The sequence below is a fragment of the Rhyacophila brunnea genome, unplaced genomic scaffold, assembly GCF_057557595.1.
Source record: "Rhyacophila brunnea isolate RB1 unplaced genomic scaffold, BYU_Rbru_1.0 scaffold_19, whole genome shotgun sequence".
Taxonomy (NCBI): domain Eukaryota; kingdom Metazoa; phylum Arthropoda; class Insecta; order Trichoptera; family Rhyacophilidae; genus Rhyacophila; species Rhyacophila brunnea.
This window is the reverse complement of record NW_028232848.1, coordinates 10,522,824-10,594,912: the sequence shown is the minus strand read 5'-3', so window position 1 is coordinate 10,594,912 and position 72,089 is coordinate 10,522,824. Positions and strand designations below refer to the sequence as shown.

Here is a 72,089-nt window from a genome sequence, read left to right as displayed (position 1 = left end):
AAAGCAGGGATCGGCAACGCGGCGCCCTCGGAGAATATTTGATGCGCCCTCAAGATACCATCAAATTATAATACTGTCACTCCACTAACAAGTTGAATATCTTCATACTGTGCTACGACATATTCTTGGGAGTCTTTGTTTCCTAACATGAAATATTTAAAATCAAAATATCGGTGAAGACTCACAGACCCTCACTTGGACAATTATTGCTTAAGGGCAGGTAATTCTAATTATGTACCTGACTAATAAGTTAGCTAAAGATTTGCAGTCCAAGTGTCGCATTGAATTTTTTTGCATAATTATGATGTATTCGTATATAAATATATGTATGTACATTTAAATATAGCACCAGGGAACTCAGAAATAATGGGAACTGAAATACACAATGGGTAAGGCGATAGCAGGTAACCGACTCGAGTAAGGAAGAATCCGGGTTAAACTTACACTCGTGTCTAGAATACGTTTTACGTCAAATACTGAAAACTGCTCTCGGTTTATGTATTTACGCTCATTTAATATTGGTGTATTACACACACTATTGCACGTGCATAATGCGTGCTTCATTTTCGTAGGACACTCACACATTCAAAAGCCTGCTTCACCATGCGACGAATTGAATATAACCTATTGGTATTCTATTTATTATCTGTCCTGTGTATAGCACCCATTTTAAAATACTTATTAACAATTTAAATTTATAATAATGTTGAATCTTGGTTTATTGTTTAACTTTTTTAGTACATGGTATTTTTTATTTTAGAGCTTGAAATTTTAGTTAATTTCTTGTGATTGCTGTTGATTTATGTCGATATGTATGTATCTTCTCTTAAATAAATATGAATTGACCGATTAACATGGTGTTTAATTTACAGAACTCCATATTATTAATAATGCACATTTCTGTGTTTTTCGGGGTTATATCAAGATTTTCTATTGGGATTTTTAACAGTTATCAGCCTTAAAGAAAAGTATATAGGTATATACATATATGTATATATTATGCGCCCCTGGCTTTGTTCAAAATTTGTATTTCGCCCTTCGTGGCAACAAGGTTGCCGACCCGACCCTTTTACACTGTAAAGTATAAGCATAAACTACTGACTGAGCAGAAAAAGAAATGTTATCTCAAATAAAGAATCTAAATGACAAAGTCAGGGATTAATTAATATAATAAATGATATCAAAAATATAGTTAATGAAAGGCTTAGAAACAAGGTACCTAGTAAGAAATCAGAAAGTTGAAAATCACTATGCAAGGAGAAATGTTATTCTTATTGAATCGATAAGTACAGTTTCTCAGAATAATTTTTACTTGGTGGTAGGTAATTCATGATAATTTAGTGAGTCACAACATATACAAATTGTTTTACAACATGTGTTGGCCCTTGTGGTTCAGTGCGTAAGGCACTGGGGTCTCATTCAGGCGCTCCGGATTTGACCCACGATGAGGTCATAATATATTTATGTAGTTTTCTCAAAGCCTACGATCTTTAAATTTATATTACTACACTATTGCCACTGGGCGTCATGGCCTGTTGTAGAGTTTAAAAAAGAAGATTAAAGTTCACTACATGAGCGAAATGCATTTCCTAAAACAATAATTTTTAAATGTGGTGAATGTGAAGTGATTTTTTTGTGACTCATTTTATTTAAAGGTTAAATCAAGATTTAGTATTACAATGATATGATATTATTACAATATCATAATATGTACTGTTATAAAATGGAATTCTACCAAATAAATAATAAAATATGGACTCTAATTTACTGGATGCCCCATTCATCCATGTATATCTGGACCTCAGCTCATTTTACCCGGAAAATATATATAGCCTGAGGTGCATGGAATGTCGAATTATGTTAAATCGAAATATAAACAAATTAACATGCTTAGATCGAACGTTGCATTTGAAGTAAGAATTCTTGCCATTTTATAAATTTCGATTTCTTGATAATTATAAAAATTTATATTAATTTATTATAAGACAATGGTAAAAAGTATGCAAAAGGCACAATATAGATTGAATGATAATAGTCAATATAAACATTAAGTAACACAGTGGTTACTTTATCAGAGATGTAATTGTAAACATGAATGATGATAAAATATACCTACAGTGCCATGGGTATATTTTTTTATTGATATGACAAGAAATTGGTATAAGTATCATAATCTTTCAAAATTTGATGGTGTCTGTTTACAAGAATAATAATATATGTCAGATGAAGATGTCAGCAACGTTGTTTATAATATAATAAGACGTAGTTAGTACACTCTCAGTAATCCGCCGCTCGATTATCCGACAACTACTATAATCCGCCGTTATTTTTACTAGTTGAAAGCACAGAATCAAGCTCTATAATTCGCAGGTATTTGATTGTCAAATTCAGTAGTCCGCCGCGTACAAGTATACAACGCAGATGAGACGAGTTTATTTTGAAAATATCCCCTTCGTGAAACATACGTTCATCGTGAATAAAGTAATGTACTAGGGAGGAAAACGCCCAAGGACCGCATCACAATTATGCCGTGCTCTAATGCAACCGGGACACACAAAATGAAGCTTTTGGTCATAGGGAAAACCAGGAATCCTAAGCCATTCAAGAATATCTGCCTCACTGAACAACTGGTTGTGTCACGTGATTTAATGTTTAATATTTAGTTAATGAACTTAGTTTATAAATATGTATGATTTAGTAAATACTTGATTTTGATTATAAATAAAACCTTAATTTGCTAATACACATTTCTCAAATAAAACTATTTTTACGAAATACCTGTTTTAATTTTTATCATATCTTGTATGTATGCACTATAATCTGCCGCTTTCACTAATTGGACACTTGTCTGGTTTTTGGGATGGCGGATTACTGAGAGAGTACTGTATTATATTACTTTATTTCTTACTTTGAAAAATCGGTGAAATATATTTGTACGGATGTGCTGATGGCGCTCATCCGGATCATTCTGCACCAGCTCGCATGGGAACCCGTTCACCAGGTCACCTGCTGCACCAGCTCCACAATAATTATATACCTACAAATTGAATACATATTTTTACAGGGTCCACGGTGAGTAATGGGAGAGCGTCTATCACTAATGCCCCAACTGCACTATTCCGAATTGCTAAAATTACGAAAAAATATGACTGCCTGTCACCTAATTATATTGTCTGTGCCCTGCCTGGGTTTCGAGACATTTGAACCCGTGGGACCGTCTGCTTTGAAGACGATGGCTGAGATTGGTCGTCGCTTCCCTGATAAAACAGATGAGTGCCGTACAACCGAGTACCTGAGACAACGAATAAGCATAGAAATCCAAAGAGAGTTAGGTATCCAGGGGACTGAAGACGGTATATACCTGGGGAAATCTACTATATCCATAGTTTTATATAATTTATATTTGTATGTAATTTATTATTTCAATGTAATATAAAATGTAATTGTTTGTTTACAATAATAAAATCAATTTCATCGATTTAAAATTTTAATAAAATTTGTTAAGTTTTCCAAAATTCTAGTTAATACTAGTCTAAAACCAAGATAAATATTATGTGTGTGAACAACTTATCAGTAAACATCTGTCCTAACACAAATGTACGTACACAGTGCACTGTTTTGAAACTCCACACCTATAAACATTGCTATCAAGTAGTTTTAACAGTTTATCTTGTACAAATGTGTGCGATTAAAGGTTTGAACACATTATTATCACGTCACATGCTGTCACAGTGACGAATTTAGTCTATGGTTTTGTCATTCTGCAGAATATTTTGAATGATCACTATCTCTATAAATTCAATTATGGAAAGTGCCAACTTTAATTTATTAGTATTTTGAATTATTAATTTTGACAGTTTCTATGTGTGCGTACGTTAAAATTACTTAACACAGTGCTTACGGGCCCTTTTAATTAATTTTGTAATTAACGTGTTAATTTGCATTTGAAAAGTAATTGGCAAAAACACAATTTTGTGCGGGCCCGTAAGCATTGGGTTAATACTTTGCAATATTGCATTCATAGATAATATTTTGAACAGACCCCCCCAGCAGACCATAGGTAATAGACGTAAACACCAGAAAAAACAATTAAAAACAAAGTGCACACGTTTTGACATGAGTTGAAAATGTGTAGGCATGTAGAAAATAATAAAAAACGTTCATTGAATCATGCGGTTGGCGATATAGCGCGATACGCGTGAGGTGATCTCATTATTTTTCTGGCCATTTCGGCAGATTTTGCCAACTGACAATGTTCGTTTAAAGGTCTAAAATGTGCTACGGGACGGGAGCATCAGTCTGATAACATTTTAAATACCAACAAAAACGAGTTACACATTTTTTTCCTGTAGCGGCAGCTTACTGTTAAAGCACGGAACGTGATAATAATGTATTCGAACCACACATCACTACTTCCAATGAAATACTAAATTAAAATTACCCCAAACATGGTCAAAGTTACTTATTTGTAAGTATTTTTGTACATGTTTTTATACAACATTATTTTGTTCACCCACAGATGTATCTTGGTCTGGACTAGGCATCCGCATGCAAGCTGTTTAGTGTTTATGTTATACTAATGCATGGATAAATTGCATACCTCTAGCGATGTCTGATCTGATGAAAATGCTATAAAATGTTTTCCATCGGGGCTGAATTTCCGCAAAAAACAAGGCGGTTTTTCCACATTGACCACTGTGAAATTCGGGAAGATGTTTTGATAGAATTCTCGGGCAACATGGAAGTGAGAACCGGGTTTTTTGGCACCGAAAGTCTCCCGGTTGAATAACCTAATAACGATATTTTGGGGCTTAATTTTTCTAGGGGTTATCTTTTCACTGCAAATAAAATCGTCTTTGGGGTCTGCCTCGTCATTTGCGTTTTCATCTTCATAAAGACTTACGTTAGTTGTATTGAAAACATTCATTATAACAACCAATATATTAATAACAACTCGGCACCTACTATATTATTGAAACGTCACACTGACAGTTCGGTTGCCATAAAAAGATGTTGCCATACTAAAATAATATATTTTCGTATGCAGAAAACCAAAGTGAAACGAGTACCTACTAATGGTGAAAATACACTCAATGGCGAGGGCACATATAATAATATGGCGAAAACCCCGTTTCTTATGTTGGGGTCCTGTGTCACAGAGTGTATATACGATGTCATAGACTGTCATATATATGTCAAACGATCTGACAGCCTTCAATGTCATAGTTTTTCGGCTAAGGTCCTCCTCCGACGGCGCAACTGAAATCTGACAGAACTGGTTGGTAATGGAACTCATAAACTGGCCAATGCAGGGCTCGAAATGGACCGGAGCGCTGTTCCGGTTCGTGGAATCTGTAAAGTTATCGCTCCGTCTCGTGGTTAAAATATTTTGACCGTCTGAGCTAGATATGCCATATAACAAAAAATCTAGCACACTTATGTTTATAAAATACCCATAAAATTTGATAACCATGTTAACATCCTCAGAAAATTTTCGAGCGCTCCGGTTCGTAAACTTTTCCATTTCGAGTGCTGACTTGAAATAATAATCACATTACCTCAAATTGGACCATCAGCTGTTTCGTACAAAAACTGACAGCACGCACGCTTGACATCATCTTGACCATAGACTAAATCTTGACAGAGTAGAAACAGGTAGGTACACGGTAATAATAAAATTGTTATATAAATAGTAATAAAATGGATAAAATTGATAAAAGAGTCTATGGAGACATTTTTAAGTCGGTAGATACCTACCTACGTTATGTTCGAATTAAAAAAAATCTTTTATTTTGTTATTTGACAATAAATTTCTACAGCTCTGCAAAGCATGTTATATTATGTGATGGATGTTGACAATAATAAAACTGCATGTTAAATCAATCTTTTTTTATTTTATTTCTGAAATTATACATAAATACAATCATATACGTACCTATTATAATTCTCTTATTAATTAATTATGGTAGGTTGCATCCGTGCGTTTCAAGTTTCGCAATCCATCATCAATCCATTCACGCACCCAAACTCGTCTGCTTCTAATTTGTTTTTATTTTCTCCCAACGATAAATACGCTACCATTGCCGCTGCAGCAACTCCATTCGCCGGTATTATATTCATATTATAATACGATGTGGACAAGAACAAAATACCTAGTTGATATAGATTTAAAATCTTACTAGGTATGCTTCAAATACACTCTATGACGATTGGTCATACAGGGCTCGAAATAGACCGGAACGCACCGGAGCGCCGTTCCTGTTCGTGAAATCGGTAAAATTATCGCTCCGTCTCGTGAAATAAATAATTTGACCGTCTGAGCTGGATAGGCCATATAATAGAAAATCTAACACTTATTTTTATGAAAAAAAACACATGAACTTTGATAACTTTACTATGTAAAAATCTTCAGAAAACTATTGAGCGCTCCGATTCGTAAATTTTTCCATTTCGAGCGCTGCGGTCATATATATGTCGAAAAACCCGTTTCTTATGTTGGCGTCCTGTCGTCGCTATAGGATTTGTTTCCCGAATATCCATTTTTGTCGAAATCGACATTTTAATGCATTACAATTTCTTTTATCGAACTCTACCGAAATCATTTATAAAAACAATATATTTTTATCTAGGAACAGAGATATTTTTTGAAAAACCCGAATACGCCATGTTAAGTTGCAATTACTCCGTGTTGTTCTCCCGAATGTCCAACTATTCGTACCTGAATATCCAAGTTAATTTCGGTCGAAATAAATCTCGGCTGAGTTTTTATTTCCCGAATATGACTTTTAGCCAATCAAACCGCGCTGACGCCGTGCATCTCGCTCCCACATTCACGCTGTCCAGCTCTAAAACAATCACGCCCACTTTCATATTTTTCGGCCGTCCGGAGGGCTCTTTCAAATTTCGTCTTATTGATATTGTTTTTAAAGTTACTATTGTTTTAATAGTGAATTCATCAAATTTGAAGAGATCATTTATAGCTGATACATCACCAGTTCGCCCTGAACTTATAGTAAAGTTTTGGAAGTGAGTATTTTAACCTAAATAACTGCATTTTGTTTTGATAAATGACACAAAATCCCAACGGTTATATGAATTCTACAGTATGACCCGGCAACTACTATGACGTAAAAAATAATTATTATTTCAAATTATTATTAATCAAACATTGTTTGTCTTTATTTTACTTTTAATCTAGGCATTTCTATGAAAATAAAGGCGATGCTATTATTTATTTTTGAATGCGCTGATAGTTAATTTAATTTAATATGTATGTTACTATTTATTTGGTGAATATTATATACTTAGGATATTGGTACCTACCTAATATTAGCAGCCAATGGTAATTAATTTATAGATGCTATTATTTTGTGTTGTCATTCCAATAGTAAATATATAATATTTATTTGGTGGTTTGTAATAAGTTTAATTGTTAATTATAGAAATATATAGATATAATAATATACAATACATAGATTTTTTTTTTTTGGAAAAAGTATTAATATAAAATTGTTAGCAAGTACGAGTAAGTACCATCATAAAATATTGGAGAAATTCGTGACGTCGGTTAGTAATTGAAGTAGTAGATACCTACTTTTATTTAATAAACAAAAACCGATCGCCGATAGTCGCTTGATTTTGAAGAATACTGATGAGCAGGTATTAAAAGGCCAATAGTTCAAGTTTGTCGTTATAAGTATGTCACCTCGTAGCATAGTGGATAATTCGTGGACTGGGTCGTAAACCCAGGAGATGCAGGACGATTCCTGCCGGGTGTCTTACTTTTTCAAAAAGATTTTTTCTATTGGTTATAATATATTTTCTCAGAAGTGATTTTCAAAATTATGTATGTTCAATAATTAGAGTGGTACATTCTTAAATCTTGTGAATTATTCGTTGAATAAAAAAAAAGATTATTAAAAACTATTTTATTACTTATTACGAAAAAAACCGAAAAAAGCGAATGCCGCATGTTATTATTACCTACGAACTTGGGTTATTACGATCATTAGATATTTAAATAGTAAAAGTAATCATTTACAATTATCGTGTAAATAAATATAACATTTGAGGTGCGTACTTTTTGACCACTCAGTAATCCGTGGGCCGTGCAGCAACACAACACGGTCTTAAGTCCCTAACGTCCATGTTTTGTCCCGAATATCCATTATTCTGAGAGAGCGCTAAAAATTTCCCGAATATCCACAACGAGTACTTGTAAATAAAACGCATTTTCTGTGCATTTACTGATGTATACCAGTATATTATTCTTGGAATCTATTCTTAGATAATGTTGCAATCATACAGTGTAAAAATAATGATTGATACATCTACTGATATTTCAATATACGACAATGAAATTTGTTTTTCGTCTCCTGAAAAATTGACATTTGGTCTATTCGGGAAACAAATCCTATAGCGACGCTGTGTCACAGGGTGTCACAGAGTGTAAATACGATGTCATAGCTGTCATAAAATATGTATGTATAATACGTCGGAAGGCATAGAATTGATCATAGACACTAAATCGCTCAGCATATTATGTGCCCGATCGTCATATAGTGTATTTGAACCTGTACCTAGCAAGCCAAAAATGATGTATTTTCATTTTCATTTGACGTTTACGAGGACGCGTAGACTAGGTATACTTTTTGAAGACGTACCAACCATAAACGGAATGACAAAGATATGATCATAGACACTAAAACGCTCTTGTCACATATGTGCCCAATCGTCATAATAATATAGTCTATTTGAACCTTAAAGTCTATCAAATGTCATATTGGTAGTACAGACCTACAAACTTATCTGGAGAATGGCCCAAAATGGAACTACGAACTACTAGGACGCCATATTGACAAACGTCATTCAAATGTTTGCCAGTTACGAGTCGTGATTGGGTAGTTTTCGACAGTGGCTCCCCTATCTCATTCTCCAGATAAAGCCGCGTTGACACGGTCCAAGTACAATCTAAGTACACTTGGACCGAGTGCCATCCAAGTAGACATATTCATACTAATTATTCCTATCCAAGCTACTTGGACCGCGTCCTACTCATCCAAGTTAACTTGGTAGGAATAAATAGGTAGTATGAAGCTGTCACTTGGATGGCAGTCGTCCAAGTGTACCCACTTGGATCCGTACTTGGACCGTGTCAACGCGGCTTAAGTTTGTAGGTCTGTATTTATCAGTGGCAAATATGTGACAAATAGATTTTACGGCATCGTGTGTAAACACATTGGCTAATACGGGAGTCATAGATTCTATGTCCACGCCTCTGTCATAGATTTTTTTTTCATATATTTACTTATGTGTAAACGGAATAGCATAGATATGATCATAGACACTAAAACGCGTAGCATAATATATAATATGTGCAAGTTCGTCATTGTGTTTATTAGTACCTTAAGCCATATTGGTTTTAATTATTTCTCAAATTAAAAAAAATATTGTTTGTTTAAAAGAACTGCTAGATTATAATTTTGAAACGTTGAAGTAGGTACCTAGGTATATTGTTTAATAAAATAAACTTTTGTCAAATCAGTTAAGTTAATCAGTTAAGGAAATATTAATTGGATTATAAATTTAAATTTCACTTTATGCTAATTCTTCTTCGATGGCACTACAGCTCAAGTCGAGCCCTGGCCTCCTCCACCGCCGTCCTCCTGCCGGAACGGTCCTCCGCACGTCTTTTCAGTTCCTGATTTTTAGCAGCTGGTTGGCATCTTTTGTAATGTTGAAACGCCAAAATATGTCTACAGACACACCTTTCTTACTTTATTATGAAACTATAAAAAGAACGGTCAAAAATGGAACTACGAACAATCACATGGACGCCATTTTGAAAACGTTATTCGAATGTCAGATTCTGTCCAGTTGCGAGTCTTGTTTGGGTAGTTTTCTACTGTGGCTCCTCCATCCATTCTTTAGATACGTTTGTATCTATTCCAAACAATAGGTAATATTGTAATATATTATTAGCTACACATTTTTTCACATAAGTAATAAGTACCTATGTTTAATTTTTTTCTTTGAAAAAAGGATAATAATCTAATGGATTAATTTCGCCTCATTTTACCATATTATATTATGTTGTTTATGGTATATATTTTTCTTATGCCGGCGCTCCATTGGCACGCAAGTCAGACGATTTACAGTCTTCGGACTTTTTTTTCGCGTGGAGCACCCCAGGTCTGCGGACTTTTTAATCCGCAGACCAGGCTCGTTGGATTTCAAACATGTTTGATATTTTACTCGCCGAGCCGCTGAAATTCGTACGTTCACCACGCTTTACCGTCACATTATTTATATCTATGCCGACGGACGACAGCGCCATATATTAGTCTATGAGCGCCATCATTATTTTACTGTCATTCAAAGTGTTCGGACATCGAAAACAACAATGGTAGATCTACGAGTGCATTCGAAAAGTTTCTTGGAAGATTTTATTAGTTGTTTTAAAGACAACCCGTCGTTGTGGAAGACGACAAGAATCGTGATGCCAAGTCCTTGGCGTATGCGGAACTTTTGGAAATATTAATCAAGGTGGAGCCGCAGGCAACGGTCAACGATGTCAAAAAGAAAATACAGACATTGAGGTCGGGTTACAGAAAGGAGAGAAATAAAGTAAGGACATCATATCGAAGCGGAGCTGGCACAGACGCAGTATATCTACCCAAACTGTGGTACTATAAAAATTTGGAGTTCTTGAATGACCAAATGGAAGGTACGTGGGAATGCTTTAAAGCTATTTATTATTCACGTGCAGATTATGAAATTGTCGTAGCTCTGAAAGTGACATCGCATTAGATTAGCTACTATTAAGCAATTAAAACATACAGCTATGAATCATTTCTAGTCACAATAAAATTACTTATTCTTTGCTGAGGTAGGTAATAAATAATAATAATATATAGGTACGAGGGAATGCTTTAAAGCTATTTATTATACACGTGCAGACTATGACATTGTCGTAGCTCTGAAAGTGACATCGCATTAGATTAGCAACTATTAAGCAATTAAAACATACAGCTATGAATCATTTCTAGTCACAATAAAATTACTTATTCTTTGCTGAGGTAGGTAAGAAATAATAATATATAGGTACGATGATGGCGGTGGAAGCGCGGCTTAAGCGTTGGCTTATTGAGTCGTGGTCGGGTCCCAGGTTCAAATCCTGGGTCTGACAAGTACACATTGAATTTCAATTTGTGTATGAGTCAGAGTATGGACCTAATATGTTGAGCAAGTGGCTGACATCCATTTCTCGTAAAAACAAAATCTGTCAATACAAACCTCCACTCCGTGGAGGTCCATATTATGATCGGACATGGTCGAAAGAAGAAGAAAAGAAATGATCATGAAATCAAAAATCGCTCGAGTTAGGTTCCTTCAGAGACAATCAATAAATCGTCAATCATCAATCAAAATTAATGGTACAGTTTGGTTATGAGGAATACAGCGGAAAACACATTTTGAAAATACCTGATATACTGGATTACACCAATTATACCAATATAAATAATCATATCAATATTAACCGTATGAAGGAATGGGTACTTAGGGGAGAGATAATAAAAAACAAGTTTGAGTATTATGTTGTATTTTAACAATTTACATTTTGTTTTACAGAATCGAGCTCAATATCCAGCATGGCGGACGATTTGGAAAACATGTCTCCTGATGAGACTTACTCCAACTCGTTAAACAACGAAGATTGTATTGAGGTAAAACATTTTAACTAAACTGTTACATTGGTTTAATTTATCTATTGCTTATCATACTTTCTTGCCATGTGACAGCCCCGGTAGTATTAAAATATTTTTCAAAATCTCCTCGCGCTTTCTTAGCATTGGCAGTCGAGTTCCGATTAGTCGTTGCTTCCAAAGGCGCTAAGGTGTCCTGTAACCTCAGTCCGAGCTCTATTAAACCTGTCTCAGGATTTTCCCTATCAAGGTCATGAGAAGGAGTATAAGAATGTGTTGATTTGCGACGAAGAAAGTTGTGCAGCACACAACAAGCTAATACAACTGTATTGATATTTTCAATTTTCATGTTTATTGGAGCTTGAAAAATGCGGAATCTAGCAGCTAAAATGCCAAAAACATTTTCTATAATTCGCCTGGCTCTGCATGTCCGATAATTAAATATTATTTTACTGTGATTTAATTGCCTTTGTGAATACGGCTTTAAGAAATCGTTACGTAATGCAAAGGCTTCATCGCCAATGGCAGTGCATCAGAATTAGCAGTAGGTTTTTTTTGTGCAGGTATTTTTAATCTGCCTTCGTCTAAACGTTTGAAAAAAATAGATTTTCTCAGTACGCCTCCATCAGAAATATGTCCATTTGTTCCAACATCAACATAAATAAATTCATAATTAGCATTTGCAATCGCCATCAAAACAATGCTGTGGAAATGTTTGTAATTATAAAAGTGGGAGCCGGCGCCTGCAGGTGGCACATTGCAATGTGTTTCCCATCAACTGCGCCCAGGCAATTTGGAAATTGCCATTTACTATTAAATTCTTTTGCAATCGTCTCCATTTCTTCGTGCGTATCAGGGAACTGCAACAAAAAATAATCAATATTTTATTTACAGATAGAATATTCGCCTTCAACATCAACGTTGTCGACTACTCCAAGGTCGAATCTTAATAGAGCACCAGAACCCCCATCGTTCAAACGAAAAAAATCGAATGATAGCGCCAACAAAGTGTTAAAATTAATCACCGACAAACTAAGCAAGACTGAAGATGAATTTGATGTTTTTGGCAAAATGATGGCCATGAAACTACGATCGATGTCACAGGGACAAAGATTGCTGGCCGAGAAGCTGATGCATGAAGTTGCCTTTATGGGACAAAGTGACAAAATAATGCCAGCAACTACTGTTCATACTCAACCAGTTTATCGTATATTAAGCAAAAATGTACAAAAGCCGGTATAATAAATTAATGTTTTTTGTGTGAATAAATATCTTGTAAAATATTTGTTTTTTTGTTTGTTTTTTATGCCTATAAACCTTAAGGCTTAAGCGATACAACAAATGGTAAGTATTTGAGTTATGTTAGCATACCTATATTATTATGTGGCCTCATTTAGAAATCAAATTCCATGCTTGCTTTTCGAAGAATATGACTAGTATTACAATACATTCAACAGGAATAATTAAGTAGCTTGCTTACAGCCTATATGGAGAGTCCTGGCTAGGTACAGAATTCTAACGGTCTATTGAATATTTAGCATGTCAACGATGGCCTTATTTGTGACTATATATATACCTATCTCAAATGCATCTTGTCTGTCATTCTTATGCTGTTGCCGTCTATGAGTTATATAGGTAAAACAATCCACTAAACGTTCACTTTATAAGACCAACCGACGTCTACTTGTTAATTATATATTTGTAAATTTGCCCAACTTTATTAGATGACGTATAATATAATACACACCTTGAAATATTCTCCTTTCAAAACGTCAATGATGACTTGGCAAGTTTCGGGAATTATCTTGCCCAGAGTTTGTCTTCCAATCGCAGTTCTATAATGCAAGTCAGTGAACGTTCCGCCGGCAGTCAAAAATCGCAGGGTTGCACATAATCTATCATGAGGAGAAATAGCTTCCCTCATAATAGTATTTTTTTTTAATAAATGGGGAGACCAAATTATAAAGTTCTGTGTATACATCCTCCGAAATTCGCAAATAATTGCGGAAATCGCTCGGTTGCAAACGCAATTCTCATATTAAATTTGTGTAGGATAATGTCGTTCGTTTCCTTAACCATTGTTTCACCCAGTATTTGTGTACCCTTTGCTTCGTTATTAGATTATCTGCCACCCAATAACCCAAAAAACACAAAACGTCGGTATCATTTAACGCCATCACGATTTAACTGTCAAATTTACGTATATTATCTATGCTGTCAAAGTCGACGGTTTTACTCGTCAAATTAATAATATACCTCGTTTCGTTGAACGTCTGTTAGCCAGTAGCAGAATGTAGAAAAATCTGAAGACTTATTGTCCTCGGACTTTTGGCTCGCCAATGGAGCGCTGGCATTATACCATTTTGTTGTACAAAGTAGTCTATGGCCAAACCGTCAGATATTCAAATAGAAAATATTGTTCATTGTTCATGTTCGATGGAAAATCAATAAAAAGTGAGTCGTTATTTTTGTGTGACAATACAATATTAATATTGTTTATTATAAATCGCAAAGCATATTAAAAAGTAAGCAAAAACAACATTTTTAAATTCTTTATCCATGCTACCTGTAAATTGTTACTAAATTATCGAATTGTGAACCTAATTTCCGTAAAATTGAAAATTTTATTGTCGTTTGAAAGTCTGACTTTTCGTTTTTTATGATTTAGCTTTATTACAGCGGAGTTTATATTGACATAATAATATGTGGTACATTAAAATATTTAGATTAGCCGTTGTTTTGCATGTGCATAGGTACTATGGCAATTTTAGAACGACATGCATTAGGATAATATATTATTATATGCACCAAAACTTTCGAACAAATTTGACATTTTTTTTCAATTTACCAAATTGTATACAATTATGATTGTTCCATTACCATCATTTTTATGGAATGATGATCTCCCCGAATAGTTTGATGGAGAAACCAAAAATTGATGACCTTTTTCCTGGTACTACAACTCTATATGGATCTTCACTAGGTCGCCACTTCGAAAGAAAGGTATCGAAGCTTTTATAACATCCCTCCTCCAGCATCTGCTCATGAGTTTTCATTCACCTCAGACAGTTTGACATTTCGATGATTTGTCAGTTTTACGATTTGCATGTCGTCACTGCCAATATAAATTTGGGGTTATATGCGTAGTCTATTTGGAGTTTGGCCTTCACAATATCGTCTGACACCACCTCAGGCTGCTTGGCCTAGTAGAACAGCTAGCAATCGCCGATTGCTACCACTGACATTTTAATTTTAATACAATATATGTGTAGGTATGTGCATTTAAATATGAAAAATAATTATACATCTCAATCATTCGAATAAGTATACAGCAATATAGTAATATGTGAATAATATAAATGGCAATCCAATATAACGTGAATATTAATCTCTTTCGGGTCCCATTTAGATAATAAAAAAAGGTTAGCAGCGTGAAAAATAAATTTAAACATTTTGTTTCATTGTCTATTAAAAATAAATGCTTTTGCAACCATAGAATAATATTTAAAAATTAACCTTAAACAATATAGTTTCCCGGTGCGGGACATTCATATCGAGACAAACGTTGATAAATAATAAAGCAATACATATTATATCTGAGAGGAATAGACCAATTCTGATAAGAATAGGAATTTATAAGACCTAAAGATGTGGAATCAGCTTAAAGAGGCCTTTATCCAGCAGTGGATTGATATAGGTTGATGACGATAGTGACAATATAAATGGGTAGGTACTTATATAAAATCACAAATTTAAAAAAATATAGCAGTTTATATGACCAAGAAGAGAAGAATTAGGTAGGGATAACCTTCAGCCAGCAGTGGATTGATCTTGGTTGATGATGATAATGACGGTATTATGAATGGGTAAATATAATATCAGAATTTTTTATAAATATAGCAATTCATATGACCAATAGAAATACAAACAACTTAGAGAGGCCTTTATCCACCAGTGGATTGATTCAGGCTGATGATGATAATGGCATTATAAATAGATATAATATCACCAATTTTGATAAATACAGCAATTCAAATGATAGAAAGGAGTATAATCAGGCTATGGGAGGCCTTTATCCAGCAGTGGATTGGTTCAGGTCGATGATGATAAGGATGATAGAAATAGGTATAATATCACAAATTCGCTAAACCAATAGTAGTAGAATCACGTTACGGAACCCTTCATTCAGCAGTGGATTGATCCTATTGATGATGATGACGGTATGAATATGTAGATAAATAACATTTGTCATTTTTAATAAATACAGAAATTCATTTAAGACTGTCAAGAATACAATCAACGTAGAGAGGCCTTCATCCAGCAGTGGATTGATTGAGGCCCGTGATAATAATGGCATTATATATAGATAGGTAAATAATATTATAATATCACCAATTTTGATAAATATAACAATTCATGTGTAAGTAAGGAGTAGAATAAGGTTGAGGAGGCCTTCATCCAGCAGTGGATAGGTCCAGATTGATGATGATAAGGATTATGAAAATAGGTAGATATTATACAATATCACAAATTTTGATAACTATAACAATTCGTATATCTAACAGGAGTAGCATCAGGTTGCGGAGCCCGTAGTGGTTTGGAAATATGTAGATATTATAATAATTGTATCACCTGTTGTTATGTTGTCTTTCACGTAGTAATATCAGATTGATTAATAAAATAAAAAAATATTTTTTTTTCATTCCTTCAGTAGATTCAAATTTGCCATATTAATATGACTATATTGTAATCTATGGAAATTAGTAGCCGTTAGGTAATTATTCAATAAAAAAAATAGTGTGTGAACGGCCACAAAGAAGTATTTAAAAAAAATCAAATTTGGAATACAATTACGTTATCCATGGAATTAAACCAGTGACAGCGCTGGCAGACTATGCGAGAATTTCAAATCATTCCAAAATTATAGTTTTTTTACCGCAAAAAAATTAAGTGCACCGATCTGTACATAGTAACATTTTGAGATACCCGGTGAGAAACCCGGGGTTCCAGCGGCTAGCTCAGGTGTCCATCGAACCCCGGATTCACAAAAAAAAGAAGATGAGATATAAACGATTGGAGTGTAAATAAAACACGGTCTTTCGTGCTCGTAACGTGGTCTTCTTATATTTTACATTTTCTTTAAACGTTTACATATTTTGTTTTAACAATAAGTTTCGTAGGTCCGTACATGTTGGAAAAAGGACGCTCACTAACTTTTTTTTTCTTTTTCAAACTTCGCGTACCCACGCCATTCCACAAAAAGGACTCTCGTGATTGGCCAAATTTTATCGCGTGATGTTTTTTGATTTCACGAATCACGAGGACCACCCTGGCGCAGGCGCGTCGAAATTTGGACGTTGCCGACAAGCGCGGCAAAATTTATTATTTTTGAATCCTTATATTTAGTCTTAAAATTATCTCTTTCATCCATCATCATTTTTACTTTTTAAATTAAATTAAATTTATCTTAATTACACCTCCGCCCAATATGCGATTTTCACACACGGGACGAAGGCCTTTACCTATGAATAAAAAATACTTACGTGGTTGAGCAAGGAATCAGATTAGATGTTTTACGAAGCCGTTTCTAGAGGTCAGGGTTACATTTCGACTTGATAGCTACTAAATGATTATTTTACACCGGGAGAAGCCCGCCTGTAACAGGGGTGTATCAATTCGCCACATCTGGATTAAAGTCGAAAGGTACGCCCTGATCTCATCGGCCACCCATCCAATTCCTTGTTCATCCGTTAAGTACATGGCATGAAAACAGTTTATAAAAGAATTCAACTACAATCTAACTATTCTAACATAAAACTCTATACTTTAGCTCTATTTTTATTATTTTCTATATTTATTTTGGATTATTATTTTCAGCTCAAAGCAATGCTTTCGCGATACTTCTGAATAGGTCAGAGTTTGATTTAATTTCAGTGTAGTACATTTATTTTGTGTTACTTTGTTTTCATTATGTTTTCTTGTTATTTTATTCGTTTTTATTAGTCAGCGGAGGGGTCGCGAAGCTGCAGTCTTTGACTCTCGCGCTTTCCAATCTTTCTTTTGTATTCCTAGGGGCTATATTCGTAGACGTTTGGCCCTCGTTCGGAATTATAGTTTCGTGTTACGCTTTACCTTTATTTTATTCTTGCTCAATAGGAGCATACCTAGCTGGACGTCGTCTGCCTTCGCGACGAGGGCGAGATAGTAGCGTGACTACTGGGCCAGGCTCGTCCCGAGCAGCGGATATCTTTCTATGGAAAATTTCCCACTCGTCTGCTGGTCTCTGTAGCATCACCTCATGGGTAGATACTGCGCTTGCATCCATTCCTACCGCTGTGGGCAAAGCGTCATTTAGCGGTACAACGGCCAGGCTCGTTGACGGCATGGCTTTCCCACCGGTGGTAGTAGGATGGTTCTTAGCCGCAAGTATTCTCTTCCACTTCCTCTTTTTTCTTCTCTTCGTGTATGGCAACGCTTCGAGAGTACCTCTCGTTGTGCCACGACCTCTTTCAGGCGTCACGTCCCTAGCCTCCTCATGAACCTGCGACGAGAAAGGAGAGTGCGCACTCTCCACACCATCAAGCTCTGGTATCATAAGTTGCCCGGTTACGCTGCCTTCAGATTCGCTCACTTCGAGAGGAGACCCACTTAGTGCTTCCAAATTGTCTTCATCTGTGTTTATTCTTTTACTTTCTTTAGTGATTTATTCGTTCATTAGACTTCATTCTACTTTAAATTTAGTCGAATTTACATTATTAATTATTCCTACCCCATACATTAAATAGCTACTAATTTTATATAAAATCTTCCCATTGTACTTATGGCACTTACTATCACATTTAATATTTTACCCTAATACCCATAAATATTTTGCAACATTGTATTGACTGTATAAATAACATTGATATTAAAAATTTAAATATTCCACCCTCTCATTATATTTATTTACTGAATCAGTAAACTTAAAACTGTGTAAACCCGTTTTATTTAAAAAAAAAAAATTGTTGTTTCGTTTTACGCGCGCGATCCCGGCGTTATCGCGTTAAGTCTCATGTCATCCGATTCCAAAGGTGCGCCGATTTGCGGTGCTTCTCACGTTTTATTAACATTTTTTTTTTTTTTTTTTATCACAAGCATACAATCTCTACTTTCATCCTCTTATACCTAATTTTAACTTATTATTAAAATTTCATTTATCAACTATAATATACACTTCGTCGAGTGATGCCGTATTATTCCCGTTCCGTTTTCGCTGTGTTAAATTTACGATTGGTAATTTGTAAAGAAATAATAGTGACGGTCGTATACTATTTTCTTCGTTTCTCTTTGGATTCAAATTATTAACACGGCGTAACTTTGAAACAGGTTTCGCGCTACTGTAGAATATCCTTTCTTTCCCGTTTATAAAATTGTTTGCGATTTTCAATGTTAATGTTTTCGAATTCATTCATATTTTCTTTATTTGAACGGAAAAAATTGGCGTCACTTTGCGAAGCGTTATTTTTAAAACTAGAATGTACATTTTTCGTACTAATGAACTTAAGATTACAAGGCTCAGAAAGTTTGTCCTTAATTAACTTTATATCCGTAATTAGAAGAATTTCCGGATGTTTTATTCGTATAATCTACACATTTCACTTCTAACAGCAACTCGGCGTTCACTCTTGACTCGAGGGTTGGCGACTGGTCCTGCTTCATCTCTTCGTGGTCGAGCCTGCGCCCGCACAGCTTCGGTTCATCTCAGCTTGCGCGCCTTTTCAGCCCTCTTGTGAGGCTCCCTGGCCTCGCGTTTCCTTTTTCTCTCCTCACCGAACATCCCGTGGTCGACTAGGGTACACGACATGTTAGTGATACCCTAGGAAAATCGGCATTTTGCTCGCCGTTTTTCGTCGCGAGTGGGCCGTGGCCTCTACGAGCCCTCCTCGCTGGATACCGTCGATGATATGTCATGGTCTCCATAGGTGGGATTTGTGCAGCCATTCGTCGTACTGGAGACGCGCTGGTGCTACGGTCTCCAGCACGACGCTAGGCGCGGTCAGCTCCGTATGTGGACTGTCTTCGAACACCAGAGGGCTCTCCCGGTTTGATGTTGGAGACAGCACTTCTTCTTCGATAAGGATCACATCGTAGTCCGCTTTTTAGTTAACCATTTCATGGTTGTTCCGGCTCCTGGATCATAAACTTTTATTTAGCGTTCGCGGGCGTAAATTTTATTTCGCGGGTTCGGAATAATTAATGCGATTCTTCACGCCTCATGTTGCCAGGGCGCCATTGAGATACCCGGGGTTCCAGCGGCTAGCTCAGGTGTCCATCGAACCCCGGATTCACAAAAATAAAAAGGAACGATATATTTATGTTTGTGGTTAAATAAAACACTAAGACTTTCTTGTGCGTAACTTGGTATTAGTATATATTTAAATCTTGAGTTTGACAAGGTTATTTTGTAGTTTTTTACAGTTACAGTCGTCAGTCCGTATCGTTTTAAAACCGGACTAACTTTTTTTTTTTTTAAACTTCGCGTACCCACGCCATTCTACAAAAAGGACTCTCGTGATTGGCCAAATTTTATCGCGTGATCCGTTCGATTTGACGAATCACGAGGACCACCTCGGCGCAGGCGCGCGGAGACTTCAACGTTGCCGGCAAAATTTATTAGATTTGAATAAGTACTTATATTTAGTCTTAAAATTATCGCTTTCATCCATCATCATTTATACTTTTTAAATTAAATTAAATGTATCTTAATTACACCTCCGCCCAATATGTGATTTTCACACACCGGACGAAGGCCTTTACTTATGAATAAAAAAATACTTACGTGGTTGAGCAAGGAATCAGATTAGATGTTTTACGAAGCCGTTTCTAGAGGTCAGGGTTACATTTCGACTTGATAGCTACTAAATGATTATTTTACACCGGGAGAAGCCCGCCTGTAACAGGGGTGTATCAATTTGAATAAAAATAATTAGTTCTATCTGTCAATAAAGGATTAGAAGGTATTAAGCGACGAAGATGTAATTTTGTTAGGCGTGAACAGTAAGTATGGCAATCGTATACAGTATGTAAGAAAATATTGGATATAAACATCACGTACCTTTAAAATCAGGGAAAATTTCTGAAATGTGTTCAATTCAAACAGTAGATAATTCGGTAGTGTACATATCGAAGTGAAGATGTAAAAATAACAATAAAATGTCGCTTAAATGAGCAGTTAGTGCGTTTTCCAAAATCTAAGGATAATAATATATAGGAGATTATTTCAACCACGTCTTGTGTTATTGATTTTTATTAATATTATGATTCATGTTATGTTGTGAATGACTTGCGCTTGTAATTTGTATAGTTTACTCATGATATTATTGTTGCTTTACAGTATTTTCAAGATGTCCCAATTGTCGGAGTTACAAGAGAGCACGCTGGTGGACAGCAGTTCGACGAGCACGTGTGCCGACATGTATAGCCGTGACACGTTTGGGCGAGACGTGGCGTCATACATCGAGCCGCGCGACCCCAGTATCACCAACCGATGGATGCGGCCGCGGCCTATACATGGCACCAACCTCGGCCCTCTCTTCGACAATACCGCAACGCCTCCCGAGGAAAACCTTCACTTGGAAGTATACCTAAGAATCAAACCGATTGCTGAATCAAAAAAACAAACATCTGTCTATGAAATACAAGACAAGTTTCTAATAACGACAACACCCTGCATCAAGAAACTATATAACTTTTCACATATATTCTCTCCATCAAGTACGCAGGTTCAAGTGTTCGAAACTATTATAAAAAACAACCTATTTAAGTTCGTCGAAATGCAAGACTTCAGCCTTCTTACGTACGGGTCATCGGGTTCAGGGAAAACATACTCGCTCATGGGCACTGATTCCCAGCCGGGTATTATTCCAAGGTGTCTGGAGTTTCTTTTCGCCAGAGTTCAGCCCGCAAAGCAGCCTCGCTACAAACCCATCGATGGCAATGGCCTCGAAGAGTTGGCCCCCACCGTAAAAGAGAAAGAAATCCAGGTGAATATTTAAACTTTACTCATTAACATTGCTATTATGGTCAGAAATGTCATGAAATCGGTGGGGGGTGCCCAATTTGAAATGGAGGACAAAGGACTGTCTCTTAAATGGATGGAGGACATTATTTTTAAGTCGAAAAGACGCGGCTGCATATACATGGCGGGTGGAGATGCGGCAACTCAAATCATGTCCTCCTTTTGGATAACATCTTGTAACCATAGTTCAAGGTCTTTAAATCCAACTCTGCACGTTGTCTAGCACAAATCTTCTCTTAATTTAGATTTCTAGGATACTCTCACTGTTAATTCAGGATCCCAAATATACCATTGTTGTAATATGGTATGTATTTACAAAAAAAATCTGGATGTCAATGTGCTCCGCCCAGGACCGAATATCAGTGGCGATTCTCCCTTGAGAGCGCTGGAGCGGTGCACACCCACCCACTCAATTTATGCGAAAAGACTTTTTTTAAATGAGTATTTAATTTATATTTGATTAATTAAAAGTGTTCTGATCTATTACCGTAGTCATTAATTCATATACAAAAACAAATTCTAATATGTGTTTTTAACCGGCTATTTTAAATAATAATATTATATGTTGATGGGAGCGATATTCGCCATCGCTCGACCAAAGCGCCCAGTAATCTAATTTCGATTTCTTTGCAATGAGAAAGAGCGTCGTCTGTCGCGTGGAATAGCAATACGTAAATATTTTTTCTATGTGCTCGGGAGCGACAGTTTCAGTCGCTCTCGGCCCGAACGCAGATTCATCGGTTTTAAAACAATACAGCCCGTATCACACATACAATTATTGTTTGACAATTTTTATTCAATATTATTATAAAAATAAATTCTTTTCACAGTACGCATTTAAATTTCCGCACATGTTGACAACATTTCTCAAATTTAGGCGAAGTACAATTTAAAAATAAACTTCAAGTTTTTTTTCAGTTTGATAACTAAATTCACAATGTTTATCAATTATGATATCTCTCCAAACTAGCTCTGTAATACGTCTGACTTTTTAGATAAAAATAAACTCAAAAATGAATTGTCTGTTATTTACAGCTTGGATAATTTTTATAATGCTGACACATTTACGGAAACGGTTTTACTATTTAATTTAATTTTTACTATTCCGATGACATCAGTGGAAAGCGAAAGATGTTTTTTCACACTCAAACGGATCAAGTGTTTTAGTAGAAACACCATCGCGCAATCAAGATTGAACGCATTATGTATACTCAGTATCGAAAAAAGAATGATACAAGAGATTCCTGACTTCAACAAACGCGTAATTGAAAAATTTGTGTCGATGAAAAACAGAAGAATGGATTTCTCATACAAATGAACAATAAATTCCGGTCACTGCCAGATACGAGATATTTCGGCAGTACTAATAATTCGGTCAAAACAAAATAGTTCGTGTCAACCAGTTTGTGTTAAAGTTTAAAATCCATTTTTTTCAAGAAAAACTGTTTTAAGAGGTACAACAAATAATAAATAGTGAGTTATTTATGATTTCTTTTAAATGTACTAAATTAAAAAAACCAATAGTTTTTTTTTTTTTTTTGGTGAAGTTTTGATGAAGGCAAATGCCTTTTTACGGCAGTCAAAAGGTGAAAAAAGTGAACTCCCAGTAAAATAACTCACCAGTCGCCACTGCCGAATATGCTATATTTTTAACTATAATTTATTCTTGTTTATGACCAATAACTGAGTGAGTCACCTGGAAAAGGTTGTCAGCAAAAAATATGACCTAAAAACCAATATTTTTCTTATTTTTGCAGTAATTTATTAATATATAATAATATATAACTTATTCGACTATCTTCTTCGGCCATATCCGCCCCTTAATTGGAGCATATGGACACCACGAGGCACCTCCTAGAATCCCTGTGACTCGCCAGTCTTCTAGCATCGTTCCAGGTCAAACCACCATCCCGTAACTCCGCCGTATACACTTTATATAATATATATAGTATTTAGCGGCCTCCCAGGACGCCGGAATCCGATTGGCTTGAAGAACAGGCAAGCCAGGTTAAATTCTCTTCTGGCATCCGCAGCACGCAGCACGTGGCCATCGCAAACATCTGTTTTCTAAGCTCAGTATACGGTTGCTTTGACCATTCATAAGGTGCCATGATTAGCTAGTAGCACCGTCAGAATGCAAGTTTCAAATAGGCGGCATTTGGTTTTGACCGAGTAAAATCGTGAGTCCCAGACACTCCACATCGAGTTGAATGTTGCTCTAGTCATACCCATTCGAATAGCGAGCTCTCTCTGCAAAATGCCATCTACCATGATGTGTACCCCCAGGTATTTAAAGCTGTCGAGGCTCTCGATGTTTTGTGCCTCGCTAATCAGAGGGAAATCTGGAAGGACAGGTGCTGTTGCATAAAACATTGGTTTTCTTCGCATTGATATTGAAACCAACACGAGACGAATTGTCATGCAACCTGTCGATTGTCTCCTGAATACCCTCGATTGAGTTGTCAAATAGGACAGTGTCATCGGCATATTCCAGGTCGCATAGCTTCACCGTGGGGGTAACAGATATGCCTCGGTTAGGTGGTATTGACTTCCGTAGTATGAAGTCATAGAAGGTGATGAAGAGAAACGGAGCAAGGACACAACCCTGCCTTACTCCGGTCGTGACGCCGAACCATTCCGTGATAGTGTCACCAATTCTGACACAGCATTCGCTTTTCTCATGCAGGCATTTGATTATGGCAATGATCTTGGGGGGATCCTGTATGCTCCCAGTATCCTCCAGAAGGATGGGCGGTGCGAACTGTCGAAAGCCTTCTCATAATCCACAAAGCAGCTGGCCAACGGACTGTTTAGCTCATGGCTCTGCTGGAGAAGACATCGAAGGTTGTCGATTTGGTCAGCATACGCTCGTCCAGGTAGAAACCCGGCCTGGTTTTTCCTGAGGACGTGCATTATCGAGTCCCTTATTCTCATCAAGATGATGTTTGCCAAAACCCTTCCCAGAACGCTGACTAGCGTAATGCCTTGGTAATTGTCGCAGTTAAGAGGCTCAGTTTTTTTGTAAAATGCTTGCAATGAGTAACTCGTGGTCCCTATGGATATCGGCCGCCTCTGTAGGTGCGCACGTCGAGAAGTTCCTTTCGGTGTTTCAAGTGGTCAATCTGCGTCCATGTGTCCACGTGTATTTGTGTATGTCTGTGGGGGAAAACGGTGCCTCCAATGGCGAGCTCGTTCAGGGTGGCGAATTCTACGAGCCGCTCACCATGTCGTTGGGGTCACCGAGGCCGTGTCGTCCCATTTTACAACGTTTCATTTTTCATCGGTATTCTTATTTGTCCGGTACAAATCTTGTATACAATTTTTAACTAACTTCCCGACTAGCTAGACATTTGAAACTTTTAGAATATATCAGAACACAATGCCAATGCATTTTTTTAATACTTTTAGCCATCTTTAAGTAGAATTTAATTCGTTTTCAGAAAGTTATTTCGATACCATTATTGGTTGCTAGGGGGTCCTAGCAACTAAATTATTAATATATAATACGTGCGTTACTATGGAAATCAATATGAAATGACATTTCATTATTCAGTATTTCTATCAAATACAAATTTTTTTGATCATTTAAGCTAGTCAAGTCAAGTTTATATGATTCAACAGAAAAGAAAAGAAGAAAGTTCTTTTTATCTTGTAATTATTTCCCTTTATTTATGAGTTTTGAAGCACCGAAACTCATCACAATATCACCACGGTCCGACATCTTACAACATTATTCCACCAACAGTCAAACCTTCAGCGACAGTGTTGACATGAAAAAAAATCCTAGTGTAACTTTTTATAGATCAAACTGTCTGGAAGCTCCAGTAAAACGTTTTTCCATTGAAAAGTCAACTTGGACTATTTTGTTAGTTACAACGTTTCCAAATGACCAACTCAATTGATAAAGGATTCTTTATTGGCTTTTCTCCTATAGATGGATATTCTTTTTTACAGTTAGTAAATAAAAAGAATGTTACATTCTTAAATCTTGTGAATTATTCATTGAATAAAAAAAAAGGTAATTAAAAATACAGACAATTGATTATCTTGGCGGCTCTTGTGGTGCAGTGCATAAGGCGCTGGCCTTCCACCCGAGAGTTCTATGTTTGATCCTGGTGAGGACACAATATTTGTGTTTTTCCCAAAGTCTGGGTGTTTGTGATTCTTCAATCCATTTTCTTTAATCTATCATAGTGTTCGAGTCAAAGGCCACAAGAGTAATGCGCATAAAGCACAGTAGATGCTGACAACCATAACTTACCAGAGTATTGCAAACTATTAGTCCTCCAAATCACCGCACCTCAAGTTATAGTTGTCAGTGTTTGGCACTTACTTTGATGATGTCCATCATGCATGATACAAGAATGAGAGGGCTAGCACTTCTGCTCAGGAAAAAACATGCTGTGAGTGTAGAGTTGACATAATATATTGCTTAGGTAATCGACACCATCGTTAAGTGCTGCTCATCAGTGCAAGCATCAGCAGGTCTGGACAAGTACCGGCGGATGAGTCGCTGCCTCATGCGAGAGAGTCGCCAATGGATGGGACAGCGACAACCTAACAACCAATACGAGGTACCCCTATTCAACATGTTTTTTGCCTGCATCGTTGGAATTAGGGAATCCAATCCCGAGCCAAAATTTTGATTCCGGGATTTCGGGATTACCATTTTGACGATCCCGGGATTGGCATTATTTCAATAATTAATATTTAATTTTTATATATACAAATAATGTTCATAAAATCGGTCAAAAATAAATCTAGTATAATTTATACTATTTAAAACGTTTATTGTTTATTATTGTGTATGTTCAATCTTGGAAATACATATGTTTAATGGAGTAAATAATATTGTAATATAAATAATAATGTGAAAGTAAAACAGTTTTATTTATTTATGAAAAGATAACAAATACAAGTTCAACTAAAATTAAAAATAACCTATTGTGTTGACAATAAATACAATATAAAAAATTAAAGATTTAAGTAATTAAAACATTATTCTGAATAATACATATGCCCGAAGTTATACCAAAGCATCAAGTGTTTCGTCATTTAATCTCGATCTAATTTTGGTACCCAGGCAGCCTGTGAACTTCATTCAAACTCAGTTTATTTCTAATGTAGTTATATGTTATTAAAAGTATTTTTTCTGTTATATTTTCGTTTTTATTTGAATTTCCATAAAAATTGATTAAAAAAATCAATCGCGGAAGTGTCGGGATTATGTTTATCAATCCCGGGATTCATAGTTATCTAATATAGTTCGGGATCCCGGGATTGGAATCCCTAGTTGGGATATATTGAAATCTATTATATTGAAACAACATACACTCTTTTTTCACTGATTCTATGCATTCAGCGAGTTATCTCATCCGACTTTAAACTCAAATTACTAGCCACTGTCGATTGATTTGCATAATCTAAAAACTAAATACACAATGTCATTTTTTGAATAATTATGAAATACTAAGCCACAAATTAAAGGTATTGTAGAGCGATTGTAGAGACCGGTGCGGAGCCTCACATTAAATTTGTCGGTCTTCAGTAAGAGATCCGCTCTACATCAACAAGTGTCGTTAAAAATCTGCGGCCTATCAGATACTGGCATGGTAATATAGTGAGGCATAGAAAAGGTTAATTAACACGATCATAAATTGAGATGTTATGTTTTGAAGGTTGAACTAATACACCAGTGACCAAGTTGAGTAAATCTACTCACTTCAGTTATGAGATGCACAAATTTGTGTTTTTGCTAATTGCTTTTCAAATGCAAATAACATGTTAATTATAAAATGAATTAAAAGTCCCCTTAGCCATTGTGTAAAAATAAATACGTGATCGTAACTTATAGTGCATTACATTGTGCAAATGAGATAATATTTTCAAATGATCCATTATTCTAATAAACTCGCAATGGCGGAGCGGTAATGTGTTAGCTTATTATGTTGTGGGTCCCGGATTTGAATCTCAGGTCTGGCAAATTTAATTCAATATGTGTTTGGGCCCAAAGTGTGGATCTATCACAAAAATAAAAATCTGTTAATACAACCTCCACTGTATGTAGGCCCATATGTTTCTCTTAAGATCAAACAAGGTGCTTTATGTCTTTTAATGTTTTGATCAAAACTGTGGTAAAATGACAGCATTTTACACACCATGTCCATGGGAGACATAATGAATAATTTTAATCATTCTTATTTTCATTGTATCTATACTTACGCGCACAGGTGTGGGTGTCGTTCGTGGAAATATATAATGAATCTGTCCATGATCTTCTCCGGGTGGAAGCAGCCTGCCGCATGCAGGCCCCGCCCAGGCTCAAGATTGTCCAGTCTGCGACGCACCAGCCCTACATCAAGGTGACACACTCAAACCTTACGACCCCATTAGTGTGAAATAGCAGCACTTCATGTCTTCTCCTTAAAGATAATTTTGCAACTGGTTTACATGTTTGTTCCCGTGCCAACAAGAATCACACTCTACCTTCCTGGCAGGAGCATAAATAATTGAACTTGGGCAATGCGCAAAAATCATATATTTGCTGCGCGGCTTAAGCGTCAGTCTATAACGTCATGGGTCCCAGGTTCGAATCCTGGGTCTGGCAAGTACACATTGTTTTTCAATTTGTGTATGAGTCAGAGAATGGACCTAATAGGTTGAGCAAGTGGCTAACATCCATTTCTCGTAAAATTAAAAATATGTAAATATAAAACCTCCACTCTGTGGAGGATATGATCTTATTATGATTGGACATGGTATTAACACATTTACTGCTGACCAGATAATTACTAATTAATTACCACATTTAAATATCATGTTAATTATATCTAATGGCCAACTAATGCAAACGCGCCACTCGCGTTGTCAGCACTAGATGAATTAATTATGAATTAAAAATTATGCAACGAATTACTTTTTTATGCTTAATAATTCGACTGAATCAAACAAGAGGTTTTGTAGTGGATCAATTTGACATTGAAGATGCGCAGAAGTGGTTTCTTTTAGTGCGTATGAATTACAAAGGGCGAGTTTGATTAATGTTAAGTTTCTATTGCCGACTTCACCTACATCAAACCTATTGCACTGCTGTTTTCTCTCGCTCTGCGCCCCTCCAACTATGACATATTTGCTGTAAAAACTATCTAATATCATGTTAATGTGGTGTATTTATAATAAGTATGTTAATATTTTGACAGGGTGTACGATGGGTGTCAGTCAGAAGTGGTGTGGAAGCGTACGCTGCACTCGCTTATGGCAAGAGACGGCTGCGTTACGCGCACACAAACATTAATTCACACAGCTCCCGATCGCATTGTCTCTTCACTTTGAAACTCGTGAAGTATAAACCTGGTGAGTGCACTTTTTATTAATTCTGCCAAACATCCTTGTTCACAAACTTTACAGAGTGGGGGTAGCTTGAAAAGCTTGGTAAAAAGGCAAGCGGAACACATACATATGATATAGCTGAGGGGTGGAGATAACCAGCACCATCTGCAAATTGTATTCTTAGTTCAATGAAAACAAATAAATATGCCTGACAAAGTTTAGTGTGCACTATTTATGTCGGATCTTAACAGCCCACCTCCACCCTTCACTACTGTGATATACCACCCTTTAAGGGCTACGGCGAAACCCCAATTCTACGGTTTTCAAGGGACCCTAGAAAAAAAACGATATGTGCGGGAAACAATAAATGCGGGATTCGTTTTTCTTATTGGATTTTTTTCAACGTCTTAAATATTTTCAGTTTCTCAGTTGAACGTAGTTATGCAGAAGGTAGCCAGTCCACAATAATGTCGAGCTGAGATAATGGCACTTTAGCAACAACATGATATTAACCTTTCTAACGCGGCAACTGACTTTAGTCAGCCTATACGCGCAAGTCATCCGCGCGTCAGCTGACTAAAGTCATTTCGATTTTCGTTTGCCTAGTACTGCTTTCGGCCAGGCGCGAAAAAATCTAATATTGATTTAATTTATTCAGAAATCATCCTTCTCTTGACATCTGTCAATGAATAGCCTAAACTTTTGTTCTATCTAATTTAAATAAATATTTTTCGGGAGCGTGTCTTGGATAAAAAAATATCAGTCATCGGGCCAATTCAAACTTGCCGGGTATATAGTGTCTTATCGCTTCTTAGTGCATGTGCGCCGAAGATATTTGACTGACGCGTTTGTAGCGATACGAATTCGCGATATAATATGTTATATTGTTTTTTAGTGATTGAAAAACTATTTGGTGCATAAACTGTTATATAGAATATGAGAAAGTTACATTGATCAAAGTGAATTTACAAAACATTTTACAAAAGGAATGCTTTTTGAGATTGCATTCATTCGTCTACCTGCTAGTATATTATCCGCGAGTTAATAGTTTCGGAAAATAATTTGAACAAGGTGTAATTTAAATATAAGAGTCCGCGATTCAATATTTCTCTTTGTTTATTGTTGATTAACATTTTTAAATACTATTTTCCGATTATACTAATAGGTAAAACGGACAAAAGTTGTTTATTTACCTTAGTTATCAGTCATTTATAAAGAAAAGATATGTTAAGTAAATAAACATTTTCACACAATTGAAAATTTCTGTATCGGAAAAATTAAAAACATTTTGTGATAGCATATTGTGTGTGGTCGATATTTTGTCATTATTTTAAAATGGATATCCCTGGTAATTTGAGCGATGAAATGGGAGAAGCAATTCATGATCCTGATTCAGATTATGAATTGAGTGAAAATGAGTACTACGATGATTCAGATACTTCCAGTGCCCCATCAGAAAGTGCTGCTGCCGCCGCCTCTAATTTAAATGTAAATCGTAATGTTGACGATCTGTCTTCGTGGACTACTGGACCTTTCATACCAGTTGTTCACGAATTTGATGATTTCTTTTCTGGAGTCAGCCCGCACACAAATTTATCAGATAGCTCTAAAGAAATAGAATTTTTTGAGCATTTTTTGAATTCAAATATAATGGACAGAATCGTAATCGAAACAAATAACTATTATACAGAAGACATTAGAACACAAGAACCATCGCCGAAATCACGAATGCATAAGTGGGTCAACACAGACGTCCCAGAAATGTACATTTTTTTTGCTGTAAGTATGTTGATGACTAGAAATCGTCACATCACAATAGAGGAACATTGGTCAACCGATCCACTCTTATCCAGCCAAATGTTCGGGAAAGTAATGCCAAGAGACAGATATACTTTGCTTTTGAGGATGTTGCACTTTTCGGATCCCAATACTCAAATTCCTGGAGATAAATTACATAAAATTAAAATTCTGATCGACCATTGCCGAGAAATATTCAAAAAAACAATGATGCCGCACGAGAACTTATGTATCGACGAAAGCATAATTGTTTTCAAAGGTAGATTGCTGTTTAAACAGTACATTCCTTCAAAACGCCACCGTTTCGGCATAAAAATGTTCGTTCTTTGCGATGTGATGACTGGTTATATATTAGATTTCATAATACGAGGGTGGGTCAATAATTCCTTAGAAAAAAGCATTAAAACAGTTTTTATTTTTGTATTTTTTTTTTATTTCTCAACATAATCTCCTTGGAGCTCAATACACTTGGTTAGACGTTTCTCAATTTTCTTTAAACCGTCAGAAAAATAAGTTTTCGGAAGGTCCTCAAAATAAGCATTTGTCCGATCGATGACTTCTTCATTTGAAAAAAAACGTTGTCCACTTAGCCATTTTTTTAAGTTTGGGAAAAGGAAAAAGTCACTGGGGGCTAAATCTGGCGAATACGGTGGGTGGTCGACCAATTCGAACTTCAATTCTTCAATTTTAGCCATTGATCGTAAACATGTGTGAACACGGGCATTGTCCTGATGAAAGAGGATTTTTTTCCTGTTTAAATGAGGCCATTTTTCTTCAATTTTGTTTTTTAGCTGGTCCAATAAAGATGCATAATAATCCCCTGTTATTGTTTTTCCTTTTTCCAAATAGTCAACGAAAATAATTTCACGTGCATCCCAAAATACAGTAGCCATAACCTTACCAGCTGATTTTACGGTTTTCGCCTTCTTTGGACATGGTTTGCCTTCGCAATCCACTGCTTTGACTGTTCTTTCGTCTCGGGAGTATAGTGGTGTATCCATGTTTCATCTACAGTCACAAAGCGACGAAAAAATTCATCCGGATTGCGTTGCATGAGCGACAACAGGGCTTTAGAGGCCACCACCCTATTGCGTTTATTGTCGACTGTGAGCAAACGCGGCACCCATCTTGCAGAAATATTTTTCATGCCCAATTTGTCATGTAAAATAGAAATGACGCTACCTTTTGAGATCCCTGTAACCTCAATTATCTCACTCAACTTTAATCTTCGGTCACTTAACACCATATCGTGGATTTTATTGATCATTTCTGGTGTAGTCACCTCTACAGGACGTCCTGAGCGTGGTTCATCCTTTGTTGATGTACGACCACGTTTAAATTCATTTAACCAGTTATAAATAGTTGCAAGTGAAGGAGCAGATATGCCGTGAACTAAATCCAACTCATTTTTTATTTCCTTTGCTGTTAACCCTTTTATATTAAAATGTTTAATAACAGCTCTAAACTCAATTTTCTCCATTTTCCATTTTTCCATTTTCCACAAGCAAATTTTTTTTTTAAATGTACGAGAAACACACAACAACCCGACCAATCTGATTGAAACTTCGCAGCATACTGAATCGGTAGTGCCGCTGCATGAAAACAAACCGCTTACAGTACTAGTCGCGCCACCTGTCGGCTTTTCTAAGGACTTATTGACCCACCCTCGTATATTGCGGGGAAGGAACAGATATTGTCGATGAGCAGGGACTTGGCATTTCGGGAGCTGTGGTAACGACATTAATGAACGAATATTTCGGTAAAGGTCATACTATGTGGACTGACAACTGGTATTCAAGCCCAGACTTATTTAAACATCTTCATGAAAAAAAAACAAATGCTTGCGGAACAGTCCGAAAAAATCGAAGAAATATGCCAACATTTAGGAAGCTCAAGAAAGGAGAAGTGGAGTCAAAAAATAGTAGCTCGCTATTGGCTATAAAATGGCACGACCGGCGCGAAGTCCATATGTTGACTACATTGCACAATGATTCATTTACACCCACAGGAAAATTCAATAGGCAGACCGGAGAGCCTATACTGAAACCTACATGTGTTATCCAATATAATAAATGTATGGGATCTGTAGATAAAGCTGATATGATGTTAAGTACACTAAGTTGTATGCGAAAATCAATAAAATGGTACAAAAAGGTGGCTTTCCATATCATAGATCTGTTTTTATTAAATTCATATATTCTGTTTAGTACTATCACAGGCAAAAAAACAGGTCTAGCTAATTTTCAGTTAAAAGTAATCAGGCAAATATTTGAAAAATATCAAGTTCCAGCCACATCCCGCGCACAGCAACCCGTCGACCATCCACTGCGCTTATCAGCTAGAGCGATGGCAAAGCATATGCCGGACATAATTCCTCCCGCAAATAAACGGATAAATCCTTGCAGAGTTTGTCATCTTTGTGCGAATACAAAAAAAAAGCCGAAAACCAAAAAATATTCCAGATACATGTGTTCCGAGTGTAACGTGCCATTATGCGTGTATCCGTGCTTTAGAGAATACCATGAAAAGGTGAACTATTAAAATATTTAAGTGTTTCAAAAATACTAAAATGACCTACCTACATATCAGACGATGTTGAAATTTATAAATTAATAACATTTGAAACTATGTGCCATAATTATGTGAAAGCCGACACGTCAACAAAATGGCGACTGAAACGTAAGTCACACGCTTTTTGTATAACGCGGCTTGTTCGTCATTCTTTATCATAATAAGGGCACAAATGTTTATTTTTAAGATCGTTAAAAATATTACGACTATTCATAATCACCGTTGAACACTTAAAATATTTTTGATGACTGTATTTGTACATGTTTGACTGACATTTATTGTGATTTATCAATACTTGAAATCATGACGCGCTCTATTGTATTAAAGCGGTATTCTTGACGCTTTGAAAGGGTTAAAAATGTATGTAAAATTGTAAATAGTATTTTATTTCAAGGATAATTTGTTTGCGGCTTCGCTATTTTCAGCAGAACGTAGAGAAAACCTTCTCTTTTCTCTTCTTTTCTCAACAAAGCGAAAGGTCTGTATGTATCATTAACAATTCTACGAAAGCGAAATGAAAAATATTCAACATAAACAGTCAATCGGAATAATATTTGTGACGTAACATAATATTTAGACGATAGATCGAGGAAAACGATAAATCGGGGAACGGTTAATACAGGATTATTTAACATTGTTCTTATGGGTGTTCAGCGAGACTTTCAAAAATGAACAATCCGTGTGGGAAAACGATTTATGCGAGAACGGTAGATCGGGGTTCCACTTAACACACTTCGTCAAACAATTTACACATTATTACATTACGCCACAGAGGGCGACCTTTTTTTATTTTTCTATTTTAGCTTATGACACGCATCTGCCTGTGAAATAGCTGTACAGTGCGTAAAAAAAAATATGTATTAACACTAAATCTGTTAATACATTTATTGAGAAAACTATCTAACATAGAGTGTGACACTGGCCTTTGGCTTTCCCGTGCCCTGGTCGAAAGCTATACACCGCCTGTAGATATGTTAAATTTACGGGAATGAAATTTGAATTCGTATTGCAGACGGGAGCTGTACTCAAATGAGCACCCTTCGCCTGTGCGACCTGGCCGGCCTGGAGAGGGCCAAGAAGACCCTCAATGAGGGAGCCCGCCTGGCAGAGTCTCGTAACATTAATATGTCACTGCATGTCTTGGAGAAGTGCCTCGAAGCTACGAGGTGCAACCAGACCGGAATGAAAGCAGTGCCCCCCTACAGGTATTGCTTATTAATTAATTATCTTGCAGATAACTGATATCATCCCCACTACCTCCCTCCAAGGTAGTGACTGATTCCCATCAGTTTTTGTTTTTACGTAGCCCTGGACTGAAGCCACTATTTTTAAATCAAATGGTAAATATTGACTCATTAAATTGTATTTTACCATACGTATTTGGTTGTAATTAAGAGTGGACTATATGGATGTTGAGAACACGGATGATGAACCTTCAATCAGGATCAACCTTGATATTGAAGTTGACAATTATTGGTTACCAGCATTTTCACGGGCTGGTTGACAGCTTTTAAGAACAATTGTGAACTGCGCCATTGATGGGACCCAAATACTCACTTATTTTGAATCACTCTATTAATACTATCTCGATGTACCTTGTGTTGACTTCTAGTAGAACATGCCTGTCTCAGTGACGGTGGATTGAAAACTAACTTTATAAGGTGTCACTTGTGGAGTGTATTGTTGTACCATTGTCAAGGTAGGTAGGGGAGGTTGTATGTGGGATTTGGCAGAAACAGTTTTATTTTAAATTCAACGTGGCCCTTAGAGACTGAAAAGGAAACCAGGCAAACTGCAAGATCTCAGTGAAATTGCCTTGTCCAGCAATGCGTGGGTGTTGTGATGATATTTTAATTATGCGCAGGGAATCCAAGCTGACTCAGCTTCTACAGAACGCTCTGTCAGGGCGAGAGGCCATCGCCATGCTGGTGAATATCAACCCGGAGCCCAGTTTCTACGATGAGACGCAGAGGGTCCTAAAATTCTCAGCTCTCGCTGCGCAAATATGTCAGTATAATTTGGATCACTAACGAGGAAGTGGAGATTATATTAATAGCCTTTTTTTTACGAGGTATTGTTTTGGCCATTTGTCCAACCTATTGACTTCTCGGTTTAGATTGCTGCTTTTATTTCTCTATATGTATAACTACTTTCCATCAGGATTGGAGATTTGACATGGATACAATTTTTTAGTCAGGTTTGCATTGCGATTACAGCAACGTCTGCATCTAAAGTGGTAAAAATAGTAACCTAGAATTAAGTTCCTTTATACCCAAACAGAGTCCAAAGATCACCCGTGATATCCCTTTGTATCTGCCATACAAGGCAAATGATGTTTGATAATTTACAGTCCGCAATTCTGTCCAATAGTATCATTTTTGATAACAAAGATTGATACATATCTACCTCACTTTCTATGTCATTTTTTTTTTTTTTGGAACCTTGGTAATTGGAATTTAACATTTTAGGCAATTAAGAAATGTGTCTGCCCCAATCCCCCGGATGTAAGCATTCTTTGTTTTATTCTTCGTCTGTTTGTGTTATGTATTGTATTTTACTTGACTAACACTAAATATAATTACGAATGTGTGCATAGTGCGGGATGGGGAATATAAAACAGATCCTGTGCTGACCGAATTGAAGCTGCAGAAAGTGTTGGAGCGGCCCAAATCACCACATCTGGCTTCGGTGTCAGGCCAGCTGGAACTGTCGGCCGATCGGAGTCTTATGAGAGAAAATGAGGACCTCAGGGAGCAACTGGAAAGGTATTTCAACCTCATCACATATCTAACACATTAATGCAGTGTGTGCCAAACTTTTTTACCTGATGGCACGCTGCGAAAGGAGAATTTATTTCATGGCACACCAAACGAAAATCCCCCTAAAATTATGTATACTTTATTACCTAATAATGAATAAAAAAAATCTTAGTATAAGTAACAATAGAATAATATTGTTTTATCAAGAGTAGGTAATTAATGTAATAGTCTGACAACAAGAAATCGGCGATAACAGGAAGTCGCTGTAATCGCATATAGAAGACTTCTCAGTGACGTGCCTGTCATGGCGGCAACACACGCACGGCAGGCACGCTTAAATAATGTATCGGCTCTCTTTTTAGATAGGACTTCTTTTCTTCTTGGCAATTAACCAAAACTTTACTTTTAATTATCCAGCAATCGATTCCGGTTTTTTTTATTTCATTTTCATCAGCGCTGAGAATCCAGATTCTCAAAGATACTGACTCCAAATCGAAATCCAAAATGCTATCAACTGTAGTATAGGAAATGAGACATATGAATAGGATTATGGTCAACTCGATTAATTTTTCTACTACTGTTAAAGTCAGGTGTGTATTGTCGGATCTTGAGAAAGGATTGATGATGCACTCATACATTTGATAATCAAGTGTTGGAAAATACTTAGAAAATCATGCAAATGTCTTATAATGGTCTTCTGCACTTCTGACAAAATTTTAAATTTGTTTGAGAAAGTTTCTACTCCTGGGAAGCGATGAAGCTGTGATTTAGAGATTTCTTTTGCGGCACACCTAGAACCTTTCAGTTTGGCAGACACTGCATTAATGTAACAATAGTTTAATTAAGAAAAGAAAACAAAAAATTCATAAACAAAAGAAATGTGACTATAGTGACACAACAAACATGTACATAGCAGTGGCGAAGGGTGACTTTTGGAAAGAGGTAAGCTGTGGAGATCAGAAAAAAGGAGCACACTTGTCAGGTAACTTACGGGAAATAAGAAGATAATACTTACAATATGACTACTGATGAATAGGTGCACACTAATGACAACGACACACTGGTCATAGGTTTCACCGCTGAATTTGTCAAATTATTTAAATCACTTATAGTAGAATTCCACGCATACTTTTCTTTACCAAACAATACGCATCGCCAACAAAAAAGTTTGTTTAATGTATAACTGCCAGTTAAAAACAAATATTTATCATATAAATTGTTGTGAAAATGTCTAATATAAGTCTTTTTGCTGTATTCAAATCTAAATGAACCCTTGGAAGGTCAAGCTTTGATAATTTTTAATTGTTGAAGAAACGTCAAACTCGGGAATGATTTTTTTAAATGCAATCGTTCGCACATTTTCTATCGGGACACTACACAATTTAATAAATACTTATATATTGAAAGCACGGGCGAATGGTTTCGGTACAATATGAGATAATTTATTGAAATGTCAAAATGACATGAACTGTGAATATTATGTTTGTTATGTATGTTATGTTTGTCTATGACTGAAGTAACCTAAATAATAATCGCGAATTAATACAATATTTATTTTTAATAACAATTTATAAACTATTACTATACTACTAATAATAACTATTGCTAATAACTTCTAGTGCTGTGAATGACTTTTTCAGTGCCATGTACATAGCAAGAACCAGCAAATACCACTTCTTCCCATTCTCAAGAAATAGATGCTAGTTTGTATATTGTCTATGGTTGCTATCGTCAACAGGTTTACTCGGCTATTTACATATTGTTTTACTGCTAAGCCTGTATATTACCTGATTTTTTTTTAAAACCATCAAACTTAATAATTAAAATTAAAAATTAATAATTATCTCTTCTTGGTTGTACACTCATGGCTGAGGATCGTGACTACATTTGAATTTCGCCATCCTTTTTTTTTTTTGCTTAACCGCTAGCTGTAGAATAAGGTGGCGGAGCCCTTCATTCAGCAGTGGATTGATCCTGGTTAATGATGATGATGATAACAATATGAATATGTAGATAAATATAATATCACCGATTTTGCTAAATACGGCAATTCAAATGACAGAAAGGAGTAGCATCAGGGTAGGGAGGCCTTCATCCAGCAGTGGATAGGTTCAGGTCGATGATGATGACAATATGAATATGTATATAAATATAATATCACCGATTTTGATAAATACAGCAATTCAAATGACAGAAAGGAATAGAATCAGGCTAGGGAGACCTTTATCCAGCAGTGGATTGGTTAACGTCGATGTTGATAAGGATGATAGAAATAGGTATAATATCATAAATTTGTTTAACTGCTAGTAGTAGAATCAGGTGGCGGAACCCTTCATCCAGCAGTGGATTGATCCTGGTTAATGATGATGATGATTATGATGACGATATGAATATATATAAGGAATAGAATCAGGCTAAGGAACCCTTCATCCAGCAGTGGATTGATCCTGGTTAATGATGATGATGATAACGATATGAATATGTAGATAAATATAATATCACCGATTTTGATAAATACAGCAATTCAAATGACAGAAAGGAGTAGAATCAGGCTAGGGAAACCTTTATCCAGCAGTGGATTGGTTCAGGTCGATGATGATGATGACGATATGAATATGTATATAAATATAATATCACCGATTTTGATAAATACAGCAATTCAAATGACAAAAAGGAATAGAATCAGGCTAGGGAGGCCTTTGTCCAGCAGTGGATTGATCCTGGTTGATGATGATGATGACAATATGAATATGTAGATAAATATAATATCACCGATTTTGATAAATACAGATATTCATATGACAGAAAGTAGTAATATCAGGCTAGGGAGGTCTTTATTAAGCAGTGGATTGATCCTGTTGATGATGATGATGACGATGACGATATGAATATGTAGAAAAATATAATATTACAGATTTTGATAAATACAGCAATTCAAATGACAGAAAGGAGTAGAATCAGGCTAGGGAGGCCTTTATCCAGCAGTGGATTGGTTAAGGTCGATGTTGATAACGATGATAGAAATAGGCATAGTATCACAAATTTGTTTAACCGCTAGTAGTAGAATCAGGTTGCGGAGCCCTTCATCCAGCAGTGGATTGATCCTGGTTGATGATGATTTAAATAATATGTATATTATAATACCAATTATTGTTGAATACCTTTTAAATATTTTTGGGTTATAATGAGCTAATTAAATGTATATAAGTTTCATTAGTTCAAAAAAATTATCATTCCAACAGCCATACAAAAAAGTAACGTTATCAAATTTTGTAATATTATTCCTTGGTGTAAAACGCCGATACATGCGCCCGCGGGTGAAATGAAATAAACAGTTTTAATGGGAATTCGTATAAATGTTATTGTTTATTTGAATAATTATAGTTATCTATAGGTACTTGCTATAAATGTGAGTTATTATATCGTCGGTATAGTGGCAAAAGGCGTTAAGTCAAAAAACCTTGTTTTGAGATAATCATCATTTTCTAAATTCAAGAAATTGAAACCTCTCTATTTAAATAGTTTACACATTTTTACCTAAACTTACTACTTGATGATATTCGGTAATCATTTATGAATTCGATTTCAGTATTGTCAAGTCTTTTTTATAGTAATAATAATTAGTTTTTTGAGTTTATTTACAAAAAGGTGAATTAACGTTTTTTGCCACAACGATTTTTGAGTTAATAGAATAGTCAAACATAAAATGTTGTAGTTGAGTAGTAATACATTGGACTCTAATAATAATAGAAACTGACCAATTTAAAATAAAATTAAAATTAAAACAGAAATAATATTAGGTAGGTGGATACTATTAGGTAGGTATAGAAGTAATTTAATATTTTTGTACGTAAGATTAGTAATAATCTTGTTTCAAATTATGATATTTTTCATCTTTATTAAATTATTAAACATAGATTTGTGTGGCTAAGTACTAGGTAAAAATAATAAAAAGAATACATTTTTATTTAATTTATTTATCAGAACATTGGATTAGAGGTGGATAAACAGTATGGGGATGTGATTACACAAAAATAACTTATGAAAACAATTAAAATTAACAATTACCCTATAAAATTAATTAAGAAAACTTAAAATATAATTAAGAGATCATTTCCGCTTCATCATAGCCAACCTCGAAGGGTTCGAGAACAGTATTTAATTTATTTATTAGAAACATCGGATAACAGGTGGATAAACGGTATGGAGATTTAAGAATGAAATTTGGCAAATACTTTCTTTTAATTCATTTTGATAAAAGTGGTATGATTTTGAGTCCTTGCGCAGTTTGCCGTCAGCAATTCGTACCCTTTGGGTTTTTGGAGCAGCACTGTCTGCATTCCTTAAAATAAAATCCCCTTTGCGCTCGAAGCTCTTTCTTCGTCTTTTTGGCTGTAACCGCCCTTTAATTGGAGCATATGGACACCACGCGGCGCCTCCAAGAATCCTTGTTGCTCGCCAGTCTTTTTGCTCCGTTCCAGGTCAAACCAGCATCCCGTAGCTCCGCTGTAAACACTCTATAGATAGTATTTAGTAGCCTTCCAGGACGCCGGAGACCGGTCGGCTTGAAGAACAGGCAAGCCAAGTTGAGGTTCTCTTCTGGCATCCGCAGCACGTGGCCGAGCCAGGTCCAACGTCGCCTCTTGACTCTCAGCGTGATGAGAAGCTGTTTGGTGCATTCTCTTATCTCCTCGATCCTAAAGTCATACAACCGCACACCCAGTATTCATCGCAAACATCTGTTTTCGAAGCTCAGTATACGGTTGTCCTGAGCCTTCGTAAGGTGCCATGATTCGCTACCGTAAAGCAGCACCGTCAGAATGCAAGCGTTAAATAGGCGGCATTTGGTTTTGACCGAGTACAATCGTGACTCCCAGACATTTTGCATCGAATTCAATGTTGCTCCAGCCATTCCCATTCGGATAGCGAGCTCTTTCTGTAAAATCCTATCTCCCGTGATGTGTACCCCCAGGTACTTGAAGCTGTCGACGCTCTCGATGTTTTATCATTATTAATTATTAGTAATTATTAAGACTGGGTGGATGGTAAAACCAGAGTAACAATCGCACGTGGAGAGACCATGACCAGATGAATTAGAAAATACTGACATTGTATCCGACTGGCAATTCAAGACAAACAAGAGGAGATGAGCCCACACCGGGTTTAGTGATTAAACTATCAAGTTTTCAGTTTCCAATTTCATTCCCATTTGACTCATTATTTTTCTGCCGTTGTCACCGCAAGTATTATGTTCGTCAGCGCATGATTATCTTCATATTCTCCAAGTCAACTTCATCATTTATCGATCCGTCTTCTGTAATCAAATGCATAATGTTAGCATTATAAAGATGAAAGTAAATCAAGGGTAAAGTACCTAAACACTTTTTCATCAACAACTTATATTATACTACTAAAACCTTCCTGCGGCTATAATATAATTTGTAAGTACCTAATGAACGAGCTAAAAAACTTAACTATTGTCCTACAAACCTGTTGCCATGAAAGTAGTAGGATTATTATTAATATTGTCTCCATCCACAACATCACTTTGGTGTGCATCATCTAAAATATAAATAAAACATATGCGTTAGTAAGGATGTCTTTCCGATTACATAAAAATACGCCATAGAAACGTGATATCAGTACAAAAATAATCAATAATCGTAGAGCAAACTTCATTTTGAGGTTATGTTGAATTAAGTTGCTTACCTTTTACATGCTCCCTTATTTTATTCTGTTGCCCATACAGAAACATAATATTTTCCAATCTTAAATTATACACGTTGATAAAAACGATTATACAATAGATTACAAGCACAATTGTAGAAAATATGAGATATATAAATACGCGCGAAACGTCAACATTCAGAACCAACTGTCAAATGGTGCAAGCTGTGTGTGGCATAGACAATAAGTCAATATAAATAATGGACAAGTGACTAGAAGCTTGAAGCGAAATAACGTTAAGTCATCTTATTGTTATTTGCCACTATGAAGTATGAAAGAAAGTGACTTAATACGTATTAAATTAATTAAATTATGTCACAACTACATGGACTTTGGCGAAGCTTGTTTTTTCAGACGATAGAGCGTGTTAAACTTTATCATTCTGCATTCATAACTCAAATCAGCCAATTTTTGACTTATCGTCTTCTGCCACTATACCGACGATATAGTGCTGTGCATCTTTAAAATCATTATAAGACGTAAATAATCTCAGCTACAACTTCGTAATGATGACGGATGGTAGTTTTTAAAAGTGGTTTTTTGTGACTGTGTTGAGTTTTATAAAATTGTGTTGGATTCGAATTATAGCCACTCGAATGCATCCGATAAGTAAATATGTGGTGAGAAAATTGAAATAATGTAGTTTAGTATACATAGCGTGATAAATACATAGTGTCAAAATACTTTCTTTCTGTCAAGAGGTGTAAAAACTTAAAACAAAGAACTTAATTCATAAAAATATAAATAAATCAGTTCTAATATGTTTATCGGTTAATCTTATTATGATTAGTTTGTGAAAATTGATTGTATATCGGTTAAAACGCATTTTAAATTTAAAGCGGCCATCTTTGGTGAGTTGGTTTGAGTGTTGCAAACATTGTGAAAAAATAAATTCCCCAACATAATCAGTTGTCAATAAAGTCACATGTCACTCGAAAATGTATTGGGAAATGAACAAAAATCACCGAATTCGAATGGAAACTAATCATGCGGGTGTCAACTATGGAAAACCCATTTTAAACGATCCGAGAACCGATTATTTTTTTGAACCCATCGGACATGACGAATAAGGCACGCAATCGCTCGCCAAAACCTGGAAAAGCTGTAGGATAATGATATATAGGAGATACTTAAAAAGAGTGTGACATATACATAAACATGTAAGTAAAAGTCTGCAATGCAATGACGCGAAGATAACTTCTATTTTTGCAGATTGGAAGAAGATTTTGAGCGTCAGCTTACTATCAGGGACAGGGATATCCGTAACGAGGTCTCGGAGAAGTTCATCCAGATCATGAAGCAGAGGGACATCACCCATCAAATGGAAATAGATGATGTCAAGGAGATAATGGCTACACAGTTCGAGTTTCAGGTCAGCTCATATAATATATATATTTTTAATATTAATATCAACCGAAGGTACTTGATGGAATTTGAATTTAAATTCTAATGGATTTAAGTTTTGAACTATTCCATTTGAATTATATGTACTATTCCATTGAACTCAAATGGAATAGTATAAAACTTATACCCTTATTATATAACCTTAAAACTTATATAGAATATATATTTTTTTATTCATTTATCTGTTACTTTTCCGTAGAAGGTGATCTGTTATTATAGAGTTAATTACATATTTGCATACTATGAAGAGGTTAAGATTTAAAAAATTTGTTAAATTACAGTTTTAGGTGAAGTTTGCATTAGGTTGTATTCTTCCATTTATTTCTTAAATTTTTTTTAGTGGCCAAAATATTTTTTGTAATGTTTCTGTGTTTTTACGTTTTGTTTCTCTCTTGAGTCAAGTTTTTGAAGTTTAATATTGTAATTGTGTTGTTGGCACTGAAAACCTGTCGCACCTTTCCTGGTTTTGGGCAGTCGTTAATGATATGCCACATTGTTTAGTTGTTGGGTATTGCCATCACATGGACAACAAATCATCGTCCCCATGCTTGACTTTTTTTAGATAGGTTCTAAGCACACATATTAGATGTCTAATAAGTAGGGCGCGGACAACTTCTGTCTTTTTTTTCAGGGTCGAACTCAAATATTGCAACATGTTTTAATTTAAAAATGCCTCAATAATTTGACATACCTGTTTATTTTATGACAAATGAGTAATGTATATGAACTCTAGTAACGTGTGATGGAGGTACAGCGAAATAAGGATTTAATATTAATTTGCTATAGGACACGTTATTAGGTAATATCAAGGAATTTTCGTTATATAGATGTTTTGGTGTTATTTTATACAAACTATTGAACAATTTTATTGTCAAAATAATACATTATTTATTCAATGTACATGATGGAATAAAATAATAATTACTCATGTGGGTACTTAGTGGCAATTTTACTTCTGCGATCATCGCATACGAACTGAATGTGTCAATTCAAATGGCAGTGATTTTACTTGTGCATGCGATGCCATCATCGCACTCGATTCTACATTTTGTGCACTGTACTATATATTTTGGCTGAAATATCACAATAGATTTTGCAAACCAAATTACTATTATTTTAAAATTACATTTTAATATGATGTTATTTACATGGAGGATGTTTTGGCCCTTGGGTAAATCTAACTCGAACAACTCTGCATATTTTTGTTTTATTACAAGAATCAAAACTCTTCGTCGTTATAATACGTGGACAGAATTTCAAACTTGTATCTACCTACAGACTATTCATATTAATTTATTTAACAAACTTTCCCAATGCGGTAGCTAATAATATTTAATTTCAAACTTGTATCTACCTACAGACTATTCATATTAATTTATTTAACAAACTTTCCCAATGCGGTAGCTAATAATATTTATAATATGTTAACATATCGTCGTTGATTCTGCAATACCTGCTATGTGCACATTTTGTCAGTTTTGAGTTATTTACATCGTTGGATAGGTTATTTTTTTCTCCATTCATCGATACTACTTGCTATGTGATTGGAATTACCAAAATATTCTAAATAAATAAAAACCAAAGCTGTCATATGTCGGTGTTGAATTCAGTGATGGTAATATCTGCTATGTGATATAAGTGTACATAGCAGTAATTAACTTAAGATCACCTTTATGACATTGATCACATGGCAGATATTACTAAATGAAATATCAGTTATGTGCAATACAAACAAATATTGATATGACTCTCACACATTTTAATGAGTCAAGTTAATACTTTTGTCAGTCACATGACAGGAATTAGGTATCCATTGATTTGTTGCATGGTGAGAATTATATTATTTCTTCTACTTACTATAATAAAATTATATAATTGTATTCAAGAATTAAAAATGTTTGAAATTTAGTGGGTAAGGTTGAAGTAACTTTTACTATTTACTCTGTTAGGTGTAAAGTTATTGTAACATCAACATGGTTGAAAACACATTTTGCCATTACTTAATTTCAATTTAGGTATTTAAAAAGATTAGAGCCGCTATAATCTACATCAGGGGGGGGCAAACTGCGGCCCGCGGGCCGCATGTGGCCCGCCGGGTATTTTTTTGCGGCCCGCCATCATTAATTGTACTTCTGATTACGAATAACTTTTTTATAATTTTTTAAGAAATATTGACAATAGATTAAAATTTGAAGAATTTGTTGTTTCGTAAATGTGTTATCTCAGTAGGTACGTCTTCCTTGCGTCTCGTCTCACACTATGTAACCAATATTTTCGACGTTGAACATCGTGACATATTTAAATACTTTTAACTCCGCGTTGCAAGGAAAAAAAATATATGCCCATGATATGGTAAAAAGTTTGATTGGATTTCAATTAAAACTCAAGTTAATCCTTCGACAAATATCGAATAACAACGTGGACCACTTTCCAACTTTGAAGTTGCTGAATATACCAGAATATAAATTTGAATAATATGGTAAAATTATTAAAGCTCTGAATGACGATTTTTCACAAAGATTTGGTGACTTCCAAAAAATTGAGACAAGTTTAGCAATAGTACGCAATCCATTTTCAATAGATATTGATAGTGTACCGCATGGCCCCCACAAGGGGGGAGCTGACAGGGCTCTAGCCTAGGGGCCCGGGCTCAGGTGGGGCCCAGCGTGACGGGTCGACCAGATAAATGAGATAAACACACATCTTAATTTTGCTCTAATAGCAAAAAAAAGTCGCCTGCGGCGCTAGCTTACTTCTAACCTATTACCATTTTAAAACATATAGTTGGGACGAGTTGAGAAATACTGTGTTAAAAAATCGCTAAATTACACTGAATTTTATTTGACCTCGAACACCATTTGAAAAACAATACTGGAGAGCGTCAGACTGCCTTTAACCATAGCGATAGGTACGGGGCCCGCCCAAGACCCTGGCTTCGGGGCCCGCGTCAAGATGTGGGGGGCATGGTGTACCGACAGAGCTACAACTTAAGATTATTGATCTGCAGTGTGACACTGATTTAAGAGAATTGCATCGTCGTGAAGAAATCTCCAAATTTTACAAAGCCCTTAATTCAGACAAATTCGACCAACTTAAAGATTATGCAAGAAAAATGTTCGTTATTTTTGGATCAACCTATATATGTGAACAAACATTTTCGATCATGAACCTCAATAAAAATTCTTTACGATCAAATATCTCCGATGCCCATTTACAAGCAGTTTTGAGAATATCAACTACAAAATTAACACCTGAATTTAAAAAATGTTAAAAAAAACAGTTTCGTTCTTCTAATTAATTTTTTTGTAATGTTTATTTTTCGTGATAATAAATAGTGTATATCTAAAAATGGTATTTTACTTGCGGCCCGCCACTCATTTTGAATTCTTGAATTTGGCCCTCCATCCAAAAAGTTTGCCCCCCCCTGATCTACATTAAGGTTTTATCCGAATTCAGGAAGTATATTAACAACCACCACCTCAATACCCAATATTTAAATTTTACTTTCCTATGTTTATAATAATCAAAAGTGAAACGTTTTATCTGTTTTCATTCGTGTGTTCATTGTCATTTTAACTGTTTTTTTGACATGTAATTTTCATAACATTGTTTTTAGAGATGTCATATCGAGGGAAAATATTCTTGAATTAGCACTACACAAAAAGTATCAAGGATCTGGGGGAACTTTAGATAATTTTACAGCTTCTGGCTCTGATACGAAGCTCCTTCAGATTTTTAACCCTTTCCCGGCGACCGTATTCCAGTAGGATACAGCTAGTACGTAACACATGGGCGACCGTATAGCAGTCAGATACGCAAACCTTGACCTGTGGATAACGCAAGAAATATTGTTCATGCGGCATTGAGAATTTTATTAAAAAATAGCTCGATCCATCCGCCTACTTCCACCTATATAACTTTGTCAAAAATATGTTGTTTTACTACCTATCATAATCATCGATCTTTCGAACCCTCTCGATCTATTGAGATTCGCCGGTACGATTGCATCAGTTCAAATCTACGCGGTATTTTACAGCGCCTGCGCACTAGGCATACAAAATATTTTCATTCGAGTTGAATGTGCGCCGAGTGATTTACCTTGTAAAGTTTCAATATTCATATCACCGCGATCTTTACAACACCCTGTTTGCGGGAATAAAAGACAACCAAAAAACCGAACCGAAAACAATAAATAATGTGTCGTCGAAATATTTCTAAATATGTACTTGAACTTGTGTTCTGGATTATGTCATTTATTTTTATAACTCATGGTCATGTCATCATGTGTCACCCCAATTGTTTGAAAGTCATAAATCGAGCTCATTATTGAAAGTCGTAAATATTTGTAAAGATGCGTCCACACGGAATGAAAAAATATAATATATTATTATATTTTAGTTAGGACGATTGCGAGTTTTACCAATAAATTACGAATTACTATGAAGGAATATATAAAACGTATAAATAAACGTAAGTATAAAAAAAACACACGGGTATAATACAACATAATATAAAATATAAATCATGGAATATTGACTTTTCAACTATATTACATATTATCTTTGCATGCAATTTAATGTTTATAAAATTTTAAAACCTCACGCAAAAAATGTTTTTATAGCACTTAAAAAATTACGCAGATTTTACAAAATAAATATTATTTTTTTTATAAAACATAAAACGACAATCACTAACATAACACAATGCTCAATAAAACTGAAAAGTTTAATCTAGTAAAAATCCAAATTTCACTCAAAAAATAACAAAAGAAATTATTATAATATTTCAACCAGTGTGGACTCAACTTTACGCGAACCATAAAACATGTAATAATATGTGACACACACATAAAAGCTATTATTTTCAATATTTTTAATGGCATTTTTAAGTGTTTCTAACATGAGTAAAATATTATAGTGAGTGATTTATTAATTTTTATGGGCGCACAAGCGTGTCTACGTCATCAAACATGGCTCCATGATTTTTCAATACAAAGGACTATCAATGATTTCATTGAAGTAAACACAGCTAAATTCAACAATAGATTCTATTTTTTAGTGTGGTACTTCGAACCTTATGTATCTAGGCATGATAACAGTTATACCAGCTATTTTTAATTGCCGTATTTATCATAATACAGCGAAGCACAGCATTTATAAAAACCTTACCGCAGAGCGGGCTTCTTTCATATTGAAACTGACGCGGCGGCCGGGTTAATGAAGCTCCTCCATCGTTGATCTCCAGATGTTGGAGATATTATTTTAACTCCCGTAGATGGTCATAGAAATTTAAATGAATTCACAAATTCAAATGCAGATACCTTTAAATTTCTAGACTATATTACATTGCTACCCCCTGACGATGGACTTACTCATATTTTAAATGGAACATTCCGTTCAGGTGAACAACATAATATTATACACATAAATAATGATCCTTCTACGGTCGTCAATGAAAAATGTATCCGTGTCTTCAGATATTATATAACAAGCTGAGTTGTTGGAGCCTTCGGTTAAAACTCTTCAAAAAAACACTCTTATAGGGCTGCAAAAAAATGCTTCAAAAGAGAGTGCAAGTTCTGAAAAACTGGTATTGACCATGGATTTCCAAAGTGTACTTTTGTGCCCCAAAACAGATGCTTCTGCCATGTATTACAAGCAAAAACTCTAAGTTCATAACTTCATCATATATGAATTTAATAATAAAGAAGTGTCATTGTACGTATGGCATGAAGCAAATGGGGGTGTATCAAGTATGAATTATGGATTATATAGAAAATCTACCCCTAGCTATAAAGAAGTGGTACTTATATCTAATGGCTGTAATTACCAGAATGGCAATAAAGTGTTAGCCAGTGCTCTAAGCGATACGGCTAAGAAAAAATCGATAACAATATTTATCAACATATTTTGGAAAAAAGTCACGCTATGATGGAGGCCGACAGTGTTCATGCGACGCTGGAACATTATTTCAAGGCAACAATAAATTCACCATCGGATTACATAGCACGGATGAGATTAGCACGACAGAAGCAACAATATAAGGTGAAAGTACTAAATTTTGATTTTTTTTTTCACAGTATGATCAGTTACAAACAAACCTCATATCACTCAGACCAGGCAAGAGAGCCGGAGACCCTGCTGCCGATGATATTCGTCAATTAAAATATTTACCGAATGGTGATATCAACTATTGTTTGAGCTATTCATGTGAATGGCTACCTCTTTTGCAACGAAGAAAATCAGGCAATAATATTGTCTAAAAATGTATATCGAGGATATACCCATTTTTGCATCCAAATATTGTCACCTTCAAGAGCTGAAAAACGATAGGTATCGAAAAGGATCATCACATTCTATGATAATTTGCGGTTTACGTCAATATCATAGCAAAATATTATAAAAATAATTTTGATTGTCATGGTAGTATGTTCTTTGTTTGATTCATTTTATTTTCAGAAACTTGATTATAAAATACTACGTATAATATTTTTTCATGGATGTTCACATTTTTCTAAAATTGATTTTGAAAATTTGTTCACAACAAATACCTGTTATGTAATCAAAAAGATGCTGACAATATCTGTCATGTGCTAATAAAGAGAATAATCAAGGTTTATTGTCTATTTCCTTTCTTTTTTTTTTTTTTTTTTTATAATTCAATAAATGTAAAACTATTCATCAATGTCATCAAATTGTATAGTCAACTGACTTGAAACATATTTAGCTATTTTTTAAAACAGTTTTTTTTTTGTCTATTTACAATTTGGTTTTGTACTCATTGCAGGTATTGTAGAATCAACGACGATATTTAAAATGAAATGTATCATATGAAAATATATAATAGCTATGGAGGGATTTATCTCTTAAATTTCAGCTTGGCTAAATATATTTGTGATAAATGATTTACGAGGGTGGGTCAATAAGTCCTTAGAAAAGCCGACAGGTGGCGCGACTAGTACTGTAAGCGGTTTGTTTTCATGCAGCGGCACTACCGATTCAGTATGCTGCGAAGTTTCAATCAGATTGGTCGGGTTGTTGTGTGTTTCTCGTACATTTAAAAAAAAAAATTGCTTGTGAAAAATGGAAAAATGGAAAATGGAGAAAATTGAGTTTAGAGCTGTTATTAAACATTTTAATATAAAAGGGTTAACAGCAAAGGAAATAAAAAATGAGTTGGATTTAGTTCACGGCATATCTGCTCCTTCACTTGCAACTATTTATAACTGGTTAAATGAATTTAAACGTGGTCGTACATCAACAAAGGATGAACCACGCTCAGGACGTCCTGTAGAGGTGACTACACCAGAAATGATCAATAAAATCCACGATATGGTGTTAAGTGACCAAAGATTAAAGTTGAGTGAGATAATTGAGGTTACAGGGATCTCAAAAGGTAGCGTCATTTCTATTTTACATGACAAATTGGACATGAAAAATATTTCTGCAAGATGGATGCCGCGTTTGCTCACAGTCGACAATAAACGCAATAGGCTGGTGGCCTCTAAAGCCCTGTTGTCGCTCATGCAACGCAATCCGGATGAATTTTTTCGTCGCTTTGTGACTGTAGATGAAACATGGATACACCACTATACTCCCGAGACGAAAGAACAGTCAAAGCAGTGGATTGCGAAGGCAAACCATGTCCAAAGAAGGCGAAAACCGTAAAATCAGCTGGTAAGGTTATGGCTACTGTATTTTGGGATGCACGTGAAATTATTTTCGTTGACTATTTGGAAAAAGGAAAAACAATAACAGGGGATTATTATGCATCTTTATTGGACCAGCTAAAAAACAAAATTGAAGAAAAACGGCCTCATTTAAACAGGAAAAAAATCCTCTTTCATCAGGACAATGCCCGTGTTCACACATGTTTACGATCAATGGCTAAAATTGAAGAATTGAAGTTCGAATTGGTCGACCACCCACCGTATTCGCCAGATTTAGCTCCCAGTGACTTTTTCCTTTTCCCAAACTTAAAAAAATGGCTAAGTGGACAACGTTTTTTTTCAAATGAAGAAGTCATCGATCGGACAAATGCTTATTTTGAGGACCTTCCGAAAACTTATTTTTCTGACGGTTTAAAAAAAATTGAGAAACTTCTAACCAAGTGTATTGAGCTCCAAGGAGATTATGTTGAGAAATAAAAAAAAAATACAAAAATAAAAACTGTTTTAATGCTTTTTTCTAAGGAATTATTGACCCACCCTCGTATATCGCAATTAAAAATAATACGCAGGTAGCTTAGTTGGCAGAGCACATTGGCGCGAATCCAGCGGGCGCAGGTTCGTATCCTGCTGGGCATCGTATTATTTGTTAATAAGATCTTTTCAGTGGTTAAATATTTCTTTGATGTGTTTTCAAACTATGTAGCTATCTTCAGTTTAAATTTTACATTGTCAAATCTTGTGAATTAAAAGTTGAATAAAAAAATAGTTCATTGGATGATTTATAATTTTCTAAAGCTCTTATTGTACATTTCGCATATTTATTTGTTGTATATTAAATATCTACTTACTTATACATCTGTATGTAATATTATATCTTTGAATTCCTTACTTATTAACTTAAAAATAACAATAATGGATGAAATAGTCATACTCATAAAATATATTATATCACTTCAAGTACCTACCGATAACAAGGGCTGCGTGACTTATCAATACTCTCACTAGAAACGTGTACATCTTGCTATGTATTAGGTATACTTATAAATTACTTCACTTACTCTTCTTTAAATTACATATCATATTGTGAACGTCGTGGATTAATAATTCTTTATGTACACAATATCCTTTAAATAATAAAAACATTGTCTTTATGGAGCTTTCTATATTCTGTTACGCCAATAAATTATATAAAACAACTGATTTAAGAACAATACGCATACCTAAAATAATGATAGATAGATGGATACCATTTTCAGTCCTAATTTGAAAACATATATCTCTATGCAGTGCAAGTTATACCTACCTTTTAACGTACCCTTCTTTACGAGGAATAATTATTATTGTTAGTCGATTCACCCAACCCACTAACTTCATTCAGTAGATCGAGTAGGTACACGCTGAAAAAACAATATGCTTTATTTTTCCCATCTGCCGGATTGAACCCGCAACCCATAGTTTCATATATGGGTACACTACATCTCAGTCAACATGTGTACAAAATCTTGTATTTCGATAAAAATATATACTATATTGGTGTATACCACAGCTGATGATGATAAATAATATTGTATTGAAAATAATTCATTTTAAAGTTGTTCACTTTCTTCATTTATGAAGCGATTACAAGCAATTCAAAATTTGTCACCTACAGTTGATGAATTTTAAACATAGCAAATTTTTCAGTGATAAAGTTGCCCCATCTCATAACGTACTGATACCAGATGGAAATCTCCCACAGGAGACTACCTCAAAGGGCGGACCGAACCATCATATTTCCCAAAATACCACAGCCTACGTCCACTCTTCGCGGTGATCGCAACCCTCGGCCGAGCGGAACCCGTCTCCTTGAAATTCAAATTCGTCAGAATCCCGCCAAAACAGACGCGGCCTACCGATAGCGCCGCCACCGGTCAATTTGTCGGTAAAACAGGGAGGTTCGCGACCGAGAGCGGGATGACGCCGAATCTGACGGTTGAACACGCATCCAACACGCACGCCAAGCATCAGCAGCTAGGACGCAAAGAAGCCACGTTTGCAGCCCGCCAATTACCGACCGACCGCCATGACAATAACATGTAACGACTTACAATAAACCAGCCTTGACCAAATACCCCGTGCGTTTCTGTCCCCCACCCCCGCTTTGACCTTGACGTTATCACGGCCTGCCATCTCCGCTTCAGAGCGCGCAGAAGGCCGGTGATAGTACCTATCCATATAAATCAGTCATTTAATAAATAAGTACAAATATCACCAAGCAGTCAGTTTTTTATTAAAGCTAATTTTTATGTACGCAACAATATGCGCCTATATTTTTTTGGTGTTATTCAATTAAAAATGTCCATTACGATAAAAAATATTAGGTATATATCAAAATTACAAAAGTACAAAAAAAATTAAAACTTTCATATTAAGGTGATGTCTCTATGTAAAGTTGTTATCTAAAAATAGCTAGAAAAGTTTATTAATCGGTAAATATATATTCAAAAGTAATGAGAAAAATAAAATAAAAAATTTAAAGTCATCATGTAATTCCATATTCCAAAAATACGTGTCAAATTCGGTACATTTGTATCGGGTGGCAAGAATAAATGACATAAGTTTAATTATCAAAATTACGATAAAAATATACGTAAATCTATTACCTAGGAAAACGCTAAACGGAAATTGGAATTTATTATATCCTTAAATCTTTTTTTTTCAAATTTAAAAAACATCGATTTTGAGGTTAGAAAGTATGTAATTAAAATCGAAAAAACTCGGTTTGTACGCAATAACTGTGAAAAAGCGGTTAGCGTTTCTATTAAAAATATTATTTATTAATTTTTAGGGTAGTTATTTAAATTTAATTGTGTATTTTTGTATATTAACTAATCGATTGTAAATAAAATTAATATTTGACAAGACTTGATCGACATGTGCTGCTAACGCGGAAATAAATCGAACCATTTTTGAAACAATACTTACATAGATTAAAAAATACACACACACACATACATTGAAAATAAAGGTTAGTCATGTATGAAGGCAAGAACTCTGTTAAATTTTGCTCTGTCCATAATAATATTTTCGGCTTGCGATATTGGAGCATATGTCACAATGGACGATCATATATCAACCTCCACTTTTTGAAATAGTGTTGTGAAATTATTTCAGATATTTATTACTGTTTTGACGTACCTACCTTTTATATAGCGATTTTAAAATAAATATAGTTTCATAATAATATAAAGAAAGCATACTTATGACACACATCACATTTAATCTTTGTCTAGTGACTGTACAATTTCTCCCTATTTATGTTAAGTGTTTAAAATGTTTATAAGTAAGTAAAATTCGTCTATTCACGTGGTAGTCGCGAAAATTATGAACAATATACAATGTTAAAAATAATAAGAATTGTTAAAATTTCTAGTCACAATATTATTCAAAGACAAATTAACCCGATCAAAACAGCCTCGACAAACTTCCACATCACTAACTTTTGTTCTATATGTTTATCCTGGATACAGCGGCAAACACATTTTGAAAATAGCCGATATACTAGATTATTTGTTAGTTTGGGTTAGATTAAGTTAGATTAGGTTAGGTTAGGTAACCCTAACAAATAATCTAGTATATCGGCTATTTTCAATATGTGTTTGCCGCTGTATCCAGGATAACCGACTTGTACCCTAACTTTAATTACATACATACTATTGTACTATATTTGGGCCATCGAACGTTCATTCCTGTCTACGACCTTAAAATTATTATCTACGTGCCTATTATAACTGTCTGTCGTAAACTGTAGGTTGATAATTTAGTATGTTAAAAAAAGTAAAGACTATATGCTTTGAAAAGATAGGGTAAACAATTCAGTGAATGAACACATAAGAGATGAATTTGAATTAAAATAAATTAAATTAAAACAACGATTATGAAAATTAACTAAGAAAATTATAACAATAAGTAGGTACAATAAATTGTGTATAACCGTGGTATTACTAATTTTATGCCGTGATGCTTTGATAGTTGGAGTTTTCATAATATTTGGATCACTATTTAGTTGCTCATTTATCTGCCACATCATAAAGTCGTAAATATTGTTTTTTATGAAGCAATCATAAATACAAATAATTAAGATCTACTTTTCAATCATAATAGATACCTAGGAATTTGGTATAGGTATTGATAATTTTTAATTACTTATTCGAGATGAGGGAATTACAAAAGTCCACACCTAGAAACCACTGGGCCAAAAAGGTTTCTTTTTATATCTCCAAATCCATTTCACCTACATATTTATAGGTAAAATAAATATAACTATCTTTTATTTTATCTTGCACTGTTCGTTAAAATCGACATAAGATTTTTTCAAAGAATTCACGTTCTGTCTTTTTCTTAGAATATTATGTAATCAGTGGTGCACCTACCTCAAATTCTAAATTTTTTTTCTTACATTTTACAATTTTTTTTTTAATTTGTCACTTATTTTGTCCTTGGGTTTGCTTATCAAGATTTGTTCCCATGTTTATTTACGTTTTTTCTTACCTTCAACTTCTTTTTTATTCAATTCGTTGGTGTCTTACTTTATTCTTATCTCGGTTAGTTAATTAATACAAACCGTCCACTCTGTGGAGGCCCATATGATCCCATTAGGATCGGACATGGTTGAAACGAAACAAATTGGGATGTCTATATATCATAATTATAACTACAGTCGAACTCGGTTATTACAATCTTGGACATAGCGAGATCTCGGATTTAATGAAGAAACAATCGTTGACATTTGGTATATGATTTTCTCCATACATTTTTATTTACTGTTATAACAAGATACTTATCGGATATACCGAGCTAAAATACTGTGTGTTGATCGTTTAAAAACCCCCGGTCCGGTCGGACAGGATGCTGCCGGGGACGGATTACGTTTATGACACTAGTTAAGTGTCTAATTGTTGTTTTCGCCGACAATAAAAATACCTATTCTCTGATATAACGAGTACCGCTTATAACTAGCAAATTCAGCCGGTCCAACCTTCCTAGTAATAACCAAGTACAACTGTATATTCCTTATTTTGTTTAATAATAATTCGAATGGCATTTGTTTTGCTATTCATTTAATAATATTCTTTTTTTATTCCACCTCCAGAAATTCGATGTACTTAATTGTCAATTGTTCAAGATTAAACTCAATCTTATAAACATTTGAAGAACTTAAATGTTCATTTACTACTATAAATGAACTTCACTGTAGAAAAATATTTATATTAGTATTGACAACGTAAAAAAATCTGGTTCATTAACTGGACAGGTTACCCTTTTATGGCCACTGTAAAAAAATTACGGTAAACAAAATGAAAAAATCATAAACACTTTAAATCAAATCAAATAGACATGTTAGAATTGTAAATATTTTCCCATTGTAAATATTTTATGGGGAAAATATTAATTGTAAATATTTTTACGTAGGTAAGTAAATATATAATAAATTTAAATGCATTTTTATCAAGCTTATGATTTTTAATATGTGGCGACACTCAATATTTTATTTTATATTTTATTGCCATCTGGTTGCGATCGACCAAAGTTTTTAGTAATGTTTTTTAGAAATTCATGGGAAGATGCCTTTAGATGGCGTTGAAGTCACATTTCATCGTAAATTGAGGCAAAGACATCCTCTTAAGGCCATGCATTAGTTGAGACACGGTCTAAAAAGATCGTCGCTAGGCGATGCGCGGTTTGCGGGTCGCGTGTGCAAATGAGGCCTGTCAAACCAAATATTATTTGTCTTATAAATCCAACATGTGTCCATTTAATGTTCTGTTTATTATTTTATCAGTGACAATAATAATATATTCATTGACATGTTTTCTTTTTAAAGTAAATGGGTAACGTTTTAAGTCATCTTTACACGATTTAGGAATTATTACGGCCGTCGCCATCACGAAGCAAAATGACGTCCTTCCAGCTCTACATGCTCTCTCAGAATGGGAGCGAGTGCAAAATTTCGTCGCGCCTATGGTAGAAAATTATTTGGCGTTTCACTGATGAATCACCTTAAGTGTTTATTAAAGGAATATGTGTCTAGGTGCCTGTCGTTTTATATCATGAATAGTTTTTTTTACACTTTACATGCATTTAAATCAAATAAGAATACCTAAATACACGATTAAATGGGTGTGTCTGGAAATCTGTAGGTACATATTATGCAGTTCGCCGTATCTCAATTCACCGTGAAATATTGTATCGGATATAATATATGCCGGATGCCGCCAAAGAGTGCAGCACTTCGTACACTTGTGGTACAGCCTCAAGGGTTCCGTCGCCGTGGCCGGCCCTCCCTCACCCTGCAGCGATGCTACAAAAGCGATGTACGTGCTGCAGGTCTGACATGGCGGGAGGCGCAGGAGTTGGCGATGGACCGAGGGAAGTGGCGCCAACTTGTGTTTGCCCTATGCCCCAATGTTGGGACGTGACAGGGTGGAAGAAGAAGAAGAATAACATATGGTCGTATATTAACCCTTTCGCTGCGAGCCATTTTCGCGGGAATTTATTTTCAGTCAACTGATCTGTTAAAATGGTCACTACAGGTAAAACAGATCGATTTCAAAATTAAAAAATAGATTACTAGATGAACTATATATCAGTTATTCCAAATGCACCAAGAAATAAACTCTATTCGTGACATTCTCACTAAAATAAATCGAAGAAAATGAAGACGCTAAAAAAATCCAAGCTTTCACCGCGCGTTCAAAATGGCGACCGTCCACTCTTCACATACACGGTTTGAACACATACTACCGAGCAATTTGCCGCATTGGTATTTGCTATGCACAGGGCTGAGTTGAGCTTGCGGGATGACAGATATATTACTAAATCACTTGTGGAATAATCAGTGGGTTATCGGGTTATCGCATTTAGTATGTCGTAAACTAAAATTTTATTACCGTTTCAAATTCCGAAACTATATTTATTTTCGTTGCCATAAAATAATGTCATCATGACACTTACTTATTATTATACTTACCATTAGGATGTTTTGGAGAATAAAACACTAAAAATAATTACTGCACTGCTAAAATACTATTATGATATAATTTATGAGGCGCCGTCGGCTTTTTCATTGTACATAGGGCCTGTCGAATGTGAACAGAGCTAACACAGTTTCGTGGCACATAAAAAATAAAAATTATTACCCATTATAATAATGTAAATATCAAATATGGAACAATGAACAAAGCCAAACAAATTTACTGGAGAGCTGTGCGTCGATAAAATATTTTCCAGCATTATTTCTTCGATAATATTATGTGGTAGTGACATTTTGGCGGGTGAAATAATTATTTCACATATATTTATATTGACAAAAAATACTAAAAACAAATCGTCAAAATGTTTCTATCGAGATCACAAATCACTAAGAAAAAATACATAACACTAACGTAATCGTAATAATTAATTAAAAGGTAAATAAAAATATTATCGATGCACACTTATCGATGCAAGACCAATGTTTTGTTTTGATAACCCTGGTGACACATCGAGTACACCCGTCTTCGCAATGGCGCGCGATTCAAATGACTGAATAACGAGTGTTCTTTTCAAAAATATATTTCATTGTGTTTTACTTGACATTTTTATGATCTGTTGCCTGATATGTCTACCTAAAGGTTTGAACTAATTTTTAAAGCATATTATCCACAAGTGTCTCTTCTAGTTAGGTCAAAAATACGAGATAAAGTCTATGGCATGTTTACATGCCATACGCAGTCTAAGGGTTAAAGACCGTCCAACCTCTTTAAGTCGTATAGTACTGAGATAAAATTCATCTCTAAATAAAACACTGTTCTTGTCGGTTTACATGAAGCCAGTGGCAAACAAATTTTGAAAATAGCCGATTACTGGATAATTATTTGTTAGGTTAGATTTTCATTATTGAATTTATGAATTTTGCCACAATCGGCTATGAAAATTTAATTAATATTCATATTGAATCTAATAAAATTGGATACCTTGTATACGGTCATCTCTTTCCGATAGAAAGCTTACCGCAAACTGTGCCACGGTGAAATGTATTACGTACAATTTACATGTAACCTTAAATGGGACGGGCGGTGACTTTTTTTAAATTAACGGTAACCTACATTTTATCTACTTAAGGTTTTATAGCTAATTTAATTACGGTAAGTAGTAAAGTGTGTGTCATTGCGGATTAGTAAGTAGCTCTGTAATATTCTAAATCTAAATGTATTAACGTAAAATTTATAATGAACCGAAGTGAAAATTTGAAGCGTTATTGCAAAACCTTTAGAAGAATGCAATTACGGCTGACGCAATACATAATAAATTATAATTATATAATAATTATTCAAACGAATATTTCCAGAGAACCTATTGTTTTGATCCTATGCACATACTTGGTAATGATATCAATATGATACTTGTAGAATATTTCAAGAAGGTCCACGGACAAAACCTTTCAATATTTGTAGGTATCTATTAATTGGTATTTGTATGTATAATAGTTGTAAGTACCTACGCAAAAGTTCTTAGATCTATAATTATTAAAACATGTATTTTACACGCAATGTATAAAATGGTTCACTATTGCTTACAATAAAATTGCTGCAATAAAAAGAACAATAAATATAGTCACCCGAGAATTTTAATTGCCAATGTCAATTGTTTGCAATACGCCGCTCAGCTAAAATTATTTTCGCAAGATAATTATGATAAGTACCTTCGCATCTGAGCTGGCAGAAAAAACAACTATCAAATTGTAGAAATCCATACTAAGAATAATTTGGGCAAAAGTCTCCTTAGAATATTGGATTCGTCCACCAATTTAATGTGTTTTTTTATGGGTTGACCGTTATAAACTCCACAAATCCGCTCTCTACTAATAAGAGACAATCACAATATGTACACCAGCTCATTGAAAATATTTACAGCTTTACTATATAGAGATGGTAATTTTGAAATTCTTTCTCACACGTGAATAAAAGTGTAGTTCCTGCATGCATTGCGCACTGTTGCACACGTCGATGACATTGAGGTACTTTACAAGCTACAAGCCAGCGAATTTACAATCTGCTTGTAAACTCGCCCAGTGTCATGATCGAACTAGCTAACAAACAGATTGTAAATAATCTACCGAAGAAAGTCGGAAGCCAGGCTACTCTACTCGCTATTCACTGGCGTGTGGGTCGATCTGCGTCTGCGCAGTAGAGTGATAGTGGTGACCTCCCTGTAAAAAAACCAACTACTCTACATCCTGTCAAAATAGTACCAAAAATACGGTTACAACCCATTAACTTGTTGGCTTCTGAGTGAGTGGAAAGTTTTGTGTGTCATCATCACAATCGCACTAGCTGACTCGCCCGCTTTTAAACTCGCTGACAAGCAGCTTGTAAAGTAGCTCAATGTCATCGACGCTTTAGAAAGAGTTTTTGGACAATTGGCGCATACACAATAAGTAATACCAAATTTTAGTAACATCCGGATTTTTTGATTCCCGTTAATGCATGAATTTCTATATTCTCTGGCATCGTCACCATAATAAGATTAATGTTATACTTTCCAGATACACATGGTGAAGGACTACTACAAGAAGCAAGTGACAGAACTCCTATCAGAGGGTCAGAAGGAGACGTCGAACATGAGCTGTGACATCTCTTCTGTAAACAGGACTCTGGTGGAAGAAGGGCTCCGCGAGGAACTAGCGCTTTACAAGGAGAAACTGGCCAACGACAGGAGATCCGTCTGCCCCCCCAGGAATAACACCATGGCGGCAGAGCTAGAAATGGCCAAGCAGCAAATAGAGATTCTCCAGAGACAGGTAACTCATATTTCAATCATTCATATTTTTAGCAAAGCTAATAATGATGTTAATTTGTATTTGACGTCTAAACATTTTAACTATACTTAAAAAAAATATATTGTATTGTGACAAAAAACTGAAAAGGCAGTAAAACCAGCGTGCGCATCACCTAGATCGGTGAATTTCTCTGCGGTGTGATTGAGTGGCAACAGTAACAAGATCCCTAAAGGTCTACTTATTCCATATGCTGTCCACTCTAACGAATCAAGTATTGTTACATTAAAAATTTGGTTAATAAATTTTCATTCCTGCTTTCGATCCGATAAACACATGAGTTACTATTACTATCACATACAGATATGTACTGCTAACCCAGAGACGATTAGCTAAATTATTTTTTATTCATAAACAATACACAAATACACGATATTTAAGAATGTATCATTAATTATCGAACATGCGTAAATTAGAACAAACCCAGAAATAAAAAAAAAAGGCAAGTGAAATTATGTTCAAATTTAAATTCAGAGACCGTCTATGATTCAATATGTATTAGTATTGTAAATACCTTTGATTTAAATATTACAAAAGATGGTCAGCAATATAATATTGCCAGTATTAGAAATAACATGCATTGCTGCACAGACAGTATGTGTGCTGGTAGCTTAATCGGTAAATCCCATTGAGTGCAATTTAATTTCTGGGATATTTTTTAGTATTTATGTTTCTGGGATTATTTCAAATAATGTGTCGGAATATTAATTTTAGCATTATTACCAATTGATTCATACTTACGTCAGGGGTTGATATGGTTTATTCTTTCAGTTGGAAAGTGAACGGGCAGTTAACGAAAAGCAGCAGAAGGAACTGGCCAGACTGACAGCTGATAATTACTGCTTGGAGGTAATGTAATAATAATATTTAGACACCAGCGTTATGTAAACTGTGTTATAATTTTTAAAAAAAAAGTTGCCCGACTGGGCTATCCTAAATAATTAACACGGATATCACTCGGAGCAATTCCATAAACAAGGCGGTTATCTACAATAATTGTTGGCACAGTTAGCACGTCTTACTTGATTCCAAATGCATCCGATTAGAATCAAGTAAGCGTTAAAAAACATGGCTGACAGTTGGGGCAATTGATTGATTGAATGCGACATGAAATTTATCACTTTTATTGATTTTGGAGTTAAGTGATATGTTAGAATAGCCCTTTTATGTGTTAGATATTGGTACTGCAAAATCTAAATGTTTTCTAAATAACTTTACCTCTGGTTCAGATTTATAGATCACACTCATATATTATCATTTCCATACATTTGGCTAAGAGGAAAAAACCCCACAGACAATATTATTAAACAGTGAAAATATAATTCTAAGAGTGATAATACTTAGTGACACCCAACAGAAATTTTGTAGGATTCCAAAGTTCGGTGCGGTTTGATCAGATACTGAGTGCGACTGAGGGTCAACTAAGATGATTCAGCGCCACCATCTAAGCAACACCGACTTAAAACATACCATATTAGTGTGAGAGTTAATAGTTTTTTTTTCCAGAAAATAAGATGTATTTGGAGGGGTGCCGAACGAGAGAAAGCAATGTAATATTGTTGATGTAGATACAGTCGACAATAATCAACATGATTCCTGCGAACTATATAAATCGCAACTGTGCATGTTCAAGGTTAAACGGTCACACTATAGATGCCAGGACGACTGAACAACGGACGTCTGGACACTGCGATAGATGAATGAATGAAATGAATGACTTGAAACAGCAAGTAGACAACCAAAGTCTAATATAGAGTTTCAGTGTTGCCTGTAATGAGTTCAAAGTAGGAATAACTTTCTGTACGGTATAAAATACTGGAATGTTCTGATGAAATCGCACCTTTGTAAAAATTATCTACATGCAGTAAAACCTCGTTAATACGAATTCCACGGGACCGAAAAACGAAATATGTAATGTATGGGGGGAAAATATTAAAATTTTGAAATGTTTTTATTTTTATTTTCATTAATTTTGTTTATGATCATAGATGTGCCTACCTTATTTTCGATACAATTCTTTCAAATTAAAATCTGTGCAAATACCACGTGTTGAGCTAGAATTATAAAAAAATACGAAATATTTTTTATTTTTCCAATTTGTCAACACAGTTGATTGGCATTGGGTCTCTAGTAAAACTATGTGAAAATCCAATAAACAATCCACAATTAAGGATGTAATGTTAATGTAAGGATTATTTTTATTACCTTCATAAAATAAGTAATTTATCATGTTTTAAGAAAAGTCTGTCATAATTTTCAATGACTAGCTCATGAAATAGTGAACTTTATTAAGACGTATTGAATATTTTTATATGCCAGGACCTTGAAATCATTTCGAATTACGAAATTCGAATTAAAGGTATGATTTTGATATGTATATATTGATATGGATTTGACGCCGAATTTAGAATTATCCGTGTTCTTATTAACGACGTTTTACTGTCAACGTTTTGGCCACTATAAAGAAGTCACACTATAGCTACTAATTCAACTATACTAAAAACATTCTGGGATTATGAATTTAATTGGTCGGTCGGCTACCTCTTCATCAGTCTGAAGTCTTTGGATGTGTCGCATGAATCACCAATTTTTTTTAAAGTTTTCAAGCTTTATTTTGAGACCAACTTGATTCCATATCTATTTCAAAATGACTTAGTGATTTTGAAAATGAATTGCTGGAATTTCAGATGGAAACCGAGGAACTGACAGGAGACTATCTACTGGCTGAATCAAAGTATCATTCTTCTCAGAGGCAGTTGAAAAAAGCAGAAAAGTCCATCTTGAATATGACCGGTGAGTTTTTCTGATTCCGTCTGACGACATTTGCCGATAAAACTTCATTGTAATCAAAAACATTGGAAAAAACCAGTCCAAAAACATGAAATTGAAGCTGAAGTCAATGTGTACTATAACTAATCTTTAAATTAGCTGCAAAGTGTTTCCCATAACGGATTCATTTGTATCATACTTCACACTATTATCTCCTGTATCTGACAAAAACTGCAAGCATCTCGACTAAATTTCAACATTTCTTTATTCAATGAATAACACACAAAATATAAAGGTGCATTTAGACCAAACCAACAAGAACGTAGAGCGAGAGCCAGAGCATTCTGATCACGCTCGGCTGGTGTAAACGCCTAGTGAACAATATCCACAAAACAAGTTTAAACTAAAAGAACTAGAATATAGAACATAATCTATTTAGTAATCGTATAGGTATATTTGTCAGCGAGCGAAGAACACATTGATGAAACCACTCCACCAGTGAACGCGACCGAACACAAACAAATGCTCAACGGAACTGTGCTCTCACTCTAGCATGTGTTTAGATCAAACGAACGAGCATTGTAGCTAAATGCTTGCGGAGAGTATAAAACTCTTGCACTTTTTGACGTATTGTACATACTGTCCAATATAATCTTATTTTTTCCAGGCGTCGAGGAGGCATAAGACGATATTCCTGTAAATTAATGATACACTTAAGTACATACATAATTTTAAGCATTGTTGTAAATTTTATATCTCTGTTAATTATTGGTTTAATGACAATGTTTATTCTTGAAAATATTCTTCCCGATTTATTTTTGCACTGCCATTGTACTTAAATGATCATTTTTATTTTTATATCTCTAAAAATATTAATAAAATACGATTACGATACACACAACTTTACTATATGATTTATACAAACATAATTCCCAGTATTTGGGGAAATATTTCTAGTAAACTGTATTTTGACATACCTGTCATGGCAACTTGTGCCTGGGGCTTTTTTAAATATTATATTGGCTCGCATTTTAGTTGCGACTCTTTTTCTTCTTCGCCTTCGCAATAAACCAAAAGTTTATTAATAATAGTTCTAACATCACTCCTGATCATTTTAGCCGTATTTTTATTATAAAAAGCTTCAAATTATCTGAATTGATTTAACCGTACACCACGGGAGCATATAATGAAATGATAAATTTGGGGGCATTCCTCATCTGAAAACAGGAGTGCGATTAGCTGTACTTGAGGGGATTTTTAGAGTTTTAACACGTTCGACAGTAAAAATTTTCCAGAAATATCATCAAGTGTCCTAATACCATATTATGGTTAATTTCAGTCATAGTCTTGTTACAATGTCTATATTCTTCTTCCAGGTAAATCAGAGACATTTGATTCAGAATCAGAGGATGAAGAAGCACAAGTGGAAGAAATGCAGGATGAACAAATTGAAGTCGAAATACTTGGGTGTGAAGTGGCTCATGACGAAGCTAGAGACAGTGGGTGTCTTGAGAATGACAATGCAACAATTGACGGTTCATTATCCGTTTTAGCAGTAAATTTTAAAACTAGTTTAAGTCTATCGGGTGATGTTGATAAACAAGACTTGGAAATGAACAGGGATATTGTTGAAAATATTGTTAACAAACATGACGGTACATTTGTAATGGAAGAATCTGTAGCTATTCTTGATGAATTAAATGAACAAGGCTCAACTGAATTGGGTGACATCTCAAAATGTAGAGCTGTTTGTGATCAAGCGATAAATAAAAGTGACGGTTCATTTGTACATTTGAATACGTCAGCGAAATATGAAATCGTACTCGATCAATCACTCAAGCGAGAGGCAAAAAGTGACGATTTGGAAACTGTAGAATTGCATGTCTCAGAAAGTGAATTTATCGATGACAACACATGTTCGAATCTCATTGATGTGACAAACAGGACGTTTGCTCATTTGAATCCGATTGTAGTATGTGAAATCATTCCAGGTGTGAGTTCTTTCAATGTTAAGGAGGAACCGAAGATGAACAGTTTAGAAACTTTGAAAATTAATGATGTATCGGAATGTATTACTGTTGAATGTGAAAAAATACCCGATTTAGAAAAGGATTTCAATAAGGAGAATTTTGCTAATACTGTTAATGTTACCCCCGAAAGAAATATTACCGATAATGTTGTCACGCATCCCGACTGCATAATCAAGTGTGAGCGTATTCCCCATACAGACAATAGTTCGAATAATGAGAATGCCGCCAACACTTATGTTACCCCCGAAAGAAATCAGTGTGATATTGTCGAAGAGAGATTGGTGCATGGATTTTATACAGTGAAAAAGGAAAAATCTGACGATTTCGATTGGTGCGTATTCTAATATTATTTAGTATTACTGATTAGGTAAAATGTCATAACCCACATTAATTTATAAGTTTCACGTGCATACCACATGGCTCCAAAATTTTTATCATTTTATAAACAAAACATCACAGAATTTAATTAAGATAACTACTTTTCAAAAACTATAACTGAACATTTCGTCGATGTATATTAAATACCTCCTATGTGGTGATTTTGACGAAAGTGAGTATTCATACCACGTGATGTGTATTTTTTTTCTCTACCATTATTAAGTATTGTATCACTTGTGGAAAGATCAAATAAAAAATTAAATCACCAAATAAAATCGATAGTAAATTAATACTGTGTAAGAGCATCTAAGATCATTTACACGTGATTCAACGTATTTAACACAGTGCATATAGACTTAATCCTATTTGATAAAAACATGGAAAAAGCTACGATTTTACAACTTAATAGATATATAAAAAAAATATCCAATTTTAATTTATGATTAGGATCTACAAAAAATTTTAAAACCTCAGCAATGATATATAGAGAGCGCCCATTTTTCGACAAAATAAAGCCGTGTTTCTTGCGTATAACGCACAGTAGAACCTCGATTTTATTATTATCAACTTAACTATGAAACGTTATACCATCGTATTGCTTCTCAGTACGGCTACCAAATTTAAACACAACATAGTTAACAATATGTTCTACTAAAATAACTAAAAATAATTACCACTAACTTTATATTTAACACAACAACAATAAATTTCAGCAACACATGCTCGCAGTTTTTAAATGAATGTAATCAATCCAGCCTATTTTAACCGGCGACGTTTTGAAAAAATGTTTAATTTTGCCGTAGTGCGAAGATATAAGCGTGCCGAATGCTTACTCATTCGCACTTATGGTTCATTTTTGTTCAAGCCTTGGTTCAAACATTTTATATCATTTACGATTATTTTTTAAAACAGTTTTTTTTTGATAATCTCAGAATATGACTCAAACCAAATAGGAGGTATTTAAAATACAGCGACGATTTGCAATTCATAAATAATTATAGGAAGAGAGAATGCATTTTGTCATCCACTTGAGGGTGAAAGTAATGCCTCAAGTGAAAACTGCAATTTAATGATTTTCATTTTAAATATTAAAAAAACATTAAAAAGATTTTTTTTTATCATTAAAATATAGTTTACTAAATTCTGAATACTATAGGAAGATTTTTTTATAATCCATTCAATGCAGCTTGAATTTATTTTATATGTATCGAATCGAGCTTTGCTGCATTCACAATACATATTAAAGATGCATGATGTTTCTACTATTTGTGATTTCACTGACTGACATATTAAAATTTTCAGCATGAGCGGGGCAAAAAGTTCTCGCCGCAAGCTGTTCGCCAGACGGCCCTTGGATGAAGTGGCGGCGGAGACGCGCATCACTCGATCCAACAAATGCCTTAACTTTGCCGCTGACTCTCCTGACTGCATTGTGGCGCCATCTGTCCCCAAACCGTATGCGCTTGAGAAGCCCAAGTCAACCAGGAAGAAGAAATGAAGTGTTTTTGACTATACTAGAACCATCATATCTTGGCTACGATTTTATAGCGCTGTATGTAGTGTTGCGGACTATAGCGGGGGTCGGGTGCATAGACTTATACCTGAAAGTGCGAGGGGGGTTGTAGTTCCTCAAATCACCGTTATAACATCCGTAGCCAAGATATAAAGCTATACTGTGCCCCCTTTATCCGGCGGCCTTCGCAGTCCATAGCGTAAGGCGCTGGCTTTCGTCCGAGGGCTCCCGGTTCGATTCCCGGCGAGGGCACAAAGTATTTATGTGATTTTCTCAAAGCTTGGATGTTTATGATTATTTCAGGTACTACACTACTACTACTACTGTCATTGGGCCTCATGGTCTGTTGTAGTGCTAAAATATACTATAAACTGTGATTCCACAACTTATTATGTATGTACATACACTGGAAATTTTCAATATAAAATATTCGAAACTTGCAGACAAATCACTTAATAGCTGGCCATACACAGCAAGGTTGAGTAGCAGGTTGAACCTGCCAATTAACACGTAATGGCGCCCATACAGTTATCTTTGGTAGATAAATCTCCTGTGCCTATAGACGAATAGTCTTCGACCGCCAGGCTCAAACTGCCGGCGACCCCCCACTCCCGTGTTTTTGTAAAACTGTTGAACTTCCGACTTGCCGAAAGTTTTCGGGTGACATTAGATGTGGATGACGTAATGTAGAAGATACCGCGCTGTATGGCTGCGGCTGTGTTGCTTGTTATAAAATAAAAATTCATTTATTATTAATAATGTAATAATATGGATCGCAAATTTATTTTATTTATTTTTATGTAAACATATTATTTTATACAATATAATTAGAGAACATTATAAATAGCTATTGTGAAAATATAGACTAATAACTCGAGTACTTATTCAAATTTTATTTATTTTATGTAGTGAATATTACAGATTATTAATTTAAGACGTTCACAACATAAACTAATATACCAAATCGTGAATGACAATGTCGGTAAATCTAAATAAAATTTACATATATATTTAATAATAACATAGTAATTATTATAATAATGATTGATGTAAATATAATTTTGTGACATGTTTAAAAATTGTGTATAAAATCAATATATAAATATTACCATATTCTAAAAATATGACCAAATAGATAAATGCTGACTCATATGCCCATTTTATAAAAGGAATAATTTATTCAAAAGAAAAGAATCTAAATCATATATTCACACAATTATAATTATTTTTTCAGTGAATCGATTAAATACGTAACATCAGCGAAATCAAGGTTTATTTTACCAACGTCATTAGCGTGTATTTTATGTCAATTTGTTTCTAATAAAAATAACTATAGTTATAATAATTAGCAAAGTAAAATTATTCATGTATCAATATCGTTCAAGTACACCCTACTTAAAACCAATTTAAACACTACCCGTGTGTATTGTCTCCGCGAACCCTGTTGAACCACATCTGTTGACAGTTCGAAAGATTTTAATGGGGTAATTTGAACTGATCTGTGGTGTGCCCACTAACGTACAATTATTGTCTGCTAGGTTCAACCTGCTACTCAACCTCACCGTGTATAGCCAGCTATTCTCCTGCAGAGTGGCGAAGGGTGGAGGTAGGCTGTAGAGATCCGACATAAATAGTGCATATTAAATTTTGTCAGTCATACGTATTTGTTTTCATGGAACTAAGAATTCAGATGGAAGAATATTTTTTTATCTACTATGGTTTGGTTGGACAAGGTTTAATCGAATTATTTTAAAAACCATTGAAATTTGTATTCTTATTTCAATGAAAACAAATAAGTATGACTGACAAAGTGTGCATTATTTTTGTCGAATCTCCACAGACTGCCTCCACCCTTCGCCATTGATCTGCTGTAGTAGGTTGTTGCCATTCATCGTAGATTTCCGTCATTGTCATTTCCAATTCACCAATTTAATTCATTGTTAGGATATTATTTATGATGTCATGAGACTATTGATAATTATCATTAAGAGTTATTTTCTGAAACTTTACCAACAATACCAACAACCGACAACAATGTGAAACAGTGAAACCCTGATTTTACATTTTTTAAGGATTGACAAAGTGTACAAAGAAATTTAAAAAAATATTTTTTTTTATTCAAAAAAATCATGCAACCGGTTTCGTTTTGTGCGTCATTAATGCTAATATGCACAAAAAAAACAATCAAAATGCAAAAATGATGTAAACTATAAGAAAGAAAAATGTCAGCAACAAGTGACCATAACATTTGAGCCGAAACAGGGAATGACAAAAACAGTATTGTGTGATTTACGTAATCGCCCAACAATCACATTGTATAAACTTTGCCTTAGACACGTAGACATGTCCATAAAAAGAAATGCGTCTGCACATTAATGTTCATTTCAACGATTGTCGTACATTTATGTAGGTAATCGAATAATATTCTATAAATATATTAAAATAAATTAATGTATTTATGATATGTATAATACATGAAAACGTGAATTCTGCGTATGTAAAATCGGGGTTCCACTCTAAAATAGTAAACCTATAGATTTAATTGTGTAGTGATAAAAATTTTATGTAACCAAAAATGTTTTGTACATGTTCCTAGTTACTGTACGAAAACATTTTCTTGGCTACGTGTTAAAACTGTGAGCTAACATGCTCCGCCCATTTTTAACCGCAATTCCATTATAAGCTCCTCCTATTTAGTAAACAACAGCGCCTGGAAGCGTAGCATAGAAGGTGTTTTCGTACAGTAGTAATCAATTTTCTCTGTTATTTGTTGAAGAATGTGTTTCGAGAAGTCACAATCTACTTATTGTTTTTATCTATTACTCTGCAGTATTCAAAAGAGTGTAGAAGAGACAATATAGCATTTACGACAAAGTTTATGTGTCTTTTAAATATTAAGAATGTCATACGTCATACTCGATTTTTATTTTGCCCTGTTTTATCAAATGTATTTTTTGACAGCCATTTGATGTTAAAAATAAATGACAACCAATGTGATATTGTACAATAAATATATGTTTTATATCTTCGTGACCTGCTTGTTGACATTATTAGTGATGAATGTTTATGTACCTAAATCTTCGTCTCCAATGATTTCGCGAATAAAATATTTCATTACAAATAAGAGTAATTTAATTGATTTATTCCTTATGCTGCGTTCTCACATGGCGATATTTGTCTTTCAACTGTGTGTATAGAAAGTAAGAATTATAACAATAAAGTTGAGGTATTTTCTACTTTTGTCAGGTCAACAATGAATCATCATTCGAGTCAACTCATTGCCTAAAGTAAATCGCTGCTTCAAACTTATTTTGTTTCACTTGATGCCATCTTGATTACAATTATCAGTTGGCTCAACTTAAATCAATATGCTAAGTGCACACACACACGTTCTTGCTCGATGGTTTTTTGTTCGATATCGAGCAAAACGGCTCGATGCGAAAAAGATTCAAGGTCCATAATTCTTGTTCGATGTTCGGTAAGAAATTCGCTTGAGCATGTCTTAACGTGTAGCGCTTTGACGGCTTTGACTGAGCATCTTGTGTCGAGCTGCTCGAGCGTGTGGACGCAACGACGAGCATGCTTCCAAGTCAACATGTTCGATCGAGCAAGAACGTGGGTACTTAGCAGTATGTTAGAACATTCCTTTCAACATTCAATATTGATGACAAAAATCATATTCATATTGGTGTTTACAATTGACAGCACTTGTGTACTATTGAATAGATGACTACATATTCCTGAATTTTCTGAACATGCAATGATATTCATCTTAAATATATTTTTTAAAATAATATATTGCGGAATGAATAAATTTTGTAAAAAATCAATTCAGTTAATTATGCGAAAATAATGTGTATAACTATTACATAATATGCAGTCCCCAAAGAGTTTTGATATTCAATAAATTGGGCTCTCATAAAGAGAAAGGTTGCTCATCACTGAATTGTATGAGATCAACACTGTTAAACTTGTGTGAACCTTATGGTCATCCATCTAAAATTAACTGGATGTAATATTATTTTTATTCTAGCATTAAAATAATATAAGATCCTAGGTGAAGTATCGCCGTGAAGGAGACTACTTGGTTTTGTACAAAAAAAAAAGTCCATGAGATTTGAGAAATGTTTAGAAGGAAGAAGTAAAAAAAGGTCATATATTTACATCATGTTTTTAGACAACAGCCATGTCTTTTTGGTATTTTTGGAAAACGTATTCAAATGCATAGACAAATAAGTGTGGTTATGCATAATGAATTTTTTATTGTTCCATCAGAAGTAGCGATGCATAGTCTTGTGGAATATTATTTTGATTAAGGCTCGCAAATTTGTATGACAATAGACTTCAAACTACATTTAATTTGATAGCAATGTTTGCTGGTGTATCCATGAATTTAATTTCAAACAAAAAAATTTGTGAGTATGACATGTGTAGCAGCAAGCTCACAAACCATTTTATAAATTTGTCTACGGGGTACATGGACCTATACCACGTCTGCTTAGTACACACTAATTATAATACTAGC

At 34.9% G+C, this 72,089-nt stretch overlaps 2 protein-coding genes across 2 annotated transcripts in view; one reads left to right on the top strand and one right to left on the bottom strand.

Annotated features, from left to right (window-relative positions):
* abo (de-etiolated protein 1 abo) overlaps nt 1-4,995 on the bottom strand; it is an 11,730-nt gene extending 6,735 nt beyond the window's left edge. The window contains exons 1-2 of the mRNA XM_085946151.1: nt 4,601-4,995; nt 2,909-3,037 (exon numbers count right to left, since the gene is read on the bottom strand). Coding sequence (XP_085802277.1) covers nt 2,909-3,037; nt 4,601-4,927 — 456 coding nt within the window. The 5' untranslated portion in view covers nt 4,928-4,995. The remainder of the gene's footprint in view (nt 1-2,908; nt 3,038-4,600) is intronic.
* A 16,074-nt stretch (nt 4,996-21,069) lies between these two features.
* Nucleotides 21,070-67,625, top strand: LOC147072740 (uncharacterized). The gene is made up of 13 exons (XM_085946145.1): nt 21,070-21,727; nt 26,199-26,336; nt 27,993-28,124; nt 28,962-29,115; nt 34,472-34,664; nt 35,324-35,466; nt 36,056-36,224; nt 43,158-43,317; nt 60,584-60,838; nt 61,646-61,723; nt 63,562-63,667; nt 65,020-66,004; nt 67,354-67,625. The coding sequence occupies exons 1-13, from the start codon at nt 21,089-21,091 to the stop codon at nt 67,547-67,549; spliced, it is 3,348 nt and encodes a 1,115-aa protein (XP_085802271.1). The 5' UTR covers nt 21,070-21,088; the 3' UTR covers nt 67,550-67,625.
* Nucleotides 67,626-72,089: the final 4,464 nt, after the last annotated feature.

Excerpts from the sequence above, each read along its gene's own strand:
- LOC147072740 (XM_085946145.1), top strand. The coding sequence starts at position 21,089 with ATGTCCCAATTGTCGGAGTTACAAGAGAGCACGCTGGTGGACAGCAGT. Across the intron at positions 36,225-43,157 it reads CTCAGGGAGCAACTGGAAAG|ATTGGAAGAAGATTTTGAGC; the intron begins GTATTTCAACCT and ends CTATTTTTGCAG. Across the intron at positions 66,005-67,353 it reads AAATCTGACGATTTCGATTG|CATGAGCGGGGCAAAAAGTT; the intron begins GTGCGTATTCTA and ends TAAAATTTTCAG.